The 60,948-nt window shown below is 43.8% G+C and overlaps 2 protein-coding genes across 2 annotated transcripts; both read left to right on the forward strand.

The window, feature by feature from the left end:
• The first annotated feature begins 16,106 nt into the window (after positions 1–16,106).
• HILPDA (hypoxia inducible lipid droplet associated) lies at positions 16,107–18,068 on the forward strand. The gene is given in 3 exon segments (XM_044244595.1): positions 16,107–16,295; positions 17,178–17,392; positions 17,395–18,068. Coding segments are annotated over 2 exon segments (189 nt in total). The 5' UTR covers positions 16,107–16,295; positions 17,178–17,241; the 3' UTR covers positions 17,433–18,068.
• Positions 18,069–30,867: 12,799 nt separating this feature from the next.
• FAM71F2 (family with sequence similarity 71 member F2) lies at positions 30,868–39,882 on the forward strand. The gene is made up of 5 exons (XM_044244596.1): positions 30,868–31,020; positions 33,585–33,769; positions 33,946–34,195; positions 36,572–36,690; positions 39,687–39,882. The coding sequence occupies exons 1-5, from the start codon at positions 30,868–30,870 to the stop codon at positions 39,880–39,882; spliced, it is 903 nt and encodes a 300-aa protein (XP_044100531.1).
• Positions 39,883–60,948: the final 21,066 nt, after the last annotated feature.

The following is a 60,948-nucleotide window of genomic DNA, read 5'->3' on the forward strand; positions in this document are numbered from 1 at the left end:
TATGTATCTAACTCTGTGTACATTCCAGACTTGAAAAAATTTTTTCCCATGGGAATTTGGAATCACATGCTTCGGATGAATATAAGAATAAAATGTATACTATGTCTGGTCTGGGAAAACACAAAAGGAAACATTAACAAAAATTTGGAAAGATTAGGGCACCTGGGTGGCTCAGTGGGTTAAAGCCTCTGCCTTTGGCTCAGGTCATGATCCCAGGGTCCTGGGATTGAGCCCTGCATTGGGCTCTCTGCTCAGCAGGCAGATTGCTTCCCTCCCCTCTCTCTGCCTGCCCCTCTGCCTACTTGTGGTCTCTGTCTGTCAAATAAATAAATAAAATCTTTAAAAATTTTTTGGAAAGATTTGTTTGTTTTTTTCCAAAGCTTTTATTTGTTTTGTTGAGAGAGAGCATATGCTTGAGCGTGCCCTAGTCGGAGAAGGGGCAAAGGGAGAGAATCTTTAAGCAGACTCCCAGATAGGTGAGGGGCCCTTTCTGGGGCTCAATCCCATGACTCATGAGGTTATGACCTGAGTTGAAACCAAAAGTTGCACACTTAACTGATTGAGCCACCTGGGTGCCCCCTAATTGGTGGTTTGGTTTTTTTGTTGTTGTTTAAGATTTTATTTATTTATTTGTTAGAGAGAGAGAAAGCAAGCAGAGGGAGAGGCAGGGGCAGAGAGAGAAAGAGGCTCCCTACTGAATAAGGAGCCGGGTGATGCCGGACTTGATCCCAGGACCCTGGAATCACAATCTAAGCCGAAGGCAGATGCTTACCTGACTCAGCCACCCACGTATCCCCATGACTGGTGTTTCTTTAAAAAGCTTTGCACAAAGTTTCTCTTGAGGAGCTGCCCCTTCTCCCAGGTTCCACAGGATTCCCTCAAAGAAGTCTGGACAAATAAAGCTCAAATACAAAACAAAGCAAAACAGAGAAAAAGGCCTCTGTGAGCAAATATCAGCATACCCAATGAACAGCTATGTAAGACCTTTTTCATCCTCTGATAATGGAATTATTAGGTATAGCGTAAAAAAAAAGAATGTTTTAAATGTTTGGAGGAAAACAAGAAGAAACTGAAAACCTGAAAAAAGAACCATAAGCTATCAAAAAAGATAAAGGAGGTTTGAAAAACAAGTCAAATTGAGGGGTGTCAAGAGATTAAAACCTTAATAATCAACATTCAAAACTACACAAGCAAGTTAAACTGCAGATTACACAGAATGGAAGACAAAATAACTGAAAAAAAAATCTAAAAAATTACACAGAAGGCAGCTTTTTGTCCAGGGATGGACAAAGAGATGGAAAGTATGATGGAAAAGTTAAGAGAGATGGTGACCGGAACGACTAATGCTAGGACGAACTGGTGTTCTATAAGGAGACAGATGCCTGGGTGGCTCAGCTGGTTAAGCAGCTGCCTTCGGCTCAGGTCATGATCCCAGCGTCCTGGGATCGAGTCCCACATCGGGCTCCTTGCTCCTCAGGGAGCCTGCTTCTCCCTCTGCCTCTGCCTGCCTCTCTGTCTGCCTGTGCTCGCTCTCTCTCCCTCTCTCTCTCTGACAAATAAATTAAAAAATCTTAAAAAAAAAAAAAAAGGAGACAATAGAATAAAGAGAGGAAATGCTCTTAGAGATAGTGGCTGAAAATTGTCCAGAATCAGAGAATGAGAGAAGTCCTCATCTTCTGTCATGAATGTAAGCTGGATGACAAAGGAATAGTACTTTAAATGTCTAAGAACAAATAACCAGCAAACTAAAATTTATGCTTTGCCAGACTAGCATTTAAAAGTTAGACACCCCCCCAAATAAATTTTTAAAAATAAAAATAAAAGTGAGAGTTACCCATGGAATGAGAGAAAATATTTACAAACCATATATCTGATAAGGAACTTATGCCTAAAATATGTAAGAATTCTTACAACTTAATGACAAAAAGACAACTCAATTTAAAGATGAGTAAAGGAGCAGAAAGACGTTTCTCTGAAGAAAATGTACAAATAGTTTATATACATATGAAAAGATGTTCGACATCATTCATCATTAGCGCTTGAGATTTTATTTTACTGAGCAAGTACAATTTGCATATAGTAAAATTCACCCATTTAGAGTATACAATTGCTAGGTTATATAGTCACTCCGTACACAACTTCTTGAGGAACCAGCATACTTTTTTCCAAAACAGCAACATCATTGACATCCCCAGGCTCAGTTTCTGAGGATTCCAATTTCTCCACATCCTTGTCAACACTTGTAACCCTTTGGGGTTTTTCTGTTTGCTCTATTTTGTTATTGCCTCTGTGTCAGAAGGTCTATGGGGAGTGGCATTAAATCTTGCTTTTATGTTATTTGTATTGTAGGGTCTGTGATCTCTATGTGGGGTTTACAGAGTTGGAAAACAAAAGACTGCTTTCTGTTCACCCTTCAGAATTAGGAAATCAGCCTATTGATGCTAAAAAGTTCCCAGGACTATTTTCGATATTGAAAAAATTCTGATATAACCCATACCCTCCCTCTCTTTAGGGTTCCTAGGTGAACTGAAATGTCAAGTGACTTAATTTTGACTAAAATTATTTGAGCTGCTAAAGCATAGAAAATGCACACCCTTCAGGTTCTATCACCACCTTAGAGCACAAACCTGGCATACAGTAAATGTTGAAGTGAGCAAATACATTATTATTAGTTATCACTTGTTAATCAGCACCGCTAATGGACAAATTGCTGGGAGATCAACAAAACTGAACCATTTATGGATGAGGCTAGTTCAGGAGTCCTCAGTGTCAGAAGAGTGGGACCCCTGCCTTTGGGAACCCACCTGTGTGCCTTCCCCTGGACCTCTGCTCTCAGTGTGCCCCTGATCTGGCCCCAGATATGCTCAACTCCTAGACGCCTAGTGTCCCATAACACTATCCATCTCCCCACACCACCCCCCACACCGCCACCACAACTTAATTCCCCTCTCTTCCCCATGTTCTAACATAGCTTCCTGGTGTCCTAAAATGAGTTAATTTGACATTCCTGCAAATGTGTAAATGATGTCCATTGTGTCAGAATCCTTTTCATCCCCTATCTACTCCCCATTCCACCCCATCGTTGTAATTTTCCTAGGGCCAGTATAACAAAGTATCATTAAAAAAACAGAGATCTGGGGCACCTGGGTGGCTCAGTGGGTTAAAGCCTCTGCCTTTGGCTCAGGTCATGATCCCAGGGTTCTGGGATCAAGCCCCGCATCGGGCTCTCTGCTCAGCAGGGAGCCTGCTTCCCCTCCTCTCTCTCTCTCTCTCTGCCTGCCTCTCTGCCTATTTGTGATCTCTCTTTCTGTCAAATAAATAAATAAAATCTTAAAAAACAAAAAAAAAAACAAAAAAACAGAGATTTACTTTCTCACAGTTCTGGAGGCCAGAAATCCAAAGGTGGCAGCAGGGCTATGCTCTCTCTGAAAGCTCCAGGGTAGAAAGCATAGAGAATGCACACCCTTCCTTGCCTCTTCTGGCTTCTGGTAACCCAAGCACTCCTGTGATTCATGGCAGTTCCAATTCCAGTCTCTCCCCGTCTTTGTATGGCCATCTTCCCTCTGTCTATTCATGTCCGGATTTTCTGCTTCACAGAAGGACACCAGTCATTTTCCAAACATGTACTGTGCTCTTCGGTGGAACAAGAAATAAGTGAATTGCTCGCCGTCAAGGAACTTATAGTCTGAGATCTCCTTGATTTAATGTGACTTTCTCAACAAGGCAGTGCAAGAAGGGATAGGAGGCTGTATCTATGACTTTGTGAGTTTGGTGCTGCAAAACTAAGCCTTGTTTGATCAAGTACGGTAGTGAGGCGCCGAATCAGGGTATCAGATCCCTGGACGCAGAACGAGGCAAGGACCTTGTCTGTCTTGTTAATTGCTACATCCACAGCACCCGATACAACCAACCTCTGGCACATAACGTAAGGAGAATCATAATAGTGGCGATAATAAGAATAAAATCTAATCAATGTCATTGAGCATTTCAATGCCAAACACTGCCCAAAACGTTGCCTACGTAATTTCATTTACTCTTCCAGAACAGTCTTCGGGGGTGGGGGAGGGGGCATCATCACACCCATTGAGAGACAACTAATGAGAAAATTGGACCCCAGGGAGTTTAAGTAGCTTATCCAGGGTCACCCTGTCTATAAGTAGTGGAGCTGAGCTTCAACTCAGGTTCCATTTGACCTGGAAGCTGATGCTCTTAACCCAGAAATACCCAACACAAGAAATGCAGTCCCTATCTCCTCCTGTAGGGACAGTGAGAACAGTGAGCCTGTGGACTTGGTGATGCTTGCCCTAGAGATCCCCCAGCCAGCTCTGCTTCTACTGCCCCAAGCTACTTTCTGCTGTGCTTTGGCCCCCAAGTGGACATTTATGCAGAAGAAAGTACTCATTGACCATTTAGCACAAGACCTGGGGGTTTTATTGTGATCTAATAAATGGAAGTTTGGTGTTTTGTTTTGTTTTGTTTTGAGATTTTATTTATTTGTTAGAGAGAGAGAGTGCGCGAGTGAGTGAGAGCACAAGCAGGGGGACCTGCAGAGGCAGAGGGAGAAGCAGGCTTCCCACTGAGCAAGGAGCCCGATTTGGGACTCGATCCCAGGACCCTGGGGTCACAGCCTAAGCCGAAGGCAGACATTTAGCTGACTGAGACACCCAGGTGTCCCTAATAAATGGAAGTTATTTAATAAGTTGTCTATAGGTCAATTTCATGTGAGTTTTATTCACAGTGAGTTATTATATTAACCATATATTATACATTTTAAATTAATTTTTACCTTTTTATTACTTATGTGAATCTACCGAAAGTATGACTATACTATCAAGCTTCTAGACCTGTAAGTTGAATAATTGGAGGGTAGGTGGGAGGAAGGGCCCCAAACGTGAGTAGTTCAGGCTCCAAGATGCCTTGCCCAGTGCTTATTCTTGGTGATGTTTAAAAAGAGTTGTTGAATAAGTGAGTGTAAAAAAGAGGAAAATAGTCAAACAAAATTAAAAGCAAATAGATTGGGAAATATTTCTCTACACAAAATACAATAGGAAAGGACTCAACTTCTTAATATAGCAAGAACTTGGAAAATTGATAAGAAAAAGTAGTTATCTCTTTTTTTTAAGTTTTTATTTATTTAAGTAATCTCAACATGGGGCTTAAACTCACAATCTGGAAATCAAGAGTTGCATGCTCTTCCGACTGAACCAGCCAGGCACCCCAACAAGAAATCTTTAATAGAAAAATGATGATGCCAAATCCATGTCCCTTCTGGAACTTAGCATATGAATTTTGTAAGAGAGCCTGGGGGCGCATGAGGATAAGTGGAACACAGGTGTGTGAGAAAGGAGGCTTAGTCAGAAAATGCAAGGAGCCTAGCAGCAGAGCTGGGTTTGACCTTTTTCAGACAAGCAAGAGGGCAGGACAGGGATTGCTGTATGTTCTGACAGGATAGTCACATATCCCAGGTTGGGAAGAGCAGCCAGAAGAATCTGAGGTATATATTTGATGAGCTTCCTGCTTTGGGAGCAGGAATATGACTTTCCTGAGAAGGGGTTAGAAGGTAAGCCCACCCTTTGGGGAGGAAATCCAGCTCCAGCAGTGGACAGCAGCCTTGGGGAAGAAGACAGTATCCCCCGCAGAGCTAGGACCAGCTCTGTCTTGCCCTGACAGGTCAGGGGAGCCCAGCCTCGGGAGTAGATTTTGTTGAAATCTAGGCTCTGAGGAGAGGAGCAACTTCTCAGTCTTGTGTGGCACGAGAAAATGTCCTTTCCTTGGTCAATCAGGCAATGCAACTTGGGAGCTTAGCAATGCAAGTTTGGTTATTGAGCTTGGTTCCAGGCCATTGTTTTGACTCCAGATTCTGGAATGATTTCAACTTTGTGCCCTTCCCCCAAGGGCCTCATAAATGATGTCTGCAGTGATGTCTCCTCCTCAGGGGATGATTTCACAATGCATTCTCTCTGCGGAAAGGAGATGTTCAGGCGTGCTGGCCTCTGTGAGTACTGGGGTGAGGGGAGGGACTTCCCTCCTTTCCTGGCTTGGAAGAACTAAGGGAACTGCGGGCAGCCCATGTCCACTAGGTACTGGGTGATTCACTCTTCAAACCAAAGAACTTGAACTTCCTGTAGTGACGAGCCCTGCACATAGTTTCAGGTACAAAAACAATAGTCACATGCCTCCTGACTAAATGACCTGTGCCAGGAGACCTTGAAAGCCACACACCCAGGCATTCTGGGGCTGCGGGAGTCCCATCGACAATGAGAATATCAGCAGGCTGAGAGCCACTGACGATACAGTTTCCCAAGTGTGCACACACTTGTCCTAATGCACACACTCATAGCCCAAGGGTTCTGCATGTCCCATTACACACCAGGCTCAATCTTCTGGGTGCCCCCCATCTTTCGTGAGTCCCTAAGACGACATTATCTTTTCTGTGAAAAGAGATTCTCCACATCCCTTTCTTTTTCATTTTCCTTGACTTCTCCCTGTTTTGCAGGACTGAAGAGGCAGGGGACAACTATGAATTTACTCCAGAAGTCAGAGGACAAGAGGCTGCCGGGACACCACAAGAGGACTGAGTTATAGAACCTAATCTGCCAAAAGGAAATTTCGAACATTATGGAGCTCAGCCTGCCTGTTTTAATGGAGAGAACCCTGAGGCTGGAGAGAGGAAGAGATTTGCCCATTGCTCTGGGCTGGGCAGTGGCAATGCCTGAGTTTGATCATGTGGGTGGGACAAGCAGAGAGGTTAAGAGTTTAGTATCCCTAAAGTATTTACTGAGCTCAGGGGGCTCACTGATCTTTATTGCCTGTGTGTGATAAGAGGCTGATTGATCAACAGATAACCACCGAGCATCTGGTTTGTACAAGGCATAGGTTAAAAAGATAATATATTTTTGGGGGGTGCTTGGGTGGCTCAGTTGATTAAGCGTCCAACTCTTAACACTGGCTCAGGTCTTGATCTCAGGATCATGAGTTCAAGCCCCACATTGGGCTCCACACTGAGCTTAAAGATTACTTAAAAAAAAAAAAAAAAAGAGGGGTGCCTGGGTGGCTCAGTCAGTTAATTGTCTGCCTTTGGCTCAGGTCATGATCTCAGGGTCCTAGGGTGGAGCCCTGCATTGGGCTCCCTGCTCAGCGGGCAGCCTGCTTCTCCCTCTCCCTCTGAACTCTCTTGTTCTCACTCTCAAAAAAATAAATAAAAATATTTTAAAAAAAGATAATATATATATATCTTTAAAGATTTTATTTATTTATTTGACAGATAGAGATTACAAGTAGGCAGAGAGGCAGGCAGAGAGAGAGAGAGGAGAAAGCAGGCTCTCTGCTGAGCAGCAGAGAGCCAATGCGGGACTCGATCCCAGGACCCTGAGATCATGACCTGAGCTGAAGGCAGCGGCTTAACCCACTGAGCCACCCAGGTGCCCCAGAAGATAATATATTTTTAAATCTTAAAAGAACCCTTCCTCTCAAAGTGATTACAATGTAACAGGGGAAATCAATGAATAAGTAAAATGTTTGTAATACATTTTTCATTTGTAATAACTTTTAAGAACAGTACAGGAGGTTCTCTAGACAGAACATGCTTATTAGCTGAGAGGCAAAACATTGAATGCTATGACATCAGGAAGGGATACTTCAATATACAAAAGAACCAGAGTTGGGGGACTGGGGAGGTTTCCAGGTCCAAGTGAGAGAGCTGGGAACCTGACAGACTGAGTGGATTTAGCTGCCTTTCAGGACCCATTAGGCTTGCTGGAAGGCTTGGGAGGTTGGAGTTGGGTTGGGGGAAGATCTCAGGATGGCCTGGGCCGCCACCGTTGGGGGAAGGGAGAGGAGAATTCTGACCAGACTGCCTTTCCTGGCAGCAGCTTCTGCCCTTCTTGGCTGGAATAAGAGGCTGCAGGGCAGTCCCCTTGCCCTCCACTAGCCGACGCAGAAGAGGGCCATGAAGTTAGACGGCTGGCGGCAGAAATGTCTGGGCATCTGTGTCTGGGGGAAAGGTGTCGGCCTGACAGAAGAGAGAGAATGTGTCCTTAGGTACACATATATGTAAACATAGGGCATATGTGTGTGTAGCCACACATGGAAGAGGGGGAAGTAGGTGTTGCAATTATGAATGAAAATAGCACAGAAATCAGGAGAACCCCATTGCCTTCCAAGCCCTCCAGCTCAACCTCCATCTCCCTGATGTGACAGCAAGATACCTCTCGGAGCTCCTGTAGCCACTTGCTAAGCAGCAGGAAGCTCACTCCGTTCTGTGTCCGACCGGGTCACAGCTGACCTGGGCTCCCCATTCTCCATCTACTGTGATAGCCAAGACGACAGGACAGGAAGATGAAAGACTTCCTCCAGGTCTTAATATTTAATACTTTTATGATTCCATGAAGGAAAGAAGGAGCACAATGTCCACACACAGTTTTATTCTCATTGTTGGGTGGACATGACTTAATGGACAGCATCAAATGAGAAAATTTTTTGAAATCTGTGTTTTGAATTGGTTTCCCTTTTGGTTATTTTTAGCTACAGAAATTGGAGGACTAGGTAGTCCACAGCCTTTGTTAAGATAAGGAAACAGGATCTCTTCACCCTAAATTGTCCTGGCTTTAAAAAAAATAATAAAATTATTTATTTATTTGTTAGAGAGAGATGGAAAGCGCACAAGCAGGGGGAGGGGTAGAGGGAGAAACAGACTCCCACTGAGCAAGGAGCCTCACCCGGGACTCCATCCAAGCAGCCTGGGATCATGACCTGAGCCTAAGGCAGACGCTTGCTTGACTGACTGAGCCACCCAGGTGTCCCTCCTCAGCCTTTCCATTCACATGCTTTTTCAAAATTCATTGCATTTTTCTTCTTCTTACCATATATGCTTATAGGAGGAGGTTGCAAACTATAGAAAACTATAACCTAATTCATAATCTACCATTCACCCACTTTAATACCTTTTATAGGCCCTAGACATGACTTACGTGTGCTGGAGGCTAAAACAATCCATGACCCCCATTTAAAGTTATCGAGTTGAGTTGAAATCATCTGGTTGACATAATGTCATATTTCGGGGACCTTCGATTAAGTGCTTAATCTTTTTAATTTTGCCTTTAAAAAAATCTTAAAGCAGGGGCACCTGGGTGGCTCATTGAGTTAACCTCTGCCTTCGGCTCAGGTCATGAGCCCAGGATCCTGGGATTGAGCCCTGCATCGAACTCTCTGCTCAGCAGGGAGTCTGCTCCCCTCTCTCTCTCTGTCTGCCTCTCTGCCTACTTGTGATCTCTGTCTGTCAATTAAAGAAATAAAATCTTAAAAAAAAGTCTTGAAGCAATGTGTTTTCTGTATCTCACACATTTTTGAGAGTCCATTAAAGTCTATAGGGCACTGGCACTGAGCCTTTTTTTTTTAAGATTTTATTTATTTATAATAAAATCCCCCACCCCCACAACTGCCACTGCTCTTGACCTAATTTCCCCATCCCAACTCCTTTGGCTGTCTTTCCCTCGTTGGATGTCTGCTGTTGTCACAATGTTGCACAAGTAATTAATTTTCAAAATGTTAGTTTACTTTTTTTTAACAAAATAGTCGAAATTCTTGTCCTCAAGGAGTTACCGTTTAGTGAGGGAAGACAGATGATTAACAAATAAATATAAAAGAGGTTTGGTGGTATTGAGTACTATGAAGAAAGAAACGAAGCAGAGTAAGGGAGATGGACAGGATGGGGGTCTGTTTTATATAGGATGATTAGGAACATCTCCCTGAGAAATGACGTTTGGTCAGAGTCTGGAAGGAAGTGAGAGAGTGAGCCATTCATTCATCCATCCCTTTATTCCACAAATATTTACTGAACACATTTCAGACACTGAGGATACAGTAGAGAATAAAAGAGATTTCCACTCTGGGCCACTGGTCCTCTCCATCACTGTGACACACCTGTTCTGTTCCACCCAATGGCCTGAAGACCGAATTGTTCAAAAGGGAACAGGAAGTGCTGCCCTGTACTTCTTTTAATAAAGTCTTAAAATGTCTAAAACTAATCAATATCTCCCTTCCTCCCCAATAAGACTTGTTCAAGTTTCTCTGCTCACTGTTTCCAACTTAAGATCTTGGATCTTTATGTTGTGATGCTGAAGCCAGGACGCTCACACTGATACAGCTCTCTTCACGAACCCACCACCATCTCCTTCAGATGCCATCCGTCCTTCTGGTGCCATCTCCTCCCACAGAGGACCCCTCTGATCTCCCACACTGGCCTCTGTTGAAGTGCGTCCTACTCTCCTCCAGCTTGGAAACATAGTTTTCAGGACTCATACTTTTTCTCAATGTTTTCTCACCATTTCTTCTTGAATCTCACTATTTGCTTCTGGGTTCAGGTTTCTTTTTACCTGCTTGAAAAGTTTCCTTAGTAAGGATCTATAGAGGTTAACTCTGTTTTTGTTTGTCAGCTGAAGATGTCTTTAATATGCCTTCCTTTTTAAAGAATAACAGTTTCATTAAGATCTCGTTCACATGTTTTTTTTAAATGTACAGTTCTTGGGATGCCTGGGTGGCATAGTTGGCTGAGTGTCTGCCTTCTGCTCAGGTCATGATCCCAGGGTTCTGGGTTCAAGTTCCCCATCAGGCTCCTTGCTCAGTGGGGAGCCTGCTTCTCCCTCTGCCTGCTGCTCCCCCTCGGGTGCTTGCTCACTCTCTCTCTGACAGATAAATAAATAAAAATCTTTTTAAAATTTAAAAAAATAAAGTGGTGTAGAGTATATTTACAGAGTTGTGCAACCAGTACCACTGTCTAATTTTAGAACATTTTCATCATCCCAGAAAGGAACTCTGTACCCATTTGGTGTCACCCCTCATTCCCCTCTCTCTCCAGCCCCTGGCAACCAATAACAGACTTTCTGTCTCTATAGACTCGCCTATTCTGAACAATCTCATATAAATGGAATCATACAATATGCGTCCTTTTGTTTCTGACTTCTTTCACTTAACATAATGTGTTCAAGGTTCACCCAGGTTAGAGCATGTATTAGTACTTAAATTTTATGCTTGAATAATATTCCATTGTACCACATTTTGTTTACCTGTTCATTAGTTGATGCACATTTGGGCCATTTTGGGGCCTTTTTTGGGCCATTATATATAGTGCTGCCATGAATATTTGTATATAAGTGTTTGTGTGAAGGTAGGTCTTCAGTTCTCTTGGGTATACACTTCAGAGTGAAATTATCGGATAATATGACAACTCTATGTTTAACTTTTTGAGGAACTGTCAAACTGTTTTCCCCAACAGGTGACCATTTTACATTCCCAATACCTCCCAACAGGAGGTGGATAGGAGGTGGTATCTCATTTTTTAAAAGATTTTATTTATTTATTTGAGAGAGAGAGGGAAGGAGAGGGAGAATCTCAAGCAGACCTCCTGCTGAACGTAGAGCCCGATACGGGGCTCAGTCTCAAGACCTTGAGATCATGACCTGAACCAATCAAGAAAAGGACACTTAACTAGCGGAGTCCCCCAAGAGCCCCGTTTGTATCTCATTTCCCACATCCTATCTTGGGAGTCAATTTTAACAGAAACTGTAGAATGTAATACACACCCTATACACTTGGCTTTCCCACTTAATATATTATGGAGATCATGTCAGTATGTACAAAACTGCTTATTCTTTGGGCTGGCTTTATGGTAACCCACTGTATGAATGTGAAATCCCGGTACTGGTTGGTCCTTTACTTCAACACCTCCTGCTGCTAGGCGGCTCTGTTTCTTCCTGGTCTTTTGTATTTCATCAGTGCTGTAGCAACCGCCTCAAATAATCCATTCTCCACGTGCAGTAATTCTTTTGTAATGATCATTTTTTGAAGTGATATTCTAGGTTAAAGGGCATATATGTTCTTTTGTTTTCGTTTAAAGATTTTATTTATTTATTTGATAGAGAAAGAGAGAAGGAGGGAGAGCACAGAGGGAGAGTGAGAGGAAGACGTGGACTCCCCACTAAGCAGGGAGCCCAAAGAGGCTCCTGGATCCCAGGACTCTGGGATTATGACCTGAGCCAAAAGGAGATGCCTAATGACTGAGCCACCCAGGTGTCCCAGGACACGTCCTTTATTTATTTTTTTTTTTTAAAGATTTTTTTTTTTTTTTTTAATTTGAGAGAGAGAGAGACAGTGAGAGAGAGCACAAGCGAGGAGAAGGTCAGAGAGCGAAGCAGACTCCCCATGGAGCTGGGAGCATGATGTGGGACTCGATCCCGGGACTCCAGGATCACGCCCTGAGCTGAAGGCAGTCGTCCAACCAACTGCGCCACCCAGGCGTCCCAGGACAAGCCCTTTAAATGGACCCAGGATCTTAAGATCAAATTCGTGAGGCTACTGTCTTCTTAGTATGGTACTCCTGTGTGGGCTGACTATGGAAACAATTTTTTTGAGGGGCTTGGGCTAAGGATATGGTTCATAAGGAGCCTTCCTTGATTAGCAGTTCCCAAAGAGGAGATAGACCCTGAAGAGGGTTTGTCTTAAGGTCCTTTCTTCCCTTCTTTGGTGGAACAATGGGAACTCACTGAAGATGCTGAGTAAAATATTCATTTGTTCATATATTTCTCCAGTCAACAAATATTTATTGAAAGCCTACTGTGTGGTGCTAAGTGCTAGGATGAAATGAAGACAAAATCAGACTAGACCCTCTTTTCACTGATGTTTTCAGGCTTTTGAGGAGGAAGCAGACATTAATATCATCCAGGGTAAAGTAACATAGTGAGAGAAACGTGTATCATGTATATCATGCCTCTACAGCCTGTAGCAAGGGTCTGAAGGTCAGCAAAGGGTTCCCAGAGGAAACATGTTTTTGTTTTGTATTGTATTGTTATTGTTGTTTTTTAATATTCTATTTATTTCAGAGAGAGAGAGAGTATGTAAGTGAGAGAGAGAAAGAGAGAGAACACACCTGAGCCACTCAGGTCGCCCGAAGAAACATGTTTGAATTGAGGTATGAAAAATTAAGATAAAATAAATAAAAAATGAATTGAGATATGAAGGATGAGTAAAAGACTAGCTGAAGGGAAAAAGCACAGTTAACAAAGTAGGGAGGCACTAATTCCTGCTACACAGGGTTGCTAAGGGAATTCAGTTAAACAATATCATGGAAGATATCTAGCAAAATGCTTGGTGCATGTCAATTATCTGGTGAATGCTTACTTTGCCCTCAGTCTTCCCTCCACTCACAGTGAATGCTAAAATCCCAGATCCCCAAGCAGACCATTGTCACCCTAGCTATGCTCTTCCTTCGTATTTCTTTCCCACCCAGTTCTCTCTCTTTCTCTACTTCCACCCCTGAAGCCCTGCAGTCCATTCACAGAGGTCTACCTTGGGAGCTAATTAGATTTAGTAACCATCATTTATTCTGCCCTTAGTCTATGCTAAGTTCTTTGCATCCATTATTTAATCTTCATAATAGTCTTAGTAGTTTAGAACTATTATTACTCCCATTTTATAAAGGAAGAACGGAGGAAAGCAGAACCCAAGGACAATAGCAAGCAAATCACAGAGCAGGACTCACCTTCAAATCTAATTTCTAACCACTACCCCTCAGGTGCCTTGGGTTGGTTGTTATCGTTTGTAGGTCTTACTTATCCAACTAGATGACAACCTGATTTAAGATAAGGACTTGCGGAGGGGGGTGGTAGCAGGGAGAGAGAGGGGCTGGCCAGTTCAGTTGGCAGAGCAAGTGAATCTTTTCAGTCCCACACTGGGCAGGGATTACTTAAACCAACCAACCAACAAACAAAAACCTGCCTCTAAACAAACGGTTTAGGGACGCCTGGGTGGCGCAGTTGGTTGGACGACTGCCCTCGGCTCAGGGCGTGATCCTGGAGTCCCGGGATCGAGTCCCACATCAGGCTCCCAGCTCCATGGGGAGTCTGCTTCGCTCTCTGACCTTCTCCTCGCTCATGCTCTCTCTCACACTCTCTCTCTAATAAATAAATAAAATCTTTAAAAAAAAAAAAAAGAAAGAAAGAAGGGTAGGCATCTTTAAAAAAAAAAAATTAAAAAAAATAAACAAACGGTTTAGTAAGACAATAGCCATACTTTACCGAGCAGCTCCTATTTATTTACTTGTATTCACTTGTATATTCACTTGTATATTACTTGTATATTAGTTTCCACTTTACAGATTAGGAAACTAAAATTCAAATAGATTAAGTAATTTGGCCAAGGTGGTGGAGATGGGACACGACTCTTGATTTAGATATGCCCAGTACCTACCCAAAGATGACAGCCAATAATCTTTGTACTTAATAGACGGGAAGCATAGGGCTATATTCATCCAAACCCTGGTTAACTTCAGCTGGCATGACATTTAGGCAATGACAGTGACTATGGGAGAGAGGGAATTGTTGGAGAGCCCATCTCTTCCTTCCGGCTGTGTGAATATAATTTAGAGCTCACAGTAAGCAGAGCCCAAAGGGTTATTGCGTAATTCCTGGGTTCACACGCCAATCATAGGCTACTATGAACGAAGCCCCTTTTGGGGAGTTTTGTAGTAGATGATAAAGATAATGTTAGCCCTTTGGAATGTTTTCTATGTGCCAGGCTCCATTCTTTGTGCTTTACAAGGATGAATTCATTTAATTTCCTGTTAAGGACTCTTACTATTCCATATAACATCTAAGGAATCCGAGGTACAGGAAGGTTAAAGGATCTGCCCAAAGACCCCAACTAGCAAGTAGTGGTCCTTGGGACATCTGTCAGTGTGACTTCAGAGCCCTAGTGTCTCCTGACAACAGTGCAAGCGTCACTGAGTCCAGCACAAAAACAGACAAAACTCTAATGTAAGGAAAGACCAAAAATTCCTGCGGGCTAAGTAGAAAAGTTAGTTTTTAAGTGCCTGCCTGCCCGCACGTCTCCATCCCCAATTTCTCCTTTCCTCACCCACTCCTCCTGGAAAAACAAGACCTCAAGCCGAGAAAGTAGGGGAAAGGTCGCGGTTGTCATTTGGCTCCTCCCATCCTGCTTCTTCCGTCTTTTTTTTTTTTTTTTTTTTTCCGCAAAATCGCGGAGCCTGTGCAAGCTCCCGGGTTCTTGCCCATCTAGACCTGGCACTTGACCCTGACATATGGAACGGCCGATCCTACAGCTCCATGGACCTGCCCAGAGTCACGTGCCCTAGCGCTTTGGTCCAGGGCCCTCCTCCTCCCCAGGAGGAAAACTAAGAAACCGCTGACAGCCTTAGAGGTTCCTTCCCAGAGTCTCCCGAGGACTCAGTTTCCTGAGATCCGCCATTGGGTGCTCTCACAGCAGAACCTCTACATTTTTCTAGATTCGCGGGGGGTAGGTGGGGGCCTGTGGAGAGCTGCTAAGTAAGTCTTCCCAGCCCCCAGGTCAAGGTATGAAGCTCGATCGTCACGGTTCTGCCTGAAATTATCTCTTAAAAACTAGTGGCCACGTTTTGGGTGAGAAAACAGGCCCAGTGAGTACAAAGTGACTTGCTTCGTGCAGTCAGGCACAGACGCCAGTGCCCGCTGAGTAGTTCACCTTACACAGGACAGACTTTCGTAGAAAGCAGCACGTAATAGGATGTGAAATGGCCTCGCCCTTCCAGTGATATCAATGTCAAATTAAACCTAACTTGGAATGAGAGGGCGGGGCGCGTGCCCGGAATCTTGGTACTTCCAGAAAAAGAAAGCTCTACAGTCGCGGGAATTTAAATACTGGGGGTGGGGGGAATGGGTGGGGATCTGATGCCTTCTGGCAATCTGTGCTCTGTTGGACCGTCTGGTAAGGGAGCCCTTCTCTGCGTTCCCGCCTTCTTCCGACCGGATAACCTCTGGATTTGGACACTTCAGATGTGTCTCCAACCCACTTGGAATGGGAGTAAATGTGCTGATTCCCTCCCGTTTCCCCCGGCAGAAAAAGGCGGTCTGCGTTAACACACACGCTACTCCTATTGCAGACATCAGTGACTCAGAGCTCCAAGGCGGCTACTCTCCGAGACAAGTCAGACTGGCAGCGGTGCACTGGGGTCCAGACCTCGGACCGCCCCCGCCTGGGGGGCGGGGCCGCGGACGTGCGTCAGGCCAGAGCGTGCGGCCCGAGTGCGCGTGCGCCGCTCCGGGACGGGGCTGGGGCGGGGTCCGGGCTTTAAGAGGGCCGCCGCGTGGGCTCCGTGGTTCTGCCGCTCTTTACCTCCGGCTGCGGTTTTACCTTCAGGGAACCGTCTGGGCTGTGATTTAGCGCTCTTCGGGAGCTGCCTTTTCTCCGGTCTTCTGCACGACGCGCTGTTACAGTGAGCGGGCCGCTGCTGGCCATTCCTCCTGGAGGTGAGCGGCCGTGTGGGCTTCCCCGGCTTTCCGCCTCCTTTCCCCCAGGCTGCGTTGCCCCGCGGGCCGCCTGCGGGTTCCCGGGCTGGGTCCGCGCCTCCTGGGCTCCTGCCCTTCGCTCGGTCTCCGTCTGGGTCCGGAATCAGGCTCTCCTGCCCTGTTTCCAGGGATGGCCCTATGTTTCCTGTGGCTCTCCCCATGCTCTTTAGTGCTGGGTTAGGCGTCCCAGTCCTGCCCTCCCAAAGCACCCTTGGTATCGCAGCACTTGGCGTGTTGTGTGTCTGACTGCCTAATTTCTTGCCCAGATGGTAAACCTCGTGAGGGCAAGGTTCATGTCTACGGGATCCCGGCCCTCATACCTTCCTGGGTGCCTTAACACGTTGTAGGTATTAAGGGTGTGTTTGTTAAATAACTGAACTTGATAGATTTTAATGTCTTCGAATTATTTTGGCTTTACCAAAAAGTTTATGATGGACTGGAACCTGACTGAGATGTGAGGAGAAGCCCCTAGGCAGGTTACTTTCTCAGGGGCATGTCCTTACCTTCCCCCTCAAAAAGACTCCGTTCAGGAAGGTTTTTGGTCCCTGGACTGTGGCACGGGGATTGTGCGATGTACCTGGCAAAAGTAAAAGGTTTTATTTTAGAAGAGGTCAAAACTTGAAGGAGTTCTCTTGGATTAGTCCAAGAAGCAAGACTAGCTCTGCAGCCATGGAGTTTACAGTGTAAATATGCTTGGAGATTCTGTTGCAGAAGAACATCTACTGGTCCCTGTCTCCCTGACTGGCTGAGCCTCACCCTTAGTTTCATGGGAAGATAGAAGTCAGGACTAGGAGCATGCATATCCCAAAAGGCTGTAGATTAATCTCACCTCTCTTCCCTTAGTATCCAGAGACCTTCAAGAAGTGAAGACTCTACTGCTCTGCAGAGGAGAGGGGTCCTTTCAGCCATGAAGCCTGTGTTGAACCTCTATCTCTTAGGTGTGGTGCTGACCCTGCTCTCCATCTTCGTTAGACTGATGGAGTCCCTGGGGAGCTTACTGCAGAGCCCGCTGCCTGGGAGCTCCTGGACCGCCAGAGGTCAACCAGCCAGCACCGAGCCCCCAAGGGTGTTCCAGACCATCCATCCAGAGGGGTGTGATAAGCCCTCTCTCCACCAGCTGTAACCTTGGAACAGGCAGGTGTCCAGTTCCTAGGCAGGAAAGCTCAGAACCTCGGTGTTACCAGAACTGTTACCAGGCCCATGAAAGGCCTCCACCTGGATGCTTCTTGCCCTGGAAGAAGAGCCTGTCTAATATACAGGTGTTAGTGGGTTGCCTGTGACTGCGATGGAATGCTTTCCCTGTTCTCCCCAGGGTCTGCTGTACGTGCTGGTATCCTTAGCAACATGGCTCTGATGCCTCTTAGGGACTTGTGCTTCATATTCAGCTGTTGGGAGATGGTGTTGTCTTCATCTCTGCTTCATCAACATCGGCCAAGAGTTCCTTCGGGCTTGGGTGTCTTATGGTCAGTTTATGTGGTAGTCAGCTTCTCTTCATGAGAGCTTGTCTGTGTCTGGATGACAATTGAAGTGGTGTATGGGTTGGCTGTAGGGAGGGGGATGATGAAATAGTGTCCACCTCTCATTGTTTCACATGGTAGAGTCCTTTCTCCAACAGAGCACGTGTGCATGCATATTGGTCTGAAGGGGGCAGTAGGATGACAAAGCCTGCGTTATGGCCACCATGTGGCTTAAATGAATTTTTCTAATGAAATAAAAATTGAATATATACTTCTAGTATGTGTCATTGGCCTCTGCCTTTGAAATCAGTGGTAGGGAAGGATCTTAGTTCCTAGATTTGGGGTTTGACATCTTAAAAACTCAGGAGCAGAAAAGTACTTAAAAACATTTTGTTTAATGGGTGCCTGGGTGGCTCAGTGGGTTAAGCCTCTGCCTTCGACTCAGATCATGATCTCGGAGTCCTGGGATCGAGTCCCACATCGGGCTCTGCTCTGCAGAGAGCCTGCTTCCTCTTCTCTCTCTGCCTGCCTCTCTGACTACTTGTGATCTCTCTGCCAAATAAATAAATAAAATCTTTTTTAAAAAAAAACCAAACATTTTGTTTAAAACATAATGTAGGGATGCCAGGGTGGCTCAGTTGTTTAAGCATCTGAATCTTTTTTTTTTTTAATTAATTTATTTATTGGAGAGAGGTCACAAGTAGGTAGAGAGGCAGGCAGAGAGAAAGGGGGAAGCAGGCTCCCCACTGAGCAGAGAACTCAATGCGGGCCTAGATCCCAGAATATCCTGAGATCATGAAGTGAGCCAAAGGCAGAGGCTTAACCCACTGAGTCACCCAGGTGCCACCCTAAGCATCTGAATCTTGATCTCAAGGTTGTGAGTTGAAGGCTCTGATTGGCCTCCACACCATAGAATTTACTTAAAAAAAAAAAAAAAGAATATAATTAAATAAACCTGAATTTGGAGGCAAGGGCAGTTGGGTCTGCCCTGAATCCCATCAGGCCAAGAATATTCTAGTCTTCTCTTGACTCTCCATTTCTAAAGAAAAAAAAAAAAAAAGATTTTCTTCTAGTATTCCGCCCCCTCAGTCTCTGGGGGAACGAGGACTATCAACCCAATAGGCTTTTTTTCTTCTATCCTGTTAGCCACCAGAATGAATGCTCAATTTTGATTGTTCTCCAGGTAGGCTGGTAAAATGTCCACACTTCACAGACGGTTATTTCTGCTCACTCCCAGAAATTCACAGCTTGGCTTTTACACAGAAATGGAGGGTTTGGGGTTTTTGTTTTTTCCCTTGCCTGTGTCTACTCCTCTCCATGCCCTACTCCATGTTAAGTGCATTCACACTCTCTTGATGTGTGTCATTTTACGTATGGTGAATTTGATTTACCTCAAAAGGTAGAAATGTAGTATGGTGCCTCTACTAAGCCATTTTTGCTTCCTGAGTTGTTCTTGAGCCTAAGTGCCATTACTTTAGAAGCTGGTGGTTTGGGCATCTCTTCTATTTATTGCACTATGGTGGTCAGTAGTGCTGTTTAGCAAGTGTTTCCAGCTTCCCACTTTCTGGACACATGGTGCGATCTGGCCCCTGATCCTCTGGATGTCTGTGGTTTCTGTGGCTCATCTCAGTAGCATAGTACAGTAAAAGATTAGGTTGGCTTTTCATCTCTGATTTCAGGCACTTTAACGTGCCAGTAGCTATCCTAGAACATACTATTTAAGTTTGATACAATTTTCTCATTCTTACACCTCCAACTCATTCGGGGTGTCTAAGTGGGAGAGCTGCACCTTAAGGCTCTTGCCCAAGCAGCTTAATTGAAATGATTCACAGAGTGCCAGGACTTCTGTGAGATTTTCGCAGAGAGTTGAACCTACTTGGAGATTTTAACAACAGACGTGATGGCCATACCATTGTTCTCATCTTTCCTATGAAAAGGGTGACCTGCTGTCCCCATTACCCTGGCAAAGGGATTTTCTGGGATGCAGTATTTTCAGTGCTAAGACTGGGACAGGTCTGGGTTACCCCAACACAGTCCGTCAGTCATCCTACCTACAAAGCTGAGTTCAAAATGGCATCTGTCCTTGCAAACATTTCTCAGCTTTATCTGTTAACCAGTTAGGGATGAGAAGCAGTAACTTCTGTGAGCCCTGCAAATCTACTGATTTTTCTTGGCAGCCCTTGTGCCTGATTGCAGGCTGGCCATTTCAGTTCTTATCTGAACTAATCTTGTGCTTTGTCAGTAGTGACCAACAGTATCCAATTCAGGCTGCTAAAATTCTGTTCTCTGACTTTTCTTAACTTCTAGATTAGATCAAGTCTGTCTTCTCTGTTACTGCAGGCAACAGTTTTACCAAATACTTAGCTGCTGTATAACACGAGTTGCGCTCTTCTTATCTTTAAAAAGATCATCGCTTTGCTGCAACACCCACCTCTATAGTCGCAACACCCACCTCTATAGTCCTCTCTCCCTATCAGTCAAGGACACATGAGATTAGGTTATGCTGCTGCAGCAACAATTCTGAATTCTCAGTAGCTTAAAAGCAGAAGAGTTGCCTAAGACTGTGCTCCCAGGAAGCAAAATTAGGGCCTAATCAAGGAATATTCCCTTCCCCTAGGGTAAGGGACCTTCTTCACATCTGCGCTGTGGCTTATCATGATTACTAGGCGGCTGTGTTTCCTGTTCCTCCCCTTCTCCCTTAGTGCATTCATCTTGTCCCTATTCTACCAATATTTATTAGATGTGTAGGGCTTGTCTTTTGAGTGTGTAGTTTTCCATCTCCAGCCACCTCGGAAAGTGATGTAGAGCCTATAGTGCATCATTCAGAGATTCTTGAATTTGAGCTTGATGTTGTAGCTGAAGGGAATTTTACTGGGTTGTCTTCTTTGGGGAGGTATGGTGAATGCAGAAGGGATAGTGAGCTGCAGGAGGGATAGTGAACTAAATGGTTATTGACTAGAAGGGTCATTAATGGTCTCCAAATATTTCTGCCCTTGTCTTTCAAGCATATGATAGAAATGCACTTCCTGACACCTTTGTGGTTGGACAAGGCCAAGAATTAATTCTGACCGAAGAGTTGTGAGTGGAAGTAACTTGTGTCAATTCTAGATTGGAACACCTGAGTGTTATGCCCCAATAATGTGTCCGTGATTGAAGGAGAGAGACTGATATAAAGCGAAGGTCAAGCAAAGCTTTATTTCGCACCAAGCATCAAGAATCTAACCGAACGTCCAGGGACGCTCCTCTTACAATAGACGGTTGACCCTTCTCTGTTTCACAGTCTAGCTTTTAAGGGCAAAGGCCATGCGGTCGAGCCTGGCCACGCACAGGTGACCAATGAGATTGTAACACACATAGGAAACTCCACAGTGATGCTAGGTGACCATCTGAGTTACAATTTACCCTAGTAGGCATTTGACCTAGCCTATCACCTTGGTTGGGATTGGCGCCCAAAAGGCTCCCAAAGGGTGGGGTCCATACTCCTTGGTAATCAGGGAGACAGTATGCATCCCCCCCACTGATTGGATGTCTCCACCTGGCCTGACCCACCCTTGTATCTGGGCTTAGTTACCTGGAGCTGGTTTCCGGGACTTGTTTTTAAGTGAATCCCCTGGGGGAAGGGGAGCAGGGACAGTTTAACTTTAATGAAAGCCTCTTGCTAAGTAGGTCCTTAACACTGAGGACTGGTTTAGAAACCTCCAAAACTTTTAACCTTTTCCACTCAACTCTACTAACTAGCAGTGCTCCCAGTGTAGGTCCATTAATGTAGGTCCTAGAGTGAGGATGCAGTGGAGGGGAGCCCTTGACTGATCCCTGATGAACATGGAGGGTAAATAAGAAAGAAACCGCTATTGTGTTAAGCACCTGCAACATAAGTTGGCTTATCCTGACGGATACATTTGCCTTTAGCATCTACCAGCTACTGCACATTTCATTACTCCCTCCCTGAGATAACATATTTAAGACAGTAGTGGTGGGGGGGGCAGACATGTAAACAAACCAATAATGTTCCATGGTTCCATGATAGAAATGTGTATAGGTTGTGGGTACATAAAGTTATCTGCTGGCTGGAGGCACACGTTAAATGGAAAGCTTCTTAGAGGATCTGAATTTTAAGAAATGAACAGGTAGCCATGTCCGGAAAGGGTTTACCTACTAGAGGGAATTGTGAGCCAACACGTTGAAAGGAGCCTAAGTATTGCCTATTTAGAAAGCTGCAAGTACAAACCTTAAATTCTTATTAGCTTGAGGCCTTTGCTCTAGTGCCATCTAGTGGAGTTTTATGGAAGAAGGAGACACTACACGCTGTGTAATGCTTTACAGATTTGAAGGCCCTGCCTCTAAAGCTTATGATAGATAACACAATATTAAGGGTTGGAAGATATGATCTAGTCTAATACTATCCAATAAAACTATAATGCGAGCCACATGTGTTATTTAAATTTTTTCTAGTGATCACATTAAAAAGAAACAGCAAAATATTTTAAACACCTTTAACCCAATATACTAAAAATATTATTTCTACATGTAATCAACCTAAGAAGTTATTTATGAGATAGATGCCTTACATTTTGTGGTACTAATTATGTATTTGTATTGACATTTTACACTTAGAACATACTTCATTTGGATTAGGCACATTTCAGGTGCTCAGTAGTCCACATGTGGCTAGTGGCTACTGTATTGAACAGCATAGATCTTTTCATTTTACTACAGAGGAAACAGAAGGAAGCTAAGTAACTTAGACAATATAATTGAATTAATGGGTTCTTGGTTGCTGGTTTACAGCTCTTTCTACAATGTGATTTTTCTTTTTTTGAGGAACTCTTCAAAATGCAGATAGTAAAATATATTCAATAATGTGCTTTTTCACCCCTACATAATTCTTGTATGGACACATGTGAGTTTTTTTTCCTGAGAAAACCTATTGTAGCAAATCAAAATTGTGAAATGACTGTAACTTAAACAATGTTTAATACTGCTTTGCCCATAGACCGTCAATAGTGCCTCAGATTGGCTTTGCTTTATGTGGCAAATACATATATTTAACTCAAAATTCATCACTTGAACACTAACTTTTTTTTAAAAAAGAGCTAATATCATATGAAAGCTCTTTATTTTTTTTAAGATTTTATTTATTTATTTGACAGATCACAAGTAGACAGAGGCAGGTAGAGGGCAAGGGTGGGGGAGTGTGCAGGCTCCCTGCTGAGTAGAGAGCCTGATGTGGGGCTTGATCCCAGGACCCTGAGATCATGACCTGAGCCAAAGGCAGAGGCTTAACCCACAGAGCCACCCAGGTGCCCCGAATACTAACTTTTTCTTATGTCTCCTTTTAGACTTTGTTCATACACATTGGGCATTTCTATATTGTAATAGTATGAGTGTAATTTGGACCCTTTTTTCCCTATTGCTTAACATTATGAAATGGAGAATTAACTAATTGATAAAAGCAGGTAGTTTTATGTAATCTGAGGAAATCTGAATTGAAGAATATTTAATTCTTAAGACTTATTAGAATAGTGTACTAATACTTATGTAAGAAGAGACAGGAAAAATTAAATGGTAAATGCTGGTATAAGTATGCTTAAACATTCTCTAAAAGGATAGAAAGAAAAACAATAGTGGCTTCATTTGGAGGGAAGTGTGGTGGGAACTGAGCCAATGATGGGGGTGGGAAGGAGCTCTTCACTGTCCCTTTTGAAACTTTATATTGTTTGTACCTTGTGAATGTGTTACTTGTTTGAAATTTTATTTTTTAAATGCCTATAATCTTTCCAGTTCTATTTATAATATCCTTCTGAAATTTTTTAAAAATTTATTTATTTATTTGACAGACAGAGATCACAAGTAGGCAGAGAGGCAGGCAGAGAGAGAGGAAGGAAAGCAGGCTCCCTGCTGACCAGAGAGCCCAATGCGGGGCTCCATCCCAGGACCCTGGAATCATGACCCGAGCTGAAGGCAGAGGCTTCAACCCATTGAGCCACCCAGGTGCCCCTCCTTTTGAAATTTGAATTGGGATTTTATTGAGCCTACAGATCAATTTGTGGTGGTTAATATTGAATCTTCCAGTCCATGAACATAGTATATCTTTCCTTTTGTTATTGTTGATTAAGAATTTTTTTTTTTAAGATTTTATTTGTCAGAGAGAGAACAAGCAGGGGGAGCAGCAGGCAGAGGGAGAAGCAGGCTTCACACTGAGCAAGGAGCCAGACATGGGACTCCATTCCAGGACCCTGGGATCATGGCCTGAGCCAAAAGCAGACGCTTAACTGACTGAGCCACCCAGGTGTCCCAATTAAGAATTTTTTATCTATGTTCATGTGTAATGCTGGTCTGTGGTCTGTTGATTTCTTTACTTGTATTGTCTTTATCTGATTTGGTAATGCTGGATTCGTAAAATGACTTGGGAAATTGGGAACTGTTTCCTATTTATTTCCTGAGTTTGTATAAGATTATTCCTTAAAAGTTTGATAAACTCCTCTAGTGAAGCCATATGAGCTTAGAGTTTTATTTGTGGCAAGATAGTTACAAATTCAGTTTCTTCTAAACCAGTTTTTGTCACTTTTTTCTAAATCAGTTTCAGTAATATCTATGTGGTGACATTTACATAGAACACCTAAGTTGCCAAATTCATCGGCATTAAGTTAAAACTATTTCCTTATTATACTTTTTAAAAAAAAAAGATTTTATTTATTTATTTGACAGAGAGCACAAGTAGGCAGAATGGCAGGCAGAGGGAGAGGGAGAAGCAGGCTCCTCACTGAGCAGGGAGCCTGATGTGGGACTTGATTGTGGGACCAGGGATCATGACCTGAGCCGAAGGCAGACACTTAACCGACTGAGATACGCAGGTGCCCCTCCTTATTTTAAAAAATATATTTTTTTATTTTATTATTTATTTGACACATAGAGAGATCACAAGTAGGCAGAGAGGGAAACAGAGAGGCAGACTCCCCCCAACTAAGCAGAGAGCCTGATGTGGGACTCAATCCCAGGACCCTGAGATCATGACCTGAGCTGAAGGCAGAGGCTTAAACCACTGAGCCACCCAGGTGCCCACCAGGCACCCCTCCTTATTATACTTTTAAAATCCACAAGATCCATAGTGATGGTTCCTCTTTTTTTTTCTTGGCAATTTGTGTATTTTCTCCTTTTATCTAGATCTCACTAACTATAGGTTTCTCAATTTCTATAAATTTAACTGCTCTTTTATTAACTTTGAAGTAGGTTGTTTAATTTCCAAATCCCTGAACATTTTCCAAATATTTTTCTTTCATTGTTTCTAATTTCATTGATTATGGTCAGGAAACATACCCTTTATTATATTAACTAGTGGAAATTTATTGAGACTTTTATAGCTCAGCACATTGATATATCTTAATGAATGTTCAGTGTGCACTTGAAGAGAATATGGATTCTTTGGGTTCTGAGTGTTCTGTTTTATAGAAAAGTGTACAGAATATTTTTTATAGAAAGTATACAAAATACAAAAAAATTTTTTTACAAAAATTACATTAAGTGGGGCACATGGGTGGCTCAGTTGCTTGAGTATCTGACTCTTGATTTTGGTTCAGGTCATGATCTCGGGATTGTGAGATTGTGCCCTGCATTGGGCTCTGTGCTGAGCAAGGAGCCTACTTAAGATTCTCTCCCTCTGCTTCTCTCACCCCAGCTCATATGCATGCTCTCTCTCTTTCTTAAAAAACAAACAAACAAAAAAACCATAAACTTAGTTGATAGTTATTCAAGTCTTCTGTATCACTCTTGATCACCTGTTTACTTGTTCTGTGAATTTCTGAGAAAGGATGTGATATCCAACTCTATCTGTTTGTTTATTTTTTTCCTTTCGTTGCATCAGTTTTTGTTTCATGTTTTTTGAAACTCTGTTATTGGATACATATACACTTGGGATTGTTATGTCTTCTTAAATTGACCTCCTTTTCTTTTAAAAATGCCCCTCTTTGGGGGAGACAAACCATAAGAGATTCTTGATCATAGGAAACAAACTGAGGGTTACTGGAGGGGATAAGGGTGGCACAATGGAGTAACTGGGTGATGGGCATTAAAGAGGGCATGTGATGTAATGAGCACTGGTGTTATATATAACTGATAAATCACTGAACTCTACCTCTGAAACTAATAATATACTATATGTTAATTAATTGAATTTAAATTAAATTTAAATTAAAAACCTCTTTGGGGTGCTCAGGCAGTTCAGTTAAGTGTCTGACTCTTGATTTCCATTCTGGTTGTGATTTCAGGGTCTTGGGATCAGGCCCCACATAGGTTCCTGAGCTCAGCATGGAGTCTGCTTGAGATTCTGTCTCTCCCTCTCCCCCTCCCCCAGCTTGCAGGCATGCTGTCTCTTTCTTTCTCAAAGTAAATAGCCTTTAGAAAAAATTGTACTTGTTCATCACTTGTATTATTCCTTGTCATGAAGTCTTCTTTGTATGGTATTAATATAGCCACTCTAACTGACTTATGATTACTGGCTGCAAAGTTTATCTTACTCTGTCTCTTTAACTTATGTGTCTTTATATATTGTGGATTTCTTGTAGATAGCACATAGTTGTGCCTTGCTTTTTTTTTTTTTAAGATTTTATTTATTTAGTTGACAGAGATCACAAGTAGGCAGAGAGGCAGGCAGAGAGAGAGAGGAGGAAGCAGGCTTCCTGCTGAGCAGAGAGCCTGATGTGGTGCTTGATCCCAGGACCTTGAGATCATGACCTGAGCCAAAGGCAGAGGCTTAACCCACTGAGCTACCCAGGTGCCCTGTGCCTTGCTTTTTAGACAGACCAGCAGTATCTCATTTTTTAATTGGAATGTTTAGGCCATTTATATTTAGTGTAATTATCAGTAAGATTAGGTTTAAATCTTCTATCTCGTTATTTTCTGTTTCCCATCTGTTCTTTGTTCCATTTTCCCTCTTTTCTTACCTTCTTTTGGGTTAATTATCAATTTTTTAGTGTTCTATTTTATCCTCACTATTGATTTATTAGCTACACATCTCTAATTTTTTAATGGTTCCTGTATTCAAGGATTTACAATAGACATCTTTTAACTTATTACAGTGTAGCTTCAAATAGTATTTTACTACCTCGTGTATAATGTCAGAGCTATGCAATACTACACCTTTATCTTCTGCTCTCATCCTCTGTGCCATTCTTGTCATATATTTTACTCACATATATGTTCTAAACCTGATGTTAAATATTACATTGTTACAATTTTTAAATAGTCAATTGTTAGCTAAAGAACCTTAAAAATTATATGTATACATATTTAACATTACTACACATGGGGATCCCTGGGTGGCTCGGATAGTTGGGTATCTGCCTTCGTCTGCCTTCGTCTGCCTTCCAGGGTCCTGGGATCGAGCCCCACATCAGGCTCCCCGCTCAGTGCAGAGCCTGCTTCTCCCTCTCCCTCTGCCATTCCCTCTGCTTGTGCTCTATGGTTCTGTCTCTCTCTCTCTGTCAAATAAATAAATAAAATAAAATAAAGAATATTTAACATTTTTACTTGTGTAGTCATATATTTACAATTTCTAGTAATTACTTACTGTTTGTATAGCAGTAGGTTTATAGTTTTTACTAAATATTTAGAAATCTTCCAGCCCTTATTTCTTCAAATATATGTCTTTAACTCAGGAGGTAAACAGTATGTCCAATATAGCCCTGACCACATATCCACAACTCTGGTCAGACCACTTTTAGAGCTAATAATGATTCTTCCAATTTGTAGAGTCATATGTAGAAAATTTCTTTTAACACATTTTATTTTAAAATTTATTTAAAAGAAAAACATGTTCATGGTACAAACAGTACAAAAGGTATTTTGTGAAAAAGAAGTCATTTTTTCTACCACCATTACCAATGCCCTACCCCTTCTAAGGCAGTCAACATTTTTTTTCCTCCCAGAAATTTCCTGGGCATGTTCAACCATATGTGAGTATATATTCTTTTTTTTTTAATGCCTTTTACCCAAGTGATAGCATTTTATATATACTGTTCTTCATCTTTTTCTGGCTTTATAGGTCTTAGTAATCATTCCTTATCAGTATATTTTATCAATATAAAGTTGCCTTATTCCTTTAATGGCTATAAAACATTACATCGTATGGAAGTTTCATAGTTTAACTGGTGCCCTATTGATGGACATTAACCTTTTACAAGGTAAGGAAAAAAATATAAGAACAGAGTACTGGGACACCTGGGTGGCTTGGTCAATTAAGCATCTGCCTTTGGCTCAGGTCATGATCCTGGGGTCCTAGAATAGAGTCCCACATCAGGCCTCTTTCATGGTGGGGAGCTTGCTTCTCCCTCTGCCTGCCCCCCCACCCCACTTATGTGCTCACTCTATCTCTGACAAATAACTAAAATCTTTAAAAAAAAAAAAAGTACTGTGATAAAGGAAAAATAGTGACCTTGAAGATTGTTTGAATATATGAATTTCCAGTATTATAGACTTCTCATCAATAAAAAAATAAATGTTTTTTCTTCTAATGAGCAAGTCTTAAGAAGAAATAAGCCACTAAGATGTAAACTTCTGCCTCTGATGTAGGCATCAGCTTTGGAAAAACACCAGTAAGAAGCAAGCCTCCCACTTAATGTTAACCCCAAGCATGGGAGGATTGCCCCAGTGTGTGTCCTGGGAGTTTAAAAGACATGGGAGAAAAAAAAAAGACATGGGAGAACTGACTTACCTCCTTGGCTTGCTCCTTGTATAAACATCAAAGTGAAAGAACCTGGTAACTGTCCAGTCATAGTCAGAGGGATAACTATTTTCTGCCCCCTCCTCAACTTCATGCAACCTGAAGAAATCTTTGAGTGCATTTTTCTTGTCATGGTGCCAAAAATAGATTGTGAGGAGAGGAGAGGAGTTGGCCACTACAATGCTATGCTAGTAAATGTTTGACACCAGCTCTCCGAGGGGGAATATATATAATATATAATACCATATTCATACATAATACACATGCTATATATCATTATTACCTATATAGCATAATATAGCATATAGTATATAATTATGTAGTATATACCCTATAATTCAATATTATGTACTATAAATAGTAATTATATTAATTATATATTATAACAAGTATGTATAATATATATGCATGTATATATACCTATATGTACAAATATGTATTACATATAATTATATATGTCTTCTCTAAAATTTTACCGACATTGAGGCCCCTGGGTGGCTCGGTCGGTTGGGCATCTGACTCTTGATCTCAGGACTGTGGGATTGAGTCCCACATCAGGCTCTGAGCTCAGCACAGAGTCTGCTTGTCCCTCTCCCTCTGCTCCTCACCCCACTTGCTCACTCTGTCTCTGAAATAAACAAAATCTTTAAAAAACAATGTACTGGGACGCCTGGGTGGCGCAGTTGGTTGGACGACTGCCTTCGGCTCAGGGCGTGATCCTGGAGTCCCGGGGATCGAGTCCCACATCAGGCTCCCAGCTCCATGGGGAGTCTGCTTCGCTCTCTGACCTTCTCCTCGCTCATGCTCTCTCTCACTGTCTCTCTCTCTCAAATAAATAAATAAATAAATCTTTAAAAAAATAAATAAATAATAAAAAAATAAAAAACAATGTACTGACAGAAAGTATGTATAGCACACACTTTATGACTGACAATAAAACATATAGTACTCTTGTACACTTCATATAGGCAGTTGATTCACACAGAAATCCTTCACTGATTTTTGTCAAACTCTTGCATTCTGAGCCAGCCTATGCAACTGACAAACAAGTGTTGTTCTGACATGAGTGTTGGCTGACTCCTCCACTTGCATCAACGACTAAGATGAAAGAGAACTAAGCAAGTCGTATGTTGGAACTTCACACGTTCATCTGCTGACTTAAGCAACTTCTTTGCTAAATCAAGACAGTAGCTTTCAATATACTGGGAAACTCCTCGGATCTGTTTGTGTCTACAGACAAATCTGTAACAGCTACAGACACTTTTAAGTTTACTGCATCATTAAGATTTCTCTGTAACTTCAGACAGCCAACAAAACAATACATCAAGGCGTAATTTATAACATTTACTGGTTCCCCGGTGTGAATAAGTCCCAGCACAGCTGGTTTGAAGGAAGTGACCAACAGGAAGTTCTGGAACACACACGGAGAAGATAATAGGCAGTCGTAGTGCACCATTATATAGTATTTCTACCCTGAAGGTACAAGAGATGTAAAGAACCTCTAGAGAGTAGTAAAATAATTCAGAAGAAGAGTGTGGGCCATGACCTTTGCTTTTGTATAATTTAAGTGTAAGTTTATATAATTTAATTTTTAATAATGGCTGTGTTTAACAACAGTCTGCAAAGTTTCTGAAAATTTAACCGTTTTCACGATCTCTTTTGCTCTAGCTCTGGCAGACCACTAGGCCTCATTTCCTCATTTGCCTGCTGTTTCCAAAAATAAATAAGCCTCTTTGCTTTGTTAACAGCCTGGTTTAAAAAAAAAAAAAAAATCTCATTTTATCCCATGAAATGGGGTAGGAAAGATTGGGATGAATTGCTTGCCTCTGTCCTGAGCTCCTCTGGCCAGGTGAGGGCCTAACTTCAGGAAATTAATTTGCTCAGAGAAAGTTTTAGTGAGGGGCTTCCCCATGGGGGGAGAGGAGTGAAGGCCGTGGGTTCCCTGAGAGCCTGCCTTGCTCTTCTGGTCAGCTCACTGCCCTCTTGGCATAAGCATGGGGCTGTCCTTTTCCTCATGGATACAGAGAGATTGAAAAAGGGACTAAGACTACATTACTGGTAGTGTGTAGTGTGTAGGAAAAGGGAGGGAAAAACCTCTGCTCCCCCCCACCCCCCGCCCAGTCCTTCCTTGCCTCTTTTATTTTTGCTTTCCTGTTGTTACCCATCACATTCCTTGATGTCATGCCTGCCATTGTGAGCCGACAGGCCCTCCCTGGCCTGGTGGACAGCCTGTAAGTTAGGAGGGGAGGTGGAGCTGTGGAGGTTGGGGGGGTGTAGTGGTCACACCAACATCTCGGAATTGGGCTGGGTCTGTGTGGAGCCCCAGAGATGGTCCCCAGCTCATTCTTCCCAAGAACCAATGAGTAAAATTAGGGGCCTTCCACCTGAGGTCAGGGAACCAGGCCCTGGAGTGGAACTTGGGGTGGAAGATGGCCTTCTTTGTCAACTGATTCATTCTCCAGAATTCAACTTGTTCTCCGACTCGGTGGTGTTTGAAAGCAACTTTATCCAGGTACCCGTGTGCAGCTCAGAGCCTGCTCCCTTTCCCTTTCCAAAACCTCCTCCCAAGGGTTGATCCAAAATTGCCATAGCCTCTGAAAGCCCTGGGGAGGAGAAGGAAGCTGCTGTGGCTGGAGACAATCAGAGGATCTGGAACCCAAGTTCAGCCCAGTTTGTGTCTATGGCATCATGGGGCTCCCCACAGGTTCTGTGCTTCCAGGAAACAGACTTATATGCTGCAAAAGGTCACATCAGAGCCCACTCTCCAAAGGGGGTCCATAGGCACTCTCCCAGGGCCACTAGGGAGGGAATGAAGGTTGCTATCAGAATCCCTGCCCTGAAATCCAACCTCCTTTCTCTGGGAGGGTTTAGAAGTAGCTTTGTTTGAGAACCAAGCCCCTAGAATCTGCCTTGCCCAGATTCCATATTCCCTAAAGGGTGTTGATCTGGCCAATGGAAGTGAGCATTTTTGGACTGGGAAGCATGGGGCCATTGAGAGTGTGGGGTGGTCATTTGGGGTTTTCTCATTTTTAATTTTTTAAGATTTAATTTATTTATCTATTTGTCACAGAAAGCAAGAGAGCACACGCAGGGGAAGCAGTGGGCAGAGGGAGAAGCACACTCCTCCTGAGCAGGGTACCCAATGTGGGACTCAATCCCAGTACCCTGGGATCGTGACCTGAACTGAAGGCAGCCATGCAACCAACTGAGCCTCCCAGACGTGCCTGGGGCAGTCATTTTAATATAGCTTGGGGTGTGTGGCTGGCTCAGTCAGTGAAGTAAGCTACTCTTGGTCTTGGGGTGGTGAGTTCAAGTCCCACACTGGGGAAGATTTTACCTAAAAAAAAAAAAAAAAAAAAGTATGACATCTCATTGAGGGGCTGACCGACTCCCTCTAGAGGTCGAGTGGGGACCTGAGGGGTCTCTGCAGGTATGCCACGACCAGCTCCTATGTTGGCAAGCTATGAGCTGCATGCGGGGCAAGAGACACAAAGAGAGATCAGATAGTGTCCCTGGCCAAGGAACTTAAGAATTTGTCAATTTAAGGGGCATGTTATAAAATGGTAACTGCGGGACGTCTGGGTGGCTCAGTGGGTTAAAGCCTCTGCCTTCGGCTCAGGTCATTATCTCAGGGTTCTGGGATCGAGCCCCACGTCAGGTTCTCTGCTTGGCAGGGAGCCTGCTTCCTCCTCTCTCTCTCTGCCTGCCTCTCTGCCTACTTGTGATCGCTGTCTGTCAAATAAATAAATAAATAAATAAAATCTTTAAAAATAAATAAATAAATGAATAAATAAAATGTCTGTCAAATAAATTAAAAAAAAAAGTTGGGGTGCCTGGGTGGCTCAGTCTGTTAAGCACCTGCCTTTGGCTCAGGTCATGATCACAGGGTCCTGGGATGGAGTCCCATATCAGGCTCCTTGCTCAGTGGGGAGCCTGCTTCTCCCTTTGCCTGCCACTTGCTCCCTCTGCTTGGGCTTGCTCTCTCTCTGATGAATAAATGAAATCTTAAAAAAAAATAAAATTCTTCCTTCAAAATAAAAATTCACTTTTCTCGGAGCACCTTCTAGTCAGGTTTGTGGGAACTTAAATTTCAGTCCTTCCTGACGCTTTCCTCTTGTCCCCAGTTCCACCATGGCTGTGAAATGGTTCTGATGGTCCTACAAAGTCTAGAACATTGGGAGAAGGCCCTCTGGTCTTGGAAACATAAGGGTCCCCCCTCAACTGTTCCTTACCCTGGTCCCTGCAGTTCCTCGGAGGCTTCTCTGCCCACCCTGGACAGTGAGGAGGGGGTGTCTTAGCTGAGACACTGGGCCCAGTGTCAAGCATCCAGGCTCCTGTCCTGCCCCAGCCTCAGATGCTGCAAGAGAACAGGTTCTTATTTCACTCAAGATCTAGCAACAAGCTAGGCCCCCCCCCACCTTGCAGGAAGCTCCCCAAACCTCCCTCATGTTGGGCTGCTTGGGTCTTCCCCATTCAATAGCTCTTTCCTCACTTTCCTCCCCTTCTGGAACTACTTTACAGAGTCTCCCTTCCAGATCATTAGAAGTCTTGTTGGCTTCTTCTACCCAAGGATGGAGGAATAAAATTTCAAAGCCTCTCAGCTTTTCTTACTAACACTCCTTTAAAAGTTACATAATGCAAAGGCCCTGGGGGTAACTCAGTGGGTTAAGCATCCAACTCTTGATTTGGGCTCAAGTCATGATCTCAGGGTCATGAGATGGATCCCCACATTGGGCTCCCCGCCCATCGCAGGAGTCTATTTGTCCCTCTCCTTCCCCCCCGCACCCCCCACTGCCACCATCTCTAAATAAATAAATAAAATCTTTAAAGCTAGATCATGCAGAGGATACAAAGAGGAGCAACCCAATTTCCTGCTACCAGTGAGCTGGTCTCTTTGGGGAGACCCCCAAATAAGATGGAAGTTGGTCATGGCCCAGGACAGAGTGCCACACACTGGCAAACAGCTCAGAAGCTCCCAGCATGTCATCGAGATGACGTGCTGCTTTCTAGCACCTCTTTTCTTCCACCCTCGTCTTCTGCTTCTCTCTAACCCATGTACCTGGGGCTGATTTCTAGGTCACTAAGCCTGGCAGCTGGATGGATGTATATGAAGGGTCTACCACTGTGATCCTTGGAGTGACCTCCTCGGTGCCCTCCTTGCCACTCCCCAACGTCCTCCTGATGGCCAATGTCACCTGGCCCCAGGGTCAGTTTTCCTCCTGGAGCACTCCTGACTGTGCTCCTGTGGTCACCCTCAGCAGGTAAAGAAAGGCTGGAGGGAGAGGCCGGAAAGGGTGGGAAAGCTGGAGGGTCCTCCCTCGGGTGGCCCCAGGCAGAGGAGGGAGCCTAGTGAGGTTGGGCCAAGTGCTAGGTAGGCATAGCATGCTTGACTGAATGGGTGAGCTCCTCACTATGGGAACTTCCTGATCATGTCTAGGATTCTCCCCCTGAAGTTCGTGGAGCTACAAATCTGTGACCGGCTCCAACGCATCCTGCGGGTTAGGACAGTGACTGAAAAGATCTACTACCTGAGGCTCCACGAAAAACACCCAGAGGCTGTGTTTCAATTCTGGATCCGCTTGGTGAAAATTTTGCAGAAAGGTCTGTCCATCACCACCAAAGACCCAAGAATCCAGTTCACTCACTGCCTGGTGCCCAAAATGTCCAGCAGCTCCACTAGAATAACAGTAAGTGGGGCCTCATGTCAAGACCTGTGGTGTGGGTGAGGGGGAGATGGGGAGCACAGCGCCTCTGAGGACTGGTGGGTATTAAAGCCTACCCTTGTGGAGGCAGACTTCATTTTCGAGGGTCAAAGACCGCACACACCAAACTCAGGTCTACAGACATAAAGAGCCAATTCATTTACTTTTCCTAAAAAAGCTCTATAAAGTACTTCGTTCACTTAAAAAAAATTTTTTTAAAAAGAGTTTATTTATTTATTTGACAGAGAGAGACACATAGCAAGAGGGGGAGCACAAGCAGGGGGACTAGGAGAGGGAGAAGCAGGCTTCCCACTGAGCAGGGAGCTTGATGTAGGATCAGGGCCTGAGTCAAAGGCAGATGTTTAATGAGTGAACCACTCAGGCACCCCTACTCACTTAAAAATTTCTGTTTGGGTTTTTCTTTTATCTCCAGTATTAAAATAGAAAAATGCTCACTAAAGAAAATTAGAAAATCACAGAAAAACCACTCCCACTTCTCTCTAACCCTAAGCAATCACTTGGAACATTCTGGCATATTTCCATTTTATTTATTATTTTTCTTTTTTTTGTTTGATCTTTATTAGGTTCTGGCATTAAGTTATGCTCTCTTCTTCATCTCAACTGAAGAATTGTGCATGTGCTTTCACGTTGTTGAGTATTTTAAAACTTGGAAACCATTTATTCTTTAAAGGTTAGAGACTAAAATGAATTTGCTAGGACTCCATTTATTCAAGGTTTTAAAAATTTATTTATTCATTTATTTTTCTTTCTCCAAGTTTCTATTTAAATTCCAGTTAGCATACGGTATAATATTAGTTTCAGGTGTATAAGTTAGTGATTCATCACTTACAACACCCAGTGCTCATCACAAGTGCCCTCCTTCATCCCCATCATCTTTTAACCCATCCCTTCCCCCCACCTCCCCTCCAGCAACCCTCTGCTTGTTCTCTATAGTTAAGGGTCTGTTTCCTGGTTTGCCTTTCTTTCTCTCACCCCTGTGTTCATTCATTTTCTTAACAGTCTTCCATTTAAAAATTAATTTTTAATTTATATATTTGAGGATATTAAATATATAATGTGTTTCTGAATGTTGCTTTTTTTTCCAACTTAGATTATATCAGAAGCATTTATACACATCGTTTTGATAATTTCTTGCTGTTCAGTAGTTGTTTGAATGAATTAAAACTCACTTTCCTAGGGGTGCCTGGGTGGCTTGGTGGGTCAAAGGCTCTGCCTGTGGTTCAGGTCAGGTCCAGCATGGGGCTCTTGGCTCAGCAGGGAGCCTGCTTCCCTTCCTGCCTCTCTGCCTACTTGTGATCTTTGTCATCTCTGTCAAATAAATAAATAAAATCTTAAAAAAAAAAAACCCTCACTTTCCCATTCTCTTGTTATCAGCCATTTAGAGTTGGTTCTAACTTTTCATTATTGTAAGTGATACTAAAACAAGAATGTATGTGTATGGTCCGCATTTCTGATTGTTTTCTCAGGATAGTTTATTAGAAGCAGAATTCAAAGGGTAGGATCATTTTTAAGACTCTTGATGTATTTGGCCACATTATTTCCAGGAACCTCAGGTGAAAGTATAGTCTCCGCAATGAGTGTCTGTGTCTGTGTCTTTATAACAATTGAGAAGTATACATTTTAATAAATTTTCTAACACAGTAGGTAAAAAAAAAAAGTAGCAGCTCTTTGATTTTCAGTGAGTTTGAACATTGTTTTATATATGTATTTATAAATATATATATTTTTGCATTGTCTATTGTGTTCTTTGGTATTTTTCTATTGGCAGCTTTGTGTTTTTCTAAATCGATTTGTAAAATAAAGCTTATTATACATCAAGAATTTTTAAACCTTTAATCACAAGTTTCTGCAAATCTTTCCCCCCAAGGATTTGCTTTTCCCTTTCAGTTTGAGGTTCCCCCCACCATACCCCCACACCTTTCGACACACAGAAGACTTTTCCTGGACCTGCTTAGGGTAGAGGCACAGAAGGAAAGAGTTTGATAGGCTGGATTGCCTAATACCTTCAGGTTTCAGAATCTAGACACTTTCCTCCTCTTGTTTTAGTTGAAAGCTTTAGGTAGACTATGCCTGATTTTCAAAGTCATCTGCCCTGGTTTCTTAATGTCCTGGAGCAGTAGCCATGACAGTTCATCAGAGAGGAGGAGGTGATCCTGCCAGGGGCGGGGGGGGGTGGGGGGCAACTATGGTCTGATGTTCCTGGAGCTTCATGTTTAAGGAACAGGTGTCCAGGTGTAGGCTGGAAGATTCCTGTGAGTTCCTTCCAGATTCTGGCCCCAGGTGGCCATGGCCCTCAGAGTACAGACCCGGTCCTCTTGACTTGTCAATTTCTCCACCCAGCCTGAAAGCAGCCTCCCATCATCCACTCAGCCCAGCGAAAACTTCAGGCTGTTGGCGGCCGAGCAGACCAGTGACAGTTTCTCGAATATCTCAGGAAAACCCCAGCTCACAGCAGACTGGTGGGTACCCTCTACATAGGCAGCTCCAATATCCCTTCCCGTGGCACTGAGCTGTGGGTGGGGTCGGGGACACCCTCCCCCAAATGAGCCCGGACACCCTCCCCCAAATGAGCCCAGTTCCTTCTTTTATTCTAGACAGTTGTGTCCGACTTCTCCCCTCAGTTTTATGATAAGCCCGTTCTTGTAAACAGGGTCTATGGCTGACGGGTCTGAATATTTCCTAGGCAGACTGCAGAGCTTTCGTAGGCAGTTCTTGATAAAAGGAATGAGGGACGAGTAAATTAATTCAAAGAAGGGTAAGCTAATAAAGCAGACTCAGGGAGTTAGATATTGACGGTCTCCAGACCCAGTTCACCAGGGTTCCCTGGGTGAGAAAATTCTGAATTCTCTTTGCCTCACTTACCTGTTCTGTAAAATTGACAGAATAGACAATAACCCGAAGCAGAGATGGCTCCAACACCATTTGCTAAGCCATTGTATAGTACTCTGTGCAATAAGTGATGGAAAACAAAAGCAGGATCATGCAACCAATATGCTGAACAAGTATAACTTGAAGGTTATCATCAAAATGTTAATTTATTTTTGTCTTCCCTTTATAACTTTTTCAGTGGGAGATTTCTTCTTACCCCAAGATAAAAGCTGATTCTCTGACAGCCTCCATAAGCATATGGGCTCCCCCTCAGAATATAAAAGGCCCTTTGGTCCCTCTAAATTGCAAAATCAGTGTCAATTCTGAAATTAAAATGTCTGGTGCCTGATAATTATCAAAACTCTAAACTGTTCACAGTCTCCCTCAGCCTTGCCTCGTGTTCAGAGAGTCCTCCGTTGTGAGGACTGGGTTGTCACTCCTCTTGTTCTGTTTCGTAATTTTAAAGCTCTCTTTTTCTCTTACGAGCTTTCTTGGGTTCCTTAGAGCCCTGTACCTGATGCCCCGCTCACCTTCCACTGCAACTCTGGTGATGCTCTGGCGGCTTCCTTTCATCCGGCCACCGCCCCCCTCAGGCCCTGTCTCTGCGGGCATCCATGCCATCTAGGCAGTAGCTGTCACAGCCCCCTTGCCCTTTAAGGGAGTCCTCTTGGGCAGGGCTTATTTTAAAGCTAAAGACAGGAGAGAGAAACGCAGCCCTCCCCCCCCCCCCCGCCCCAAATCATAGAAAATTTAAGGCCATAACACTTCACAAAAGCGACACAAGAGGGAGCTCTGGAGCCCGAACCAGAAAGCTACCTTGACCCTCAATCCGAAACTTCAGGAAAACCATTTCACGTTAAAAATAACCGTCATGGATTGCATGGAGCACTGGGTGTGGTGCAAAAACAATGAATATTGTTACGCTGAAAAGAAATAAAAAAATACAAATAAAAATAAATTACCGCGAATAAAAACCGTCAGAAAAGGATAGTAATCAAACCCCTCGCACAATTATATAAGGAATAAAGGAGTATATGAAGCATAATAAATGCTTACAGACAACGCAAGCACATGAAAAAGACGTGCCTGCTAAACAAATGAAAACTACTACAACCCAGCATTTCAAAATGAGATGAAAGAAATGAAGAAAGTGATAGAATATATGAAAAAGCAACACAACCCAGAACCCAAAAGACTTATGTGGTGATGAAACTGAGGGAAAAAAATCAGATTTTTGAAAAAAAAAGATTTTATTTATTTATATGATAGAGAGATAGACACAGCGAGAGAAGGAACACAAGCAGGGGGAGTCGGAGAGGGAGAGGGAGAGCCTGATGCAGGGCTAGATCCCAGGACCCTGGGATCATGACCTGAGCCAAAGGCAGACGCCTAATGACTGAGCCACCCAGGTGCCCCAGAATCATACACTTTTAAAGAAACAATTATTTCCAAAACGAAGCCTAATACACCAGAGAGAATAACAAAGCAGATCATGCCTTAAGAGAAATGAAAGTATAAAAGGAAAGCTTACAAAATTTTTAAAAATTAAGCTACACTCTGTTTTTCTAGACACAGTAAGTGGCTGTGACTTTTTGTTAAGTTATTACTGTTCTGGAAAGCTGTCTTTTTTTTTTTCTTTTTAAGATTTTATTTATGGGGCACCTGGGTGGCTCAGTAGATTAAAGCCTCTGTCTTCAGCTCAGGTCATGATCCCAACGTCCTGGGAATCGGGCTCTCTGCTCAGCAGGGAGCCTGCTTCCCCCTCTCTCTCTGCCTGCCTTTCTGCCTACTTGTGATCTCTGTTTGTCAAATAAAGAAATAAAACATTTTTTTAAAAGATTTTATTTATTTAAGAGAGAGAGAGAGAGAAAGAGAGGGGAGAGGTCAGAGTGAGAAGCAGACTCTATGCTGAGCAGGGAACCCAGTGCAGGACTTGATCCTAGAACTCCAGGATCATGACCTGGGCATAAGGCAGTTGCTTAACCAACTGAGCCACCCAGGTGCCCCTTGGAGAACTGTCTTAAGGTTTTCTTCAGCTTTATCTTGCTGTCTGGAAGTTAGAGTGGGCCTCAGGCAGATCCCAGTGGGCTCAGATCTTGCCTTCGAGTTTTACCTAATGCATGAGGTTCTCAACGCATAAAAGTGACACTTAAGGTTTGGAGGGGTGTCTGTTCCAGTCCAGCAAAGCAAGCCTGAGCTGGAGCCTCCTTCCTGCTCGGCTTTCTCTGCTCAAGTCACTCTTGACACATCGCACCACATATACATGCTGTCGCTATGCTCAAGGCACTTGTTCTGGAAAAGACAGCATTTAAAAATGGTTCTTAAGGGGCTCCTGGGTGGCTCAGTGGGTTAAGGCCTCTGCCTTCGGCTCAGGTCATGGTCTCGGGGTCCTGGGATCGAGCCCCGCATTGGGCTCTCTGCTCAGCGGGGAGCCTGCTTCCTCCTCTCTCTCTCTCTGCCTGCCTCTCTGGCTACTTCTGATCTGTCAAATAAATTAATTAATTTTTTAAAAAATGGTTCTTAAATTCTTAACAATGCTTTTTCTTTTATTGCTTTCAATGACCCCCCAATTCCTGGGCTCCAACAGTAACACCAACATTGCCATCAAAATAGACAATCTGGACAGCTATAAGATACCCTCCCGAGTGGCATCTCTGGTCAACTTGAATATACCCATGAGGGCCGCCTTGAGCCACAGTCTCTGGGAACAAGAAAATCCAGATGAGCACTTCCTGCAAGCTCCTGTTGCCAGTTCCCTAGGAGAGAACCTTCTGGGACCCTGATACCAAGCCAAAACAGGGTGATCTTCCCTAACTTCATTCAGCGAACTTGATACAACCTCCTGTAATGCTGTTTTCCCACTGTGGGCCCAAGACCGTGGGAGAGGTATGATGGTGTTTATAGCAAAGTGCTTCTGTTCTTCCACCAATAAACCTCCAAGTGAATTCCTAATTGTTATAGGTTGTGCTCTGTGGGGCTTTGGGCTGGGGATGGACTAATTAGGAGCAGGCGCTCACTCTTTAGGGAAGTAAGTGGGAAAAAATGTTCTGTCTGCTCCACTGAAACCCCAAAGCAGCTAAGCCAAGCCAAGAAATCCAGTCCATAGGAAACAGCTGGAAACACAAGAAAGCCATTAAAGTTAACACACTGTTTGAACCATGGGTCTGCAGATCAGGGCTGGAGGACTTTCTCTCCTAGAGTTCACACTGTAGGAAATAGAGCGATGGAGGGAGAAAGCACATGGCCATCCCCTCCTTGTGTGCGCTTGGGTGGACTAAGCACTAAATCCTGGCCAGACCGGTCAGAAAAGACAGGAGCTGAGAGGATGCCCAATGTTTGTGGGTTTCTTCTTATCTCCAATAAGTTAAAACAAAACACATTTCTTTGAAGCCTGTTACAGTCCAGCTGAACATTGCTGGTGCTGATGAGGGACATTTAGCAGCAGAACTTAGAGGCTGATGTGAAGGGTGACCTCACTTCCCAATGTATGCCTGTGGTCCTCGTACCATTACCAATACGTACCCACGCCACTCTCATGTCCCTGCATTAATGGCCAACCACTCGACTGCTAGGGGGTGCTTACAAACATTTAAGGGCTCTCCACCCTCACTTCCATTGCCTTGGTTTATGACTCCATCCGCTCTCACCTAGAATACCGTAATAATCCCAGCTGGCCTCCCAAGCTCTCATCATTCTAATAGTAACAGCGGACTTCATTAGCAACTTACCATGTGCCAAATCCTATGCTAGTCTTTACAAAGATTACTTAATCCTTACAAGTCATTGGGAGGAGAGCCTCTTGGTAGCTTTTATGTGAACGTGAGCCACAGAAAGGTTCAAGGACTTGCTCAAGGTCATATAGGGAGCAAGTCCAATGACTCTGATTTCTTCCCAATTTGTTTCCCTTCTGCACTGCTAAAGAGCAATCTTCCTGAAACATAAATCTGACCACAGCTTCACCCTTGATTAAAAACCAAGCTCTTTGATAGGAAATGGCCAGGCCCATGCCTCCAGCCTCTCCACTCCCCAGAGGCTGCTTCCCTTGCACCTCGCGCTCCCACCACATGAAATTTATTCTGTTTCCTAAATGCACCATGAGCTTCCCTACTGCAAGGATGTAGCACGTCCTTCGCTCGGCGCCGGACACGTGTCACTTCCCTTGCGTGTCTATCTGTTGCTCTCGCGATACTTGCCCTTCCTGCGGGATCTCCATGCTCTGTCCCTGCGTGTGCCTGTTCATGACCTTTCTCACACCCTTACAGTTGTTTACGGGTCTGTTTCCTTGGTGGGACTAGGAACTCTTTAAGAACGGATACCACTTCATATTAGACTTCTTTGCCCTAGAGAAGGAGCCGACTCTCATTTAAACTAAAGGGAATTTATTGGAAGGACAGGAGTTAGCTCACAGAAGAGCCAGCACCAGAGCTGAATGGCCCGACATCAGAAGAGCTCAGTGGATTCAGGTAAGGGTGGATAATCGAACATCTCACCCATGCTGCAGCAGGCCGGGGGGTTCTCAGGGGAAATGGAGGGGTGCCACAAAAGAACGGCTAGGAGAACAGATGTCCGGTGGCTGATAATAACAAATGTCCACCCCAGTGTGACTCTTTGCTCTCTGTTCAGAGAGGCGCTCTGCCTGGGCCTCCAGCGTCTCCGCACAACCTTGCTAAGTAAGCCAGATTTCAAGGTCCAAGTGGGTTGTTCTGCTCCCTTGCATGTTTCAGGAAAGGGAAGAGGAGTTTAGACAGATGGTGTTACACTTAGTGTGTTCCTTTTGAAACAGTTTTTCAAAGGGTCCCATTCTAATGGGCAGACGACACAGTAGCATTTGGGGTACCCTGTTGGTGTTAACTCAGAGTCAGCAGCCCCTGGTCCCTGAAAGTTTCTGCATTTCCCTTTTACAAGGGCACAGTGTCACTGTAAATGGTGTAAGGTCTCTTCGGGGACATCTAGGAGGAACACTCATGGTAGGTGGTTTTTGGTGCTTGTAATAGGGTCCCTGGTTAGGGATCCCAGTCTTCCCTTCATTCAGGGAGCTGGGGTGTGAGCACCGGCTGTACACCGAGGAGTGTGAGCAGTCCGGCTCCTCTAACTGTATCCACTAGAGACGGCTTTCCGTTGATACAAATGACCCAAGTCATCGCCTCTCCATTTTATTCCTAGGGACCCTAACTCAGGCCTGATCTTCTAGCTGTCAACAGCCAACTCTCACTACTAATTCAGGCATAAAAGGAACAGCTCAAAGGATATCCAGTAGCTGACAGACTCTCTGGAAAGGCAAGAGAGAAATGGCTTGAAGGCTTATACAGCCCGTTACAGAGCAACCGCCCATGCTTTAGGATCTCTCCAACAAACACCCCGTACGGCACCTTGCATGCATACTTCAGCTTCCACCAGTGACCCTGGCCTGGAGTCTGCTGTCCTTGCCTTCCAAAATCAGATGCTTCTACTGCCACTTGTCCCCTTCCCTCCCCCACCACCCCGGGGGGAAATGTCTCTACACAGTGCTAGCTCACTTCCTTGTGCTGCTTAAACCCAAGTCAAGGTCTCAGGGCAGCTGAGTCTGTTCCGCAGAATTCTGCTTACAAGATACTTTTTAACTGAAAGGGAGGCTGAGAGCATGAGGTCTGGCTTCCCCTTGAGGAGGCGAAACTCACGATGTATTAATGCCAAAAAAGAAGTACAGGCAGCCCGAAGGCATGAACAATGTCCCCAAACACCCTTGATTAATTAACCACAGGCACAGAATCTCAAAAGGTCAACCCATCCTCAGCTCTGATGACCATGCATAACTATGCTTCTGGTCCTTGAGTGCCTCCAGATTTCTCCTTTTTCCACTGAGATTACACAGCCCATTCACTAGCTTAAAAAGAGCTTCTTAAACATTCTAGTGCTTACTCAAAACCTTGGAGAGCCCTGCAAGTACTCAGGACTTACTAAAGGGATTGTGTCAGGCAAGGGCAACAGGAGGTACATGACAGATCCAAGTCAAAGTCAACTTTCTTGTCTCCTTGAAGGCTTTGAATTCCTTTTTCAACATCGCTTCAAGGAATTTCTGGTGGCTCATTGTTCTCTAATGTGAACCAGGCTGAATTCAGCTTTGCTTTGGCCAACACAGCAAACTGTAAGAAATATACAGCGCTGTGAGACATAGCACAATTATGATGTCATCCCTGGTAAGAACATCCACATCAGTAAAATCAGCCCTCTCTAAAATTATGCTCTCCCTCCTAGGTGGAGTGCCTTCAAAGTTATTCTCATCAGTATTTGCCGACTGTACAGACTGAAATTACCCAGTTTCTTCAATACATTCTCCTGGGGGAATACTTTCCCTTCCCTGTGCTGATTCCCATACTTATCTACGCTGGGGCACCATGGCGATGAATTCTGGTTACCAGCCCAGTAATGTGGAGGGGAATGTTCAGTGTCCTTCTGCAAGGAAGGAAAGTCTTCCTCTCCCTTGGGATGGGTAGTGGGGGGTTGCTCAGAAGGACCCGAGGGTTTGGGTCTTTTGGGTTTTCTCTGTTATCCCTGTGGCAGTTGATGGAGTCTTGCTATCGCCTTGTGCCTCTCTTACACAAAAGACTGGATCGAGGGGCGCCTGGGTGGCTCAGTGGGTTAAAGCCTCTGCCTTCGGCTCAGGTCATGATCCCAGGGTCCTGGGATTGAGCCCCTCGTCGGGCTCTCTGATTGGCAGGGAGCCTGCTTCCTCCTCTCTCTCTGCCTTCCTCTCTGCCTACTTATGATCTCTCTCCCTCTGTCAAATAAATAAATAAAATCTTAAAAAAAAAAGAGAGAGAGAGAGAGACTGAATGGAAGCTGGGACCTGACAGCCTTCGAAATTCAATAACCCAGAGACCCAAATCTCAGTGTTTTAACTTTTGTTCTTTTTAACTTATTCAGTGTCATCGGAAGCACCCATTGTTTGTTTTTTAGGATTTATTTATTTATTTTAAGATTTTATTTATTCATTTTGAAAGATCCCCCGGGGCTCCAAGCACCCCGGAATGGACCCCTTCTCAGGAGGAGACCCCCGGACCCAAAAACCAAGCCGAGTCCACTGATCAGATGCAAACAGCACGAGGTTTATTGAGTTGACATAGGTACCTGCGGGCGGTCAAGTCTTAGGAAGACTCGCGCGCCAGCCCTTTGTTCAGGGCCTTTTTATGGGGTTTGGGGAAGCGAAAGCATACGTACAGAAGCAGAAACATAGTTACAAGGTTCTTATTGGCTGGTTTAAATGTAAGGCATACTCGGTGTTTGTAGATTGGCTTTGAAGGACCCCGGCACGCGAAGAGAAAGGTGGGGAGGGGGAGTGAGGAGGGGGAGTTGGACCTTATTACTCAGCAGAGAAGCATCCTGCCTACGTGACTAGGCCCACGTACCTAGGCGACCCCCCTTGCCTACATGACTATGCACATAAAGTATCCTGTTGAAACAGGAGACCAGTATCACCCCCTAAAAGCCAAGTGGTTACAGAAAGGCAAGGGAGTGGTTAAACAATTAACTGGGGGAGGGGTCTAACAGGGGAAGGGCGAGCGATTACAGAAAAGCCAAGAAGCAGTTAGTTAATCAATGGCTGGGGGGGGTGTCTATATGTGGAGTCTTTCATTCCCCCCTTTTTCTTTATCATGGATAGAATCTTATATCCATTCGCTCTGGTCCTGTACCAGGTCAGTTTGGGATCTGGTCTGTCGAATTAGCTGATATTGCTGTGTCACCAGTGGTTTCGCAGCCCCAATAGCGACTATAAAAGTGGGATGTCCCACTACAGTAGGTCCACTCTCTGGGTCTGTGAAACCCGGGGCATAAGTGTTCTTAACATACTTTGTTGACTTCAGTCCCCATAGCTTCCCCAAGGATTTAACCTGAGTTGCCCCCAGGGGGGATGGTTGTGAAGGCGGTCAAAGTAATTTTCTACGTCCTAATTGGCTGGAGTTCCCATTGCTAGCTTGCAGATGTTAGGGTGTACTAGCTGCAGGGCTTGCAGATGGGCTTGAGGAACTGAGTTATGTGTCTTTGGAAATTGGGCTATTGATAAGGTAACTTCTTTGTTGTAAATCTCAAGGACATTTGCAAACAAAGGGAGACTCCTGCCTTACAAGACTGTGATCTCTGCAATATAAACATTTGTTCTTTTTTCAGGGCAGTCAGGGGTGCCTGTGAAATGTCATACATATTACCAAGGGGAGGGGTGGAGAGGGGGTGCAAGGCGCCAGCCCCTGCTCCCTCTTCAGCCAGCCTCCTGAACAATTTTGACCCTTAAATCTTTAAGGTGGTTGAAGGTGGAAGGTCTTATCTTCTGTAACTTCTTCCTGCTGAATAGGGGCGTAGAGCTGTCCCTACCTACTCAGGTCAACATTGATCAGTGGAGGAATGTATAGGGGAGTTACGAAAGGCGGAGGCAGCTGAATCCAGTGCTGACAGTGAAAAAGTATCTTTGCGCATGGTAAGGATCATCTGTCGTGGTGAAGTCATTGCAGCGATGGAGTCTCGGCACCAAGTAGAGAAATAGCGAACAAAGCAACATGTTAAGGTTAATAAGGCGATAAGAATGAGAAGCCCAAAAAGGAGATTTGGCTACAGTCCTCCTCCAAACCAGTAAGCTAACCAATTGCTGAGAGAGAGAGAAGGATCTTGTAGAGCTTTAATCTGGGCATTCATATCCTTTATTAATCCTGTGACACTTTTGTGATAGTCTGGGATGTACACACAACATTCTGTCTTGATAATTACATATATGCCACATGACATCCTCTAGTCACAAAGATGGAACAAAAATGGATGCTAAGTGATTATACCATTTAAAAAATAGATCGCATCCATCTTTGTTTTAAGTTGGGGAGACTAGCTGGAGTTGTAATGGTTTTAGTAATGCGCCCATGAATCCAGGCAAATCCTAAGGTACAGCGACCTATCCACCCTGGAGGAAGCCAGGGCCACAGGTTTGTTTCACATATCCACTGGGTTCCATTTGGAGCTGGCCATCTAATGCCAGGTCGCCTTGCCCAGTCAGTAGCAAACCAGTCAGTAGCCTGGAGTACTGTTACTTGGGAACACATTTCTAGTGATAGCCATCCTAGATATCGTGTGTTATTTGCCCAAATATCACTCGTATGATTTCTTTGTTCCCAGCATAAAACTGCCTTCTGACTGAGCCGTCCAATCGTGGGTGTAAGCCACAGATATGCATCCCAGATTTGATATACACCATCCTTAGTAAGTTAAGGAGGGTTTTGTAACTTAGGCCCATATTTGATTGGGGAGTTATGGCTTGACAGCAATCCCCTTTTTTTTTTTTTTTTTTTTTCCAAATTGCTCCATGGGCATGTAGTACCAGGAAGGCATATTTGGAGTCAGTGTTAATGTTTATTCTTAGGCTTTGGCAATTGCAAAGTGCTAGTGAACACTACAGTATACCTAGCTTTTCTTATTTTTTTTTTTTTTTTATGAAAACTATTGTCATCAGTAAACTGTCATTCATCTGGCATATCTGTAAGTATAGCCCAATATTTAATTAGTCGGCCTTCATCATTCTTTGGTGGCCTTTGAATTCTAAGAAAAATCTGGACCTGATGTGAACTCATTAGTTAGGGGCTGTTTTAGGTTTCGCTAAAGCATCTGTTTGCAATTGCACCTCAACAGAGGTGGCCTCTAGGATAAATATGACTAAGGGATGAAACCAATAAGAAGACCTTTGAGTGGTCCAGCCTTAACAATATCCTGATTACAGAGGATCACTGGCAAGTGAGAAAACTTGTCAAGAGATAAGGGGAGTTCCCCATGCATCATCCGATCTAATCATAAAGAAAGTGGGGTCATCCATTATCTCTATAAGTCCATAGTTAATCCTATGGAGTGCAATAGGCTGGCCTTTAGGCAATTTCATTATCCCAGCCACAAACAAGGTGTTAGTTAAGTTATACAATTATAGGGGAATCAATCCCATTTTCCAGTTGTTTAATCATGTGCCGTGGGGTCTTGTTAATATACCCACAAGATAATAAGATTGATTAAAGAAGCTATTGTGTAACTTCTCTGAAGTTTACCTCAAATTGTTTAGCTTAGGTAAACAAACATTTAAAGACAATCGAATCTAGAATTTAATATCCATAAAGGTGTGTTATTAAAATATAATTTTTCTTTCTAAGATAACCCTCATTTACAGAGATAGCCAAATCAGGACTAAGTCACTTGTGAAACAAGTCCAGTTTTAACAAACTTGGCCCATTATTTACATAAGCTCAGCAAGAACAGTTGAGTGTGATCATATAGATCTTTTAGAATCTGCTTTGCTGGAACTTCTTATAAGGAATCTCTAGGTTGAACTTCTAGTAGCCTCTCCAGGCCAGAAGCCAAGCCACATACTTGCCATCAGGCATGCCTGCAATACCTGTCGATTTGGGCATATGCCTCTTCATGAGATTCTGCACCTACCAAGGAGTGACATTCTTTACTCACCTGGTGAGGCTGCTGGGAACTCTGTAAACAAGGTATCAGGCCAATAGTCCCAAGGGGCTTTATGGCTCCAGGTTTCATAAAGTCAACCTTAGTTCCTTAAAGCTGTCTGGTCATATCTGAGTCTATGCATGTCTTTTTCAACTATGACATTCCAGTCAAAGCCTTGGTAAAATAACCAGTTTCCAATGCTGTCCTGTTACAAAGAGAACAGATTCTTATTGAACTTATGCAAATGACTGATTGCCATGGAAGAAAGAATACTTATTGAGACCTTTTGGTTTCAGAGGGTTTAGATAGAGAGAAAAGTTGAATGCCTTGAGCACTTTTACATCTCTGTGAGTTACAGATAACTTAAGAAAAAGTATCCCTAGTCTGGAAGAGCAAACATTAGAGAGAACCAGCAATGTCTAAAATAAGAGACACAACATTATAATCTTTTAGTTCATTTAGTTCCATGTTACTAATTCTGGTGAATGCACCTTTAGTTAGTTTTGGAAATTCTTACCCATTTCAGTTTTAGGATTTTCAAGTATATCAAATATCTGTATTTGTCCTGGAAGTCCTTTATATGAATCTCCTTTAAGATAAAACTCATTTTACAAGAGAATTAAAACAATTATAAATGACAAAAACTCGGAATGTATATGGTTAGAGCTGAAGAGACACGGGAGTTTACAATTTAGCTGCAAGGAAATCAGGTTACTTCTGTGTCACATAACATTTCTGTAATTATAATATCAAGCGATGATCTTTTAAAACATTTAAAACTTTAGGAAATGCATAGAATCTCTAGAATAATTATAGCATTTTCCCAAATGTAACCCAAGGTTTATCATTGGTTTAAATCTTGTCAACAATTGCTAAAATCTTAGAAAGTTTTAAAGCACATGCCTAAATATAATTAGGGATGTTAAACACGTGATAAAACAAAACATAGAGACTGGGTTTTCTGGGCTGGCAAAGAGGAAACCATTTACATTCTCTTATCTGATCAATTAATCTAAGAAAACTTTGTCCTTTTAAACAAAGAAAATCAGCTTTTTTTTTTTTTTTTAACCAGTGTCTTTTCCCTTTTTAATTTTATTTTTAAGTGTGCAGTCTTAAGATAGGAGTTTTCTGGGTTTTTCTCCCATCATGAATGATGTCGCAGACAAGGGAGGGGGATCTTTCCCCTGCTGTCCTGCTCGCATTCCCCACAGGAACTTAGGAGCGTTTTAGCTAAGGCCTGTCCGAATAAACCCTAGACCAGGCTACTCCGTGGAGTAGATGACCGTTCTGTCATATGACGCCCTGCGAGACTCAGGGTGCAGCCCACTCAGACTCCGTAGCCGAAGCAGTGAAGCCGTACAGACAGATTTACACAGTCAGGCACTCTTCAGATTCAAACAGGTTGGATACCCTCCCTTTTGGGTATCTCTGGCTAATGGGAGGTGATCAATCTCCCTTTTTACTCTTTACAGATTAGAGTGAATTTCTATGGTTACAGGCAATGGAGGATGGCAACCGGGTGTTTTCGCAGTCTCTCAAGGTTGGGCTTCTTCCTTAATCTCTCAAGGCCAAATGGCCCTTATACTTTACTTGGAAGTATAATTTATGTGGAGGCAGGTCAGGAGAGTATTAAATCACCTTGGAGGTTGTTTTTCTTCCTTTTTAGTCTGTCCTGACCATATCTAAAATTCCTTTTCTGAAGATTTCCCTTCACAAACCTTTTACATCTTTCCTTTGCATTCAGGTTTTGTCCCAAGCCATTTTCTTTCAAACAACCATTTTATTGAGGACAAAATTACCTTCCCTTACCTTCAACAAAATGTATTCCCATTCCTTAAATCTTTCTTACATATCTCCTACTTTCCTACATACAGAGTTTCCCTTATTTCCATCAGTCTTAGTTACACTAAGCAGAACTTTGTATTCTTAGAAACACCTTTAGTTATTAGCCATTTGTGAACTGTTACAACAGAATTTTTCAGGTGGCAAATTTATGAATCAGTTAAGTGGAAAACAAGTTTACCAGCAGATTTAAATACTCTTAGTTTCTTTGCAGTAAGAAGTCAAAAGCATAAACCTACATCCAGTAATTAACGACTTAGCATTTTATCCTGTTTGGTTAAGATATAGATGTCCACAATTCAATTCCGTTTGTCATCCAAGCAAAACTTTAAAACTTTCAGGTTACCAAAGACTTTGAAAGCTACTTCAGCAATTACCCATTAGAACTTTGAGACAGACAATTAACCATCAGTTTAGTCATCTCTTTGCTAACAAATTTTAACAAATAACATGAGCTTATTTGACCTTCAGTAAACTTCGAAGTTTCACATTTACTGCTGATAACTTAAAAGACACATCTTATCTTAGTTAAACCAACAAACTTAACTTCATTCTAATACTGATTTACAGTTCACCTGGACCCACTCCATTTCAAATGTTTACCTGAGACACAAGTGGGAAGATCTGGAGTGGGGTGTTAGGTCCAGGGGGTGCTCTTCTTGCTCGTTGACAGTGGAGAGAGAAGGAGCCGTGGTGCATGATCGAGAGGCTAGTCATGCAGGCTGCACGCACATTGGTACAGAAATACGATAAGGGGGAAACAGAAGAAACAAAGTGCTGCCAGGAGGCAGAGAAAAGATTCCCGGTTTTAGAGCTCATAAGCCCCAACAGAGGAGCAGATGCCATGCTTTCCCACCAGCAAGGGGGGAGGGGTTAAGCAGTCCAAGTCGGGCCAGAGAACACAGGGAAACTTCCCCGAAACAAAGAGAGTTTCGGCAGCTGCTCGGGAATATTCCTTATGGTCTCTGTCTCGAGTTAGACCAACCCGTTGGTTCCAGTTATAGCCATTAACATGGGAAGTGAGTGAGGGAGAAACCCCACATCTATTAGGAGAAACTCAGAATCTCTCCAGTGACCTAAAGTGAGACTTAAGGGGGTGGTAAGTGTTTGCCCCATTTTAGAGTCAAAGAAAACACCAAGGACAATAAGTAAGACACACAAAACAGTTAACAAGAAGGACGCTGCGCGATTTCGGTACAAAACCGAAAGCAAAAACTCAAGCGGAGATCCTGGGGGTCCGGATTCCCCCTCTCCAACCAAGGCCACGTATCTCTCTGATACAGGCTGAGCTCCAAATGCCCCGCTGCACCAGGGCCCAAATGTCCCGAAGGACTCAAATGTCCCGCCCGGGAGGACTACAAACGCCTCTGGAACGTCTTCCAGGGCTGCGAGGGAGAAGTCCGAGCCCGTCAGCTCCTTCTGGCCCCCGCCAAATACAAATGGATCCGATCGAACCCCAAACCAAACGCATGCGCAAATTCACAAGTAACAGGTTCAGACGCAGCCACAGACGCAACGAACAGACACAACGAATAGAGTGCTGGCCAGCTTACCTCCTGACAGTGGGTCGGTGGTCCTTGGGTGGGGGGTCTCGTATCCCGGACGAGCCCCCAAATGAAAGATCCCCCGGGGCTCCAAGCACCCCGGAATGGACCCCTTCTCAGGAGGAGACCCCCGGACCCAAAAACCAAGCCGAGTCCACTGATCAGATGCAAACAGCACGAGGTTTATTGAGTTGACATAGGTACCTGCGGGCGGTCAAGTCTTAGGAAGACTCGCGCGCCAGCCCTTTGTTCAGGGCCTTTTTATGGGGTTTGGGGAAGCGAAAGCATACGTACAGAAGCAGAAACATAGTTACAAGGTTCTTATTGGCTGGTTTAAATGTAAGGCATACTCGGTGTTTGTAGATTGGCTTTGAAGGACCCCGGCACGCGAAGAGAAAGGTGGGGAGGGGGAGTGAGGAGGGGGAGTTGGACCTTATTACTCAGCAGAGAAGCATCCTGCCTACGTGACTAGGCCCACGTACCTAGGCGACCCCCCTTGCCTACATGACTATGCACATAAAGTATCCTGTTGAAACAGGAGACCAGTATCACCCCCTAAAAGCCAAGTGGTTACAGAAAGGCAAGGGAGTGGTTAAACAATTAACTGGGGGAGGGGTCTAACAGGGGAAGGGCGAGCGATTACAGAAAAGCCAAGAAGCAGTTAGTTAATCAATGGCTGGGGGGGGTGTCTATATGTGGAGTCTTTCAATTTGACAGAGAGAAATCACAAGCAGACGGAGAGGCAGGCAGAGAGACAGAGGGAAGCAGGCTCCCTGCCGAGCAGAGAGCCCGATGCGGGACTCGATCCCAGGACCCTGAGATCATGACCTGAGCCGAAGGCAGCGGCTTAACCCACTGAGCCACCCAGGCGCCCAAGATTTATTTATTTTTAAGAGGGAGAGAGCCTGAGGGGTTGAGGGGTGCAGAGGGAGAAGCAGACTCCTTGCTGAGCAGGGAGCCCAGCATGGGGCTTGATCCCAGGACCCCGGGATCACGACCTGAGCCCAAGGCAGACGCTCAAGCGCTCAACCGACTGAGCCCCCCAGGCACCCTGAAGCCCCATTGTATTCCAGTGTCCTGGAATCCATTCCCTTTGTATTGTCCTAAGGCAGCAGGTACCTACTTGCAGCAGACACACTCTGTCATCAAATGGTCCTAGTTACCCTCAAGGAGTCACTTAAGGAGCTGTGGACCATTGTCAAGTTTTCACCCCAGAATACAGGGAATCTTGATGCAATCTATGCCATTTCTTTGGGGTAAGCAGCTCCCTGGGGTTCTGTAACCTTCAGCCCCCTCTCTGGTACCAAACTGTACGTCAGAGTTCTTCATGTGTAAACGACAAGGATGACTCTGAGGCAGCAAGAGCTTGGGTTGTATGTCCTTATGTCCATGTGAGAAAGACTGAATCAGAGAGACCACTGAAGAAACTGGGAAGGCCAGAAGGGGCAGACCCAGGGCAGCACCCAGGACTTGGATTTAATCTACACTCTGGGACACTCGCTGGCATGAGTAAGTCCCCACCAAGTTTTCCGTTCTTGTGTTTTCCATTTAGCATTCAGTGTCCCAGGAATCCTAGCTTGGGCCTTGTACCTCCGTGTGCCAGTGATCTTCCTTCCTCCCTCGAAATCCAGTCCTCCTTTCTCCCCATTCTCTGTGCCCCAGAACTCCTCTGGTTCCTGCCCATTTTCCAAGCTGATCTGTCTAGGCTACATCAAAGGGCCCATTGCCTCTGGAGTCCAGGTGGGTTTGGCCAGTGGAAGTCCAGGTAGGAGATCAGAGGGAGAGAGGAGAATGGGGTGAAAATAATGACAGTCTCCCTTGTAGGCACGGAAGGAGTGATGTAGGAAAGATGTTAGGGTTCAGAGCTGACAGCCAAGAAAGAATTCTTGACATGTATTTGGTGCAGAAAGGTGGACAGGTGGAAAGGACAGGACTGGTGGACAGAAAGAGCTGCACTGGGGTCCTGTGGAGTGATCCATTATATACTTTCAGGTTGGGAGGGGGTTGGGGATAGCATAAGTCTCTAAGGAATTTGGGAAGCAAGGTTTCCAGGATCTTGAGGGGGATAGAGATTGTTAGGAAAAAGTTATTTATTACTGTCTAGTAAAAACTCAGTCATGAGACCCTTCAGATGTGTATGGATGGGCCAAATGCTTGGGGGATGATTGAGAACGTGTATCTTGGGGGGTGGAGATACAGGAAGTTTCCAAAGGAATTTTTATATGTTAAAGTAGACTCAGGATCCTGTTGGTGGAGCTAAGACTGACTTTTGCCCTGAGCAAAGTAGTAACATCGAGGAAGCTAACTCCCTAGAGAAATGTCGCTCTGCCTGTTTCAAGGGCTTGTCAGTGGTCTGTAGGTAGTAAGGAAATTTAATTTTTCTTTTGCCTTTGTTTCCCACATCAAGGTGGGCCGTGTCCCTAAACAGAAAGAGGTCGCTCATTTCATGGTGGCCTCTTCTACTCAACACTCTCCTAGTTCCAGAACCTCTCCCTCTGCTAACTCTTCAGGTCGGTCGTAAGGACTTAGCTGAATTTTATATCCTGAGCAGGAATATCATCTCTCTTACTCCTGAAGTTTCCTCTCAGTAAGTTTCCATCCACAGGCCCTCAGCCTGTGCCAGAGCCATGACCAGGCCGGCCTGGCTGCGTGACCCTTGCTGGGCTTCCATCCAGTCTATTGCTTCTCTTTTGGCTCCTGCCTGTCCCCCAAGCCCGGTTCCCTTCACTTCCATTTGTGGTAAAGATGTGCCAGTAGTTTTCCGATGAATTCCCTTTGGCTTAGGTTGACCTGTCAGTTTCTGTGCTTAAAGCCATGAAGTCTAACTAATGTGGGGCTGTTCCCAGAAAAGTGGATGCTGTGTAGACTGATATATCCGCTGTTGGTATCTTACTCATTTGTGTGTCCTCCAGTGCCTGGTTCCTGCTAGACACCCAATCAAAGGGTGTTAAATAACTCATTTCTGCCATAGCCAGCACTGGTGCCCACAATGTCTCGCCCACCCCCACCCCTGCTACCCCCCCCACTGCTTCCCAACACAGGAAGAAACTATGGCCTTTGCTGAATGGATTTGTGATTAAAATTGATTTCTCAGGGGGCGCCTGGGTGGCTCAGTGAGTTAAAGCCTCTGCCTTCAGCTCAGGTCATGATCTCAGGGTCCTGAGATCAAGCCCCACATTGGACTCTCTGCTCAGCCCGCCCCCCCCTTCCTGCCTCTCTGCCTACTTCTGACCTCTGTCAAATAAATAAAATCTTTATTAAAAAATTGATTTCTCAGGGCACCTGGGTGGCTCAGTCAGTTAAGTGCTTACCTTTGACTCAGATCATGATCTCAGGGTCCTGGGATCAAGCCCCTCATCGGGATCCCTGCTCAGCAGAGAGCCTGCTTCTCCTTCTCCCACTCCCCCTGCTTGTGCTCCCTCTCTCACTGTCAAATAAATACATAAAATCTTTAAAATAAAAACTAAATAAAATTGATTTATCAGCAACTGTTTCTTAGATGAAAATAACACCACAGAAGTGATCAGTAAAGCTTTGAAGAGCCAATAAACATGCAATTTAAAAGAAAAAAGAAACAAAACATTGTGACCCAGGGTCAATCCAAGCCCACCAGGCTATGACATCTGCAAAAACCATCACCAGAACAATGAGGAACATATCTTCAAGTTTCCAAAATAGAATTCTGAGCAAAGAGAAAACGTCCTCCAGGAATAACACTAAGACAGACCCACTTGAAATATGTGATGGAATGAGATGCCATCACAAATGGAATGAGATGCATCACAAATGTCCTCATAAATCATAAGAAAAATAACAAATGGCTGGTCAGTTAAGACTCTAGTGTTATTTGGGCCCCTGGGTGGCTCAGTTGGTTGAGCATCTGCCTTCGGCTCAGGTCATGATCTTAGGGTCCTGGGGTTGAGCCCTGCGTCAGGCAATCTGCTACCGCCTCTCTGTCTACTTGTGATCTCTTTCTGTCAAATAAATAAATAAAATCTTTTTTTAAAAATCCCCATTACTCCTGACATTTCCTCAGTAATTTTTCTTCCAGAGACCCCTGGCCTCCTCCTCAGCTATACGTTCCCACTTGCCCCCAGCTTCATGGGGAATTGAGCCCAAGGCCTCTCCCCATTGCAAAATTCCATCACAATTGTCCCTATACTGACTGAGACCCCCTCCCCCGCCCTGCCACCATAAAGTCTTCCTTACCCTGCTGAAAAACCAACCCAAAACAGAAAACAAAAAACCCTAAAGCCCATGAGGGTTCGATCTTGAGAAATACACAAGACTATGATTTCAAAACAGGGAAATAACTGAGAGTGGTAAAGCTTCATAAAACAAGCATTTAAAAAAGAACATTTGGAATTCTTAAAGCTAAGGTCACTTACAGACACTATGACTTGAAACAACCCGAAATACCACAATCTGGAGATGTTTTAAGAGGAGGCTATTCTGGTTTTTGCTCTGTTTCTGCCTCCTGCCTGACTTAGGATAAATTAATTTCCCCACTGGGGGTGGATAATGTTTCTTTAATTAAAATATCACTAAAAATTCTAATTTTGCCCAAACACAACACTGGTTTTGAATATTAATAGTCGCAATAGGAAACAGACCATGTGTCCCTGACATACAAAGAAATAGTCCCAGATGGTTTGTTCTAAAATGGTTTTACAGCCCCCCTAAAGTCTCCAGTCAGGCGTTTTGCCTTGCACTAAGAAGGAAAGGAATTTCTGTCACTTCAGTGCCATTCGAGGGGCATATCTAGATGCAAGAAGAATGTGACAGACAACTAGTGGCCCGAGATTGTCACACACGCGCACCCAGGACGTTCCCTTTGTAAATGCTTTGCATTTTTAAGTGTCTCCTCACCAACAATCTAATGTGATTTTCATAATTCCATGAGATAGCCGTTAGGATGAACTATGCTTCACAGAGGAGAAAAGTAAAACCCAGTTTTTCAAGTAAATCATGCGGGGCAGCGCATGATTCTCAAAGTCCAGAGGGCAGAAGGACAATGGCCTCTGGGCCTCTTCTCACAGGCGTCAGTCCCCGTCGTGCCCATTCCTGTCAGCGTCATCACAGAGACCTTTGGGGGCAGACTTGGAGCGCACTAGTTGCTAAGGTGCCAAGCTGGCCCGAGAATCGGCATTCTTTCTTACATCTAGGTAGCAGAGCGGATAACTGCCACCAGGGGGCGGCCCACTGCGGCTGGGACCCCATGGCTGAGGAGGCTAATCTCAAGTATTTCCTTGACTTCACTGAACACCATTCCATCCCTATTGACTATTTGGAATCCCACTTATCAATTTATAGTGGGGTTTTACTCTTTTCCAGTAGCCAGTTCAATACACCTTTACAGGTTTTTTTTTGTTGGTGGTGGTGGTGGGTTTTTTGTTTTGTTTTGTTTTGTTTTTTGGTAACTACTGCATTCTGGGTATAAGTTTCTGATTTTCTAACTATATTTCATTTTGACCTCTAATAGAGTCATACACCAGCATTGATATATTGGAACACATATTATTTTATTATAGTTTTTTCTTTTATATTGCACCCAGGCTAGCAAATCAACTTTTAAAAATAAATATAATAAAATAAAAAATAAAATAAATTTTAAAAAATAAGTAAAATATAGGTAGGTTTTAATCACGAATTTTATTTCAGAAGGTAAGGTGGGAGTTACAGTGTATAAGTCATGAAAAGGGGATTTGGGTGTGACAAGGTTGAGAAGCACTATATTGGAGCATTGACATTTTCCTCAACCCTGCGCGCCTGACTTTGACGGTACTTGGATGGTACTTTGACAGCAACATTTAGCCTACTTTGCTCTCTCCACTCCCACCTCTTCCTGCAGCAGCTCCTCAAAGCTGCTTTGCTCTGCTGGTCCCACACCTTCTGAGCTCTCAAGGAAGCAAGTCCTGGACAGCGCCCCAGTACTGTCTGCGCCATCACCGCCCCCCCTGAGGCTCCCTCCAACCCCTCTCCCGCCCCACAGCCACATCCTGCCTCTTCGACCTTCACCCCGATTCACTTCTCATCTCCAATCTCTTCTGGACCATCTGTCTAGTGAGGAGGACCTGGTTGTGCTGTCTCCTGGCAGGGTTTAAAAATGTCCTCTTCTCTAGTTGGGGGTTTATCCTGCTCTCATGGGGTAATGTGTCAATTCAACCCAAAGAGCTAAAGAACAGAGAGCCCAGCTGAGCTTTCTGCCTCAACAGGGACTGCTCCTCTGGCAAATTCTTCTCTTGTTTCCCTTGAGCTGATTACTCACTCCCTCAGGCTGCCTCTCTCCAATTTGGGGGGACGGGTAGGAGTAGGTGTGGGTAATTTGTGAGAACACACATAATTATATTAACTAGCTTTCTTTCTCTGGTATCAGGCCATACCCAGATTTTCTGTTCTGTTTTTTGGCCACCACTGAACCTCTTGTTAGGTTAGTTAAATTAAAAAAAAAAAAGAAAAGATTAATGTATTTACTGTGAATGTCAGAGGGAGCATTTCTGGGACATGGCTTCTTTGCAGAGGCTGCCAATTGTATACTGGGATTCCCATCCTTAAATAATAAATAGCAGAACCCCCCAGTTCTGGGTGGGTTCACAGCCATGCAGCTAAAAGCTACATTTCCCAGCTTCCCTTGCACCTGGGTGTGGCCATGTGACTGAATTCCGACCAATGGGATGTGAGCAAAAGTGATTATGCCCTTTCTAGGTCATGCCCTTAAAAGGAATGAGTGTGCCCTCCCCTTCTCACTGGCCAGCATGCAAACGTGATGGCAGGAGCTGGAGCAGCCACCTTGAAACCCAGAGACAGATAGTGACATATTGACAATGGCAGAGATACTCCACCAGCCCAGGACTGCCCGTCTTTGGACTACTGTGTAAGAGCAAATCGAAATTCTATTTTAAGTCACTACATTTTGAGGTCTTTTGACTACCTAGACTATAAGTGATTCATGTAAGCCTCATGTCATTACTTTTACCTAGGATCCTAAAGTTATTTGTACTTATTTGTGTTTTCTTATTTCAAATCATACGTTCTGTGTCTTCCTTTTATAAAAAATTAAACTGTCACTAATAGTCTAATTTTTTTCCCTGAGAACCAGCTTATGGATTTATTTATTCTGGTGTGTTAGTATTTTAAGATTATGTTGGCTTCCTTTATACTTGAATGGATGTCATTCCTGTATGTAAATGTAATTCCTGTTTGTGGAATTATTGATTCACATCATTTCATTTTCTCATCCCATGTAAAGTTGCTGAAGTCTGGAACCAGTCTCATTTTATTGCCCTTGGTAGGAGCACCTGGGTGGCTCAGTGGGTTAAAGCCTCTGCCTTTGGCTCAGGTCATGATCCCAGGGTCCTAGGATCAAGCCCTGCATTGGGCTCCCTGCTTCCCCCTCTATCTCTGCCTGCCTCTCTGCCTACTTGTGATCTCTGTCAAAGAAATAAATAAAATCTTTTTTAAAAATGTATTCCCCTTGGTAGATTATCTGCTTCTTCTATCCAGGTATTTGTAGTAGGATGCTTTTGTTGTGCTAAGATTTAGCATCTTCCCAAGAGCTATACTGGTCTCAGTGGTTTCTTTACTCAGTTTACCTAGAATAGAGTAAATCCATTTGTGTGCCAAATTGGGTCTTATGTTTCAGAAATGGCTTTTTCTTTTACATGTTTGACTACTTTTTCAATTCCATTTGTTCCCTCTTCATCAGGGACTCTAGCTGTATGTTTGGTCAGCATAAACGTCTCCCACATCCATCATTTTCTTTCCAGTCTTTTCATCTCTTGCCCTTCTTTATTATACTTAGTGTGATAGTCTCTGACCTGCTGACCATGTCACTGACTTGGTTTGCTGTCCTATCACCTCCATTTCTTGTGGAAATGTGACTGTCAGATACTGAGCAGGTTTTTCTTCTTCTTTTTTTCTCCTTACATGCTGTCCCCTTTTCATCTTATTTTGGTATCTCTAATTTTGTTTGTCTACTTGCTTGTTTCATGGGATCTATAAGGTCACTTGATAGTACAGAGAGGACTCTTGTCAAGGGCTTTATTCTATTTCCTGGTATCATTTTTCTTCTGAGATATATTCTTTTAATGTATTTTCCTAGGGACATTCTTTGGGAAAGAAGGGTAATATCTTACATAGATCCTATGATAGCTCTTTGCTAAGAAATAGTGGCTGTTTAAAAAACAAAACTCTCCTGGGGGCGCCTGGGTGGCTCAGTGGGTTAAAGCCTCTGCCTTCGGCTCGGGTCGTGATCCCAGGTTCCTGGGATCGAGCCCCACGTCGGGCTCTCTGCTCAGTGGGGAGCCTGCTTCCCTTCCTTTCTCTGTCTGCCTCTCTGTCTACTTGTGATCTCTGTCTGTCAAATAAATAAATAAAATCTTTAAAAAAAAAAACTCTCCTGAATCCATCAGCCCTTTATTTTTTATTATTTATTATTTTATCTATTTATTTATTTTATTTATTTATTTGTCAGAGAGAGAGAGTGCTCAAGCAGGGAGAGCAGCAAGCAGAGGGAGAAGCAGGCTTCCCACTAAGCAAGGAGCCTGTCGTGAGACTTGATCCCAGGACCCCAGGATCATGACCTAAGCCGAAGGCAGACACGTAATGACTGAGCCGTCCAGGTGTCCCTCCATCAACCCTTTAGATATAAATTCTATTTCACGGAAAAATAGTAGCTAGACAAGCAAACTAGATACCACAAGGAAGTAACCAGACAGATCCAGAAGGTGAGATATTCTGTAGGATAACGATCTCAATTGCTTCCACTAGTAAGTGTCCTAAAAAAGGGACTGTACTAGATTAAAATAAACTTAAGGGGGATGTGTGCTCCTGGATTGAATACTGATATGAATAAATCGGTTGTAAGAATAACTGGAGTTAATTGGAGAAATTTTTTTTTTTAAAGATTTTATTTATTTATTTGAGAGAGAGAGACAGTGAGAGACAGCATGAGCGGGGAGAAGGTCAGAGAGCGAAGCAGACTCCCCATGGAGCTGGGAGCCTGATGTGGGACTCGATCCCGGGACTCCAGGATCACGCCCTGAGCCGAAGGCAGTCGTCCAACCAACTGCGCCACCCAGGCGTCCCATGCTCATTTTTTTTTTTTAAAGTAATTGGAGAAATTTTAATACGGCCTAGAAATTAGATGAGATGAGATAAAAGTATACCAAAATACAAAGGTAAAAAAGTGTTGGTTAAATAATACAGATTCTAAAAAAATTAAAAACAATTTTTAGAACATAATCTCTCTCTCTGTCTCACAAACACACACACGCACACACACACACACGCACATCCATGGTTGTTGCAGTGATGTTCTCTGGGAGGTAAGAATATGCTGTTTGTTTTTTAAACTTGTCTCTATTTTCTGATGTTCTACAAGCACATATACTGCTTATGTAATAGTTTTTTTTTAAAAATAGTGACATAGATTTAAATGGGACAGATTTGCCATGAAGATAATAAAGCTTATACTTCTGGGCCCTTTGTTCACACGGAAACTTCCCAGGCCCCTAAGAGGGCTTCTGGCAATGTTTTATCATATTTTTGTGGTAATACCATATTTATTTTCCTTTTTATGTTTTAGAAATGTTTTACTGTAGTAAAATAGACATGAAATGTACCATTTCAAACGTCCAGTTCAGTGGCATGACGTCCATTCACACTGTCGGGGGCCCATCACCACCCACATCTCTGGAACTTTGTCATCTTCCTGAACTAAAACTCTGTACCCATTAAACAATAACTCCCTACTGCCCCAACTATCCAATATTTTTATTTTTTTTAAGATTTTATTATTTATTTGACAGACAGAGATCACAAGTAGGCAGAGAGGCAGGCAGAGAGAGAGGAGGAAGCAGGCTCCCCGCTGAGTAGAGAACCCAATGTGGGGCTCGATCCCAGGACCCCGAGATCATGACCTGAGCCAAAGGCAGAGGCTTTAACCCACTGAGCTACCCAGGCGCTCCAGTATTTTTATTTTTAAGTGTCTCCAAAACTGTATAAGCTCTAAGC

This window comes from Neovison vison, chromosome 4, assembly GCF_020171115.1.
Source record: "Neovison vison isolate M4711 chromosome 4, ASM_NN_V1, whole genome shotgun sequence".
In the NCBI taxonomy this organism is placed as follows: Eukaryota; Metazoa; Chordata; class Mammalia; order Carnivora; family Mustelidae; genus Neogale; species Neogale vison.

Excerpts from the sequence above, each read along its gene's own strand:
- FAM71F2 (XM_044244596.1), top strand. The coding sequence starts at position 30,868 with ATGAGTAAAATTAGGGGCCTTCCACCTGAGGTCAGGGAACCAGGCCCT. Across the intron at positions 31,021-33,584 it reads TTGAAAGCAACTTTATCCAG|GTCACTAAGCCTGGCAGCTG; the intron begins GTACCCGTGTGC and ends GCTGATTTCTAG. Across the intron at positions 34,196-36,571 it reads GCAGCTCCACTAGAATAACA|CCTGAAAGCAGCCTCCCATC; the intron begins GTAAGTGGGGCC and ends TTCTCCACCCAG.